The sequence below is a fragment of the Sphaeramia orbicularis genome, chromosome 18 (assembly GCF_902148855.1).
Source record: "Sphaeramia orbicularis chromosome 18, fSphaOr1.1, whole genome shotgun sequence".
Lineage (NCBI taxonomy): Eukaryota > Metazoa > Chordata > Actinopteri > Kurtiformes > Apogonidae > Sphaeramia > Sphaeramia orbicularis.
In genome coordinates, this window is record NC_043974.1 from 2639962 (window position 1) to 2712050 (window position 72089).

Genomic DNA, 72089 nt, shown 5'->3' on the forward strand with positions numbered 1-72089 from the left:
AATTTTTTGTTAAATAAATCCCTTTTGACCACTGATCCAAGAGTCTCGTTGCATTTGGGTCCACACCTAGTGTCATGCCTTAACAGTGGTCGGGTCCACTGCAGATGAACTTTAACTGAACTAACATGAGTCTGACTGTCCTGGTCTAGAGGGTTTCAGGTGAATAAACCCTCTCAATACCCAAAAATCGAATTGTATCATATTTTGTTACAAAAATAAGAAACATAACAATGAAACCAACAAAATATCCATAAATAACTTTGAAATAACTCAGGTTTCATGCATTAGATTTTTAGGTTTTATTGCAGATGATAAACTGAGTGTAAATCTCACATTGATCTTGTTTATAAAAAAAATCATGGTCAGTTTGCATTTGGAGCAGAGTCCGTTCAGTGATAAATCCTTCCTGTTTCTTGGCTTCTTATTATTGTTTCATTTATCCTTCCATTATTTATTCCAGTTGTTTCGGGGCCAACCTGTCCCACTGACCTACAGAAGATTCTCCTGATTCAACAGAAATGTTTCAGAATGATCAGCTTTTCACACACACTCCACTCATCTGCTCCTCTTTTCCAAAAATTCAAACTTCTCTCAGTTTTTGATGTGAACGTTTTACCAGACCTGTGTCTACATGTCCAAATATGGTCACTTGACTCATATTCTTCCCAAAGTTTTTCAGAATTTCTTTGTTGTCTTCTGTTTTTCACAGTTATCCTACATGATATCCATGTACATCTGATCTTCTGTTCTGCTGAACTTCTGTCAGTATTCTGTAAAATATGGTGAAACCACATCTGTGGAATCATCTACGACCTGAACTTCAACCAACATCTACTTTATTATTATTTAAAAAGCATCTGAAAAGAACTGGAATACATGAAAAAATGTACAACTGTATATCATTTGTATTTGATGATTTCTAATGGGATTTACATTTTTATTGTTTTTACTTTAGTTTATTTAGTTCACAACAGTTTTATTGTATTTTACTTCATTTTTTCTCTGTATTGTTCATTTGTGGTGGATGTATTCATATAAATGAGCCTTTTTTGGCTTCGAACCTCTCCTGCACAATGATGTGACTTGTTTGAATGTTTTTTGTTTTTTTAGGCCTGAGCCGAGTAAAGCCGGTGCAGGGCCTACGGAGTCTGCAGTGGGCGCATGGGGACCAAATCACCAGTGACGCAGTCGCCTTTCTCCGCTGTCTCCACTCTCACACATATTCACATTCACGACAGTCAGACCTTTAAGAACATGTACATGACATGTGCACAAACCACAGATTTACACCTGCTCTGAATGAATGGGAGTCAATGGGACCACGTCCAACGTAAAGTTTGTCATAGAGCCACGAAGATCGGTACACAGATTCATCGTCAGGAGACAAACAAAAAATATTGTTATGGCCACGCCCCTAAACGAACCACAAGTCCACCATGTTGGATTGAAATTTCCAAAATGCTGAGTTAGCGTTTTTGCTGACGTCGTATTTTAACTATCTCCTCCTTGGTCGTTTGGCCAAATGAGCTCAAAATTTGTGTACAGTATCTAGAGGAGTGGGGCATCAAAAGTTAGCTGAATTTTTGGGATCGGTGTCACCGTTTTTGTGTGACGATGTCGCAAACTTTCTTCAAAAATTTACCATTACAAAAATTGCTTCAGCTCAGACATACGAACACCAATTTGGCTCAAATTTGAATCAGACATCTGTCTCCCAGGCCTACAGTCATTTATCAAAAGAAATTTAAATTTTTTACTCTAGCGCCCCCTACATCTTTTTTTTTTTTTTTTATTAAAATTGCTTGAGTTCGGACATACGAACACCAATTTGGCTCAAATTTGACTCAGACGTCTATCTCCCAGGCCTATGTCTATTTATCAGAAAAATTGTAAATTTGGTGCTATAGCGCCCCATACAACTTTACCTTTACGATAACTGCTTCAGTTTGGACATACGAACACCGATTTGGCTCAGATTTGACTCAGTGCTACATCTCCCAGACCTACACCCATTCAATGTAAGAAATTGAATTTTGTCTCCATAGCGCCCCCTACAGATTTACTTATGCAAAAATTTGTTCATTTCAGACATACAAACACTGATTTGCCTCAAATTTGAGTCAATTGTCAATCTCTCAGGCCTACACCCATTCATCAGATGACATAAAATTTGGTGCTAGAGCGCCACCTGCTGAACGATGGACATACTTGTACTGCACATGCCCGTGGTCAGGGCCTTTAGATGCCGCTTGCTGCTTTAATTTTTTGTTGCCGTTTTATGATGTGCAAATAAATAAATAAATAAATCATATGAGTTCACGTTCTTTTTTATTTACCCAGTATAAAGTCATGTACATGGAGACACACAACACATACATCTACACATTTCATTTCCTGAACACTGAACCCAAATGCCCCCAGACAAATCCATCTACTGACAAAGACAGAATAATGTATTTAAACATATACCAGGAAGTACAAATGGACACATTTATTAGACTTTTACCACAGATATTCCAGTAGTTCTGCATCATCCACAGTAAGTTCAGTAATTATTTAAATAGAAAAGGCCATCATCTTCAAGTATTTTACAGTGCATTACTTTAGTCTGTTCTCAGAATCACAGCTCAAACAGCCACTGATTACTGGCTGCAGTTTTGGAAGTAAAATGACACACATTTGCATGTCAGATGTCCAAACTTTTCCCTTTTTTGCACTAAAAAAACCCCTTTAATAAGTTTTACATGTCACCACTTCACTTTCACGTTCACATAATCTGTCAATTCATCCAGAACGAACACAATAATAAAGGGTTAAAGGTCCAAAGGGGTGGGCCAGTGGTATTTACAACGGTCAGCGGTGGGTTTGTTTAGTGTTATTATTATTATGTGTTATATTGGTCTCATGGTACATGTACATTATAATTATCATAATGTATGATCGTGTATTTTTTTCTCTTCACATCTAAACTTTACATCAGACGTCTCAAACATGCATCCCGGGGTCCAAATGCATCCCCCCAAAGGTTCCAGTCCGACCCCTGGGATGAATTTACAAAGTGTAAAACTTCCACAGTCCAGGCTGTGGAACTCATTTTAGTTCAGGTTCCACATCCAGACCAATCTGATCTACAGTCAAATAATAACAGCAGAAGAACAGATGAAAAAGAATGACTGCAGATTTACTACTGGGTTTGATGGAAAAAATAATGTTACATTATACCTATAAATAATGACAACTTCAAATATTTGTCTTTGTTTTAGTGCAAAAAATAACATTAAATTATGAAAATATTTACATTTACAAACTATCCTGTAACAATAAAATGTGAATAACCTGAACAAATATGACCAACCTGAAATGTTTAAAGAAAAGTGTTTAGTGTCTTTGTAGATCTGATCCATAATGCACATGTAGAAATGATAAGTAGAGGCAGAATATTGTTAAAATTGCATTGATTTTTCTAAATAAATTTCATTTTTTCAGGTTATTCACATCTTTTTTGTTTGGATAGTTTCTAAAAGTAAGTATTTTCATAATTTGATGGGGGTTTTTTGCACTAAAACAAAGACAAAAATGTGTAGTTGTCATTATTTATAGGTTCTTCTGTTCTTATTTGACTGGTCGGGTCCACTGCAGATCAGATCAGACTGAATGTGGAACCTGAAAGAGCAGGAGTTTGAGAACCCTGCTTTACACCATGTCATAGCACAAAAATAAAAAATGCCCTTGGTTCATTAATACAAACTATACAATGAGTGATGTATATCTAATAATCATATAATAAAACAAACAAACAAACACAAATACATACAAAACAAAAAGACCAATCCAGCACCATATAGCAAGGTTAGCCAAATAATTAAAAAAACAACAACACCAACATGAGCAATACAGTATGAATATGTGCATATTTAGAGTCGACTAAAATGTTCATGTCCCTCAGACACAATATGGTTTCCAGGCAGCTGCCAATAAAACATGCAATGAATTATGATCCATACAGTCATAATATACAACACCTACACCAGGGATGTCAAACATACGGCCCAGGGGCCAAATGCGGCCCCCCAAAGGTTCCAATCTGACCCATGGGATGTTTTTGCAAAGTCAAAAATTCCACAGTCTTGAATTGAATTAAGAAGAAAAAAAAAATGCTCGAATTAAGGAATAAATGTTGAATTAAGCAAAAAAAAAAAAAAAAAAAAAAAAAAAAAATCAATTAAGTAAAAAAAATCTTGAATTAAGCCAAAAAAAAATTCTTAAATTTAGTAAAAAAATCTTGAACTTCTAATTTTTTTCTTTGTTTTAGTGCAAAAAAAATTATATTAAATTATGAAAATATTGACATTTCCAAACTCTCCTGTACCAATAAAATGTGACTAACCTGAACAAATGTGCCCAACCTGAAATGTCTGTATTAAATTCAGTCCAGTTTGAACTCTTTTCTTCCTGTTCCTCAGTGTTTAGTGTCTTTGGAGATCTGATCCAGAATGCACATGGACTAATGAGAAGTGGAGGAAGATAGATAAAATTACACGGATTTTGCTGAAGAAATTTCAGTTTTTTTCAGGTTATTCACATCTTTATGTTTGGATAGTTTATTAAAAGTATAGTTTTTATATAGTATTTATAAAAGTAAGTATTTTCATAATTTAATGTTTGTTTTTTTCACTAAAACAAAGACAAACATTTGCAGTTGTCATTATTTATAGGTTATTGTGTTCTTATTTGACTGGTTCGGCCCACTGCAGATCAAACTGGGCTGAATGTGGAACCTGAAAGAACAGGAGTTTGAGAACCCTGACCTACACAACTGAACACACATAAGCAGAAAACAGAGCCATCATCCATTGTCTCTAAATAATCAAGAAAAATCAGTAAAAGTTGTTAAAAACTGTTTCTACTAGGGTTGTAAAGATGTCATGGTGTTACAATTAATTGCAATTTTAAATGTCAGGCTTAATTAATGGTCAAGGCTGTCCAAACCAGTCTCATACAGTCTAGTAAATTAAGAGCAGAACCAAAGACGCTAACATGTGTTTCCTACACGGAACGATACACATACGCAGCGTTACACATTCAACATTCCACCGGTGAAAACGTCACAGAAGGAACACACTGACCGTCTGTCCATCTGCGTTTATGTTCAGACATGACGAAGTGCACAGAGAATTTCACCCAGCGCAGGTTCACTACTGGGGCGGACCCTCAAAGTGTGTGAATATAACTTGCACATAAAAATTTGCCTAATTGGAAAAACCACAATTTCACCAAAACTCTTGTTTTTTTCAGGCATAGCGCAAATGGTATATCACGCAAAACTGCAACGGAAAGACCTTTTTCTGCAACTGGAGTTATATGAATAAAGAAAAAAAAAGAATGTTGACGGACGTTAAAACATGGACACACCAGGAAACTAATCCTTGTTTAATTTAGTAGGAGACGGAGGGGTAATATGTAATAATAATGAATATATCTGTAAATCATCATCAAGTCATGGTATCGCGAGATGAGAGCGCCAATCAGAGCAGGGCTGAGGCATAAACAGGAAGTAGAGCCAACAGGAAGAGGAAGTAAGAGAGAGAAGACGGTAGAGTGAGCTGTGGAGTGGACAGAAAACATGGAGTCACAGAGCTGCTAAATACTCACCTGTTTAACCACTAATCTGCACCACATTTATATTCTTGGACAGTTTAATGTATAGAAGTGTTTTCCGCTACAGTTTTAGAGGTCTATTGAGGACGAGTGAAAGGGAAAAGAAGGGAGAAGTGAACCGAACTCCTGAATTGGTCAGGTATATTGCTGTTGCCGTTAGCCTGATGCTATTGTCCTTTGTATTTCAGTGCACTGCTCTGATTGCCACTGCTAGATGTTGACTAACATGTGTATATGACTGTAAAATGCATGGACTTGGTGTATTTAACTGCGCCGCGGACGCTAGTTAGCGCTTTGCGTTAGTGCTTAGCATTAGCGCTTGGCGTTAGCTTCGTAGCTGCTAGCATTAGCATACTTAACCCTCGTATTATGTTAAGGGTCAATTTGACCCATTTCAGTTTTTGGGTTGATCAAACTACTGGTTATCCTTTCTTTTTCTTCGTGAAATTTTGTGACTTTTCCTCATCTAAGGTCATGAACTTGTGTGTGAAATCTGGACACTTTGATGTGTAGTGTAGTGTCTGTGCAGAGTTTGTATACAAAGATGATGTTATGGGTCATTTTGACCCGGACACTTTAATGTGGGTAAGTAGCTGCTCAGATCTAAAATAAACATGTCTCTTTGATGTACTTTATTTTGATTGCCCAATTATTTGTATTTTGATTCCCTTTGAAGAGCCATTCAGACCCAGAGACCCAGGTGTATGTAGAGTAGGAACTTTCTCTCCCTTGTCCTTGTCACTTTTCTCATGTCATCTCTTTGACAAACACACCAAAATGAGCTCCAGAAGGTTTACTGTTGAAGAAGCTTTATCACAGATTTTGAACTGGGACAGTGATGCAGAGGAGGAGATTTCAGAGACAGAGGACAATGTTATTGATGATCCAGATTGTCGATTTTCCTATGATGAGGATGATTCAGAGGACGAGTCTGCTGTTGTCTCTCCATCAGATGAAAACCAAGAAACGCAGCAATCATCATCCACAGAGGGGACATGGACATCTAAAGATGGTAATATAAAATGGTCAACATCACCACAACAAAGCCAAGGCAGACTGTCATCTTCCAATATCATCAAAATGACTCCAGGTCCTACAAGATTTGCTGTTACACGAGTTGATAATATTCAGTCAGCATTTCAGCTTTTCATATCCCCACCAATAGAAAGGATTATACTGGACATGACAAACATGGAGGGGAGGCGTGTATATCAAGAAAAATGGAAGCCACTGGATCAGACTGACTTGCATGCTTACATCGGAATTCTGGTATTAGCTGGAGTGTACAGGTCAAAGGGAGAAGCAACTGCAAGTTTACGGAATGAAGAGAATGGAAGGCCAATATTTAGAGCAACAATGTCTCTGGAGACATTTCACATGATATCTCGTGTGATCCGATTTGACAACCGTGACACCAGAGCTGGTCGACGTGAAAGAGATAAACTTGCTGCAATCAGAGATGTATGGGATAAATGGGTCGAAATTTTACCTTTGTTGTACAATCCTGGTCCCCATGTTACTGTAGATGAGCGCCTTGTTCCATTCAGGGGGCGCTGTCCTTTCAGACAGTACATGCCCAACAAGCCTGCCAAGTATGGCATCAAAATATGGGTAGCCTGTGATGCAAAATCTAGCTATGCATGGAATATGCAAGTGTACACTGGGAAGCTTCCTGGAGGAGCATCTGAGAAGAATCAGGGGATGCGTGTGGTGCTGGAAATGAGTGAAGGGCTGCAAGGTCATGACATCACATGTGACAACTTCTTTACATCCTACCGCCTTGGAGATGAACTGCAGAAAAGAAAGCTGACTATGTTGGGAACAGTCAGAAGAAATAAGCCAGAACTTCCCAGCAAAATTCTGAAGATGCAGGGCAGACCTTTGCATTCCTCAATATTTGTTTTCACTGAGACAGCAACAGTTGTTTCATACTGCCCAAAGAGAAACAAAAATGTTCTTGTAATGAGCACAATGCACAAAGATGCATCTTTGAGCACAAGAAAAGACATGAAGCCACAAATGATCATGGACTACAACTCCACCAAAGGAGGAGTTGACAATCTGGACAAAGTCACAGCAACGTACAGCTGTCAGCGCAAGACTGCCCGTTGGCCCTTGGTGATTTTCTACAACATCGTGGACGTGTCTGCTTACAATGCCTATGTCCTGTGGACTGAAATCAACCAGCAATGGAATGCCAGCAAATTGTACCGACGTCAACTTTTCTTGGAAGAACTCGGCAAAGCACTTGTGACTCCCAAGATCCAGAGGCGAGCCAGGCCAGCTCAATCCCCAGCAGCTGCAGCTATCATTGAAAAGGTCAAGCTCAGATCATCCAACCAATCTGCAATGGATCCAGTGGATACAGGTGTAAAGAAGCGAAAAAGATGCCAGGTATGTTCCTCCCGAGAGGACAGTGAAACAACTACCTCTTGTGTGAAATGCAAGAATTACATCTGCAGAAAGCACACAGTTACATTCTGCCCATCATGTCGAGAACACTGAAATGTTGAGCATTGAAAGTCTGAAAAAATGGACAAGTTAAATGAAAAAAAATGTGTTTGTGAAGATGAAAAGTTTAACAAAATAGTTCTTAAATTTAGTCTTGGAATTTAAAATGTATTGTATGTCTTGTTTCTAAATGTTTATATAGTATGAAATAAAGTTGTTATTGGTTTAACCAGTTTTTTTGACTGTTTTGAGTGGATTTACACAGTACGGGTCAAAATGACCCGCAACATAATCAATGTAATTTTTTTTCAACATAATACAAGGGTTAACCGGAAGTGCTATTCGTAATCGATAAAACCTGTTTGTTTACTATGGACAAAAATGACCATGCATTGGTAATATTAATTACGCTTTGTATATTTAAAGTGAAATTATGCACTTTTGATAACCTTGGATACTGAATCTGATGTCCAAACTGGATACAGCTGTAGATTTGTGATTTATTTGAATGTGTTTGGTTTGATTAACATTATCAAAGAATGAATGCAGTTAAAGTTGGCCTTGTGTTAGTCAGGACAGGTTTTTTCCTGGTGATTGGAAAGCCTGATGGCAACTAGGAACAAAAAGAAGAACCTGAATCTGCTGAACTGATCTGATCTACCATCATAGTAGGCCAGGGCCTCTGCTCACTCCTGCGCCACACACACACACACACACACACACACACACACACACACACACACACTGCCGGCCCAATTCCCTTATTTAATTTTAGAGTCTTGACATCTCCGCCCCCCGCCCCCCCCCCCAAACTAACACGGACTACTTTTTTCTGGATTTGTGGACTTCTGACTTTTTTTCCTTTATTGAACTGAAACTGATCGTAAACCTGTGAAAGTTATTTCATTTGTTCATTTGGAAGAACAGAAAAAAAGATCCATCAGATTGAAACTCTTTAAGGTGCACCCAAATTAAGAATTATAAAGTTGTTTTTCTAAACAAAAGAACACAATAACTGGTTGATCAAACCTTAATTTGTTTTGTACACATTGTAAATATTATTTTGTCAATACATGGTACCACTTTTACTTGCAACTCATGTTTCCTGGTTTTCACTGCATTCTGTGCATCAGTTTAATCATTCCCTCGCACTAGCCAATCCTAGAAAGCTTCTGTATTTTTTTAACATCCATTGCTAAACTAACCTATAGCAAAGCCACCTGCTAATGCTAATCATTCAATCCTAATTATATAGCACTTGGTACACATCAAACATACAAATGTGCATTAAAGATGGCACATTATAGCCATTGTTTGACCATTTTCCATATCAACTTTGTGTTGAAAGTGCGGTAATCAAACACGGTTATCATGATAATTACAATTTAAATGGTAATACTAACCGTCAGGAATTTTACCATGGTTTATCGTTATACTGGTAATTGTTACATCCCTAATTGCGATATAACTTTTTCTCGATAGAAAAATGAGACACGTTCATCCATGTTTTGGTGATGTGGTGGGGGGGAAAAATACATAAGAGCAGAGGGGGGGATAATTCTAAGAGCAGAGGGCAGGACTTCTCCTTTAAGTACTGCAACATATGCATTTCTCTCTCTCTCTCTGATGTCTTCACAACTAACTTATGAGTAGGGCTGCACGATTTTGGCAAAAAAAAAAAAAAATCCAGATTTTTTTCCTCCAAAAACTTGATTTTCAATTTCGATTTTTGGGTAAAACTACAAAAGAACAGAAGTCAGCATGTCATTTTAGTGAGCAGCCCACTAATGCAAGCCACTGCTCTGACCTCAAATCTGTGATGGTATCATGTGATGAACCCACAGAAGTTTATTTTTTCTTAATTCAATCTTTATTGAATGAAGTAGAGTATACAAACAATGTATGCAACAAGAAAATAACATAAGTTTGCCAGGGGGAATACACTATAATACAATGTCCAAATCAGAGTAAATACTGATGGTTTTTACAGCCTTTTTGTTTCCAGATTTATCGAACAGCTTTAAATAAAGTTCAACATCTTTCAAAAAATAAATATTTGGTTTTGTGTTAAAGAACTGACATTTGTGAATGAAAAATTTAGCAAGTAAGAGGACTAAATTATTATTTTTTGGGTGGGGTGGGGTGGGGTGGGGGGGGCATCTGGGCCCACAGAAGTGATACCAATGTAAGTCAGTGACAGGCATCAGTCGTGCGTGCGTGTGTGGACCACGTTAATATGAGTGATCCACATGGGTTCTATTTAAACTGGAGGATCCGTGCGTGGAACAGACCGACCCAGGACACACTGGAGGGATTCTATGTGTGGAGCTGGTGGATGTGTGTGGGCACAGGGCTGTGCGGGCTCCTCTGCTGAGACTGATGACCCCGAGACCCGGACCCGGTTTGGAAGAAGACAGTACGGTACGGATCCGGGACAACGTAAGATGAATGATCCCCATGCAGTTCTATTTCAGTTGCAGGAGCCAAGCGTGAAACCACGGCTTACATTGCTATAAGTACTGTGGGCTCATTAACACATTTAAAGTCTAGTCATTACACGGACTTCTGTGACAGACCACTGTAGCCCGCAAGCATGCGGCCCGGAGGCATGAGAGAGATGAAATCGATTTTACGATTTCCCTTTTTCAAAAATCGTCCTAATTAAAAAATCCGATTTCGATTTAAAATCGATTAATCGTGCAGCCCTACTTATGAGTAACAGAAAATATAAGCTTGACAAAAAAATGGCCATTTGATTGATATTGTGATTCATATCGATATTATCTGATATGAAAAAAAAAAAAGATTGTGATAGGATTTTTTTTCCAAATGGCCAACCCTAGTTCACCCTTGAGTCCGAGTCAATGTTTGTGTCAAATATACACAAGTGTTCACATGAATCTGATGGTCTGATCTGACCACATACTATCTGATAAATGGATGAATTTTTTTAGTGAGTTTCATCAAAAATAATACACGTTTGCTTCTGGCCAAAGAGTGGGTCAGTGAAAGGTCTGGAGGTTCCAGACTGTTGGTTGGTGAATCAAAGCTGTGTGAGGACGTCCTGCTGGACTGGAGCAGATCACCAGGAGGTTTTAGTCCAATAATCATTAGTTACAGCCACAACAGGATCTGAAACTATTACAAATATGAACATTTAGTGCAGAAAAACAAGAATTCATCCAGACTAATTATCAACTGTAAAAGAACTGGATCTTTCCTGAGGTCGAAGAAACATCATTCCTTGCTGTTGGTTCTTTTTCTACAGATCTTCATCTTCATCCTCTTCTTCATCCTCTTCTCTGTGTTTCAGTAACTCTAGTTTTGTCATGATTTCACTCTTTTCTTTCTCTAATTTTAACTTCTTTGTTTCAACATGAGTCTTTTCTCTCTGGTTTCTCTCCAGTGCTTTCTCAAACTTTTGTATTTCCTGTTGAAGTTCTTCCTTCTTCTTCTCCAGGTCTTTCATGGTGTCTTCTCTTTCTTTCTCTGTTTTATTCCTCATGTCCTCTTCTTGGAGTCTCCTCTCCACCTCCTCCTTTTGCTTTTTCAGTTCATTCAGCTGATTATCTAGGTCCTTTATGTTCTCATTCTTTCTGGAAATTGTATCTTCACTTTTCTTCTTCTCTCTTTCTATTTGCTTTAGTTTATTCTTCAGGGGTTCCAACTTTTCATCTGCTGTTTTTTCCTCTTTTTCTGCTTTCAGCTGAAGTTGTTCTTCATGATTTTCTTCCTCTTTCTGAACCTGAGCTCCTGTCTCCTCACTTCCACGTTGAACTTCAGGATCTTCTTCTTGTGTTTTGTCTTCATCTTGTTTTTTCGGAGGGTCTTTGCTGTGACTAACAGGTGGAGGTTCATCTCCTCCCATGTTTCCATCACTGTCTGCGTCACCGTTTTCCACATTACCATCACATGTGTGTCCATGTTGTTGTGTTCCAGTCTGAAGTTCTGCTCCTTCGTTCACCCTTTGTCCGTCTGTGTGGACCAGGACATGGTCTGCCTGGTTCTGGACTGTCTCCTGCTCTTCTTGTCCTTGTTGTCTCTGGTTCTGGACTGTCTCCTGCTCTTCTTGTCCATGTTGTCTCTGGTTCTGGACTGTCTCCTGCTCTTCTTGTCCTTGTTGTCTCTGGTTCTGGACTGTCTCCTGCTCTTCTTGTCCTTGTTGTCTCTGGTTCTGGACTGTCTCCTGCTCTTCTTGTCCTTGTTGTCTCTGGTTCTGGACTGTCTCCTGCTCTTCTGGTCCTTGTTGTCTCTGGTTCTGGACTGTCTCCTGCTCTTCTTGTCCTTGTTGTCTCTGGTTCTGGACTGTCTCCTGCTCTTCTTGTCCTTGTTGTCTCTGGTTCTGGACTGTCTCCTGCTCTTCTTGTCCTTGTTGTCTCTGGTTCTGGACTGTCTCCTGCTCTTCTTGTCCTTGTTGTCTCTGGTTCTGGACTGTCTCCTGCTCTTCTTGTCCTTGTTGTCTCTGGTTCTGGACTGTCTCCTGCTCTTCTTGTCCTTGTTGTCTCTGGTTCTGGACTGTCTCCTGCTCTTCTGGTCCTTGTTGTCTCTGGTTCTGGACTGTCTCCTGCTCTTCTTGTCCTTGTTGTCTCTGGTTCTGGACTGTCTCCTGCTCTTCTTGTCCTTGTTGTCTCTGGTTCTGGACTGTCTCCTGCTCTTCTTGTCCTTGTTGTCTTCTTTCCTCCTGGGTCTTCGTCCTCTCATTCTCCTCCTCCTCTGAACGTTTCCCTCCATCTGTTTCTGTTTTTAGCAGAGGAGTGTTTTCAGGACTCTCACAGTCATTCTTCTCTTCTCCTTTCTGTGATTCCACATCCCCCTGGTTCTTCTTCTCTGTCACCAAAAAAAAAAAAAGAGTTCAAATTAGGGATGTAAACAATTAATCGACTAATGATTAATTGTTGATAAGAATTTGCTTGATTAAATCATTAATTGTCAGTTAATTGCCCTTGTCCACAACTGTCTGAAGGCTGCTGGTTTGTCTGTGCTGCGACGCCGCGGCTGGGATAGCCGGTCATTGAACCAGATCATGGTGTTGATGAGTTAGAATGACTTTATGGACATGGAGGACCAAACACAGACCGACCGTCTGTTTGTAGGAGCGGTGCACCTGCGACTAAGGTAGGGAAAAGATACATGAGCGAAAAGTTTCACTTTCACTTCTGCAGGGGCACGGACTGCACCGCCCCCCATAGTATCATAAGTAGGACAGAAAGTGACGCGCGCACGCATGTGGCTACCAACCAACATGCACGCATCCCCTGTGAGTAGCCCCCCCACCGACGAAACACACGCGCATGCACCCCCCTCCCGCCAACGAAACGCACGCGCACACAACCCCACCTACCGACGAAACGCACGTGCGTGCACCCCCCCCATTACAGACCCCCACACCAACAGATGAATTCCACAGGAAACACTGACTGTATCCAAATGGGTCAATAAATAAGTAAGTAAATTTTATTTATAGAGCACTTTTCACAGACAGAGTCACAAAGTGCTTTATCAATTCAAATCAGAATCAAATCAAGTTTACAGAGACCCAACAGAATCCTCCAGGAGCAAACACTTGTGACTGGTGACAGTAAATCAATCATTAAGGAATATGACGTTTTTTCATGAAGTATTGAAACAATATTTAGCTTTTATTCTTATGGACCATATTGAAAGAGAAATTCAGGTTCTCAGGAAAATCGCTGCTTCTCAATTAATTGTTAATCGATTGATAAGATCAACCAACTAATGATTAATGGATTAATCGATAATTTGCATCCCTTGTTCAAATGAGTTCAAATGAGTTCAGTGCATCTGTGTGGATGTCATGTAAATAAATCTGAATGAAGTAAAGGATCCTGTTCTTTTCAAATCAATCGGTGCCAAAATAAAGGTTACCATTGTCCATTAGTGCAGAACACAGACATGCATAATGTTCACTGTCATGAAGGATTGACATCCAAGAGAAATGTGCTTTGCTTCGACATATTCAAACAATCATTTAGGACAACCAAGAAGTCCATTTGAGTAGATGTGTTTACTTTGACATTATTTACTGATAATTGTCACCGTTACTGGTGAGGGTTGGACTCCTCCAGGGCTGCCCTTTGTCACTGGTTCTGTTCAGAACTTTTATGGACAGGGTTTCTAGGCACAGCTGGGTGGTGGAGGGGGTGGAGTTCAGTGGTGGGAGGATCTGGTCTGTGCTTTTTGAGGATGATGTGGTCCTCTTAGCTTCATCAAACAGTGACCTCCAGCTCTCACTGGGGCGGTTCACAGCTGGTATGAAGATCAGGACCTCCAAGTCTGAGGCCATGGTCCTCAGACACTGAAGGAGACCATGATGGAGGAATTTACTGTTTGAACTAAATGTCATTTCAAAACACTTCATACAGTATGTTGGTATTAAAGCTGAATATTCTTGTTTCAATCACATCTTAATTGTTTCATTTAAAGCTGCAGGAGATGTTTCCTCAGATCTGTCCATCCTCAGTCATATCCTCAGTTTCATGAATCTGTCTGTCATTCCTCAGCTGAATCTCTTCCTCATGGTGAACAGTTTCTTCGTTCCATCCACCACAAACAAACCATGTGTTTACAAACAGAGCCAGGAAGGAACTCCAGCATCTGAGGAATTTTGTCGTGACGTGCATTGTGGGAAACGGAGGCTCGTACAGCCGCCTGGCAGCGACAGTACAACCATATGATATTATATGAATGAAACAAACATGACGTGGAAACGGCTGAAATGCAAAAACAGCTGGACGGAAGCAGAGCTCCAGCCGTTTCTGCATCGTGTTTGTTGCAGCTGCCGCTGCCAGGTGGAGCTCCGCTTCCTCCGTTTCTGTGCGACAAAATTCCTCAGATGCCCGAGTTCCCTCCCAGCTCTGTTTGTAAACACATGGTTTGTTTGTGGTGGAAGGAACTAAGAAACTGTTCACCATGAGGAAGAGATTCAGCTGAAGAATGACAGACAGACGAATGGATTCATGATACTGAGGGTATGACAGAGGTTTGACACATCTGAGGAAAAATTGGTGATGAAAGTCTCCTGCAGCTTTCAGATCCACTGGAGTTTTGTACACAGACGTTACAACATCTGTTTCACCATCCAAATATTTATGGACTTTGCTTTGGGAAGAATTGTGGAAGTCTTTCCTGCAATTTGGACACATGATGTGTTAAAATTTTTTTACAATCCTTAATCTGAAGTTGTATTACTTCAGTTCTCCTGTTTTCAACTTCACAATTGATTAAAAAAAAAAAATGTCCCTCCTCCCACAGAAGTCTGTAGTTCCACATCCATGGTCAGATATGGACATTTACTGAGCTGGGACAGCTTGGCTGACTGTTGACTGTTTCCATACTTACTGTTTCTCTGTTTCCATCTGTGGACAATAAAAGCCACTGCAATGAGCGACAGTATGAGAGCGATCACAGCGACCAGGAGAGGAGCAGATGAACTGGAATGACCTGTGATGGACAAACACACAACAAGAAGGTTCCAGCTTCATCCTGTACCATTGTGGAGTTGACATTTTCATTTGGTCTGACACTTCAACGTCATATGGAGACTCAGGTAAATATACACAGCACTTTGAACTGCTGTGTTCTCTGTCCACATTAGAAGCTTTCCACGTGTATGTTTAGGCCGTTCTCAGCCCCCTGTCCAACCTGAATCAATGTGTCAAATACAGAGCACTAGGCCTGGAACGGTACACCGAATTTTCGGTTCAGTACGTTTTCGGTTTTGAAAGCCACGGTTCGTATTTTGTTTTTTTTTTCGGTTTGGTACGGGAAGAAAGAGAACCCCTCAAAATATCTTCAATCCATTTATTATGAATTTTTGAACATTTCCCCCCCAATTTTTGGAGACAATAGAATATAGACAAACAGAAGCAATATAATTCTGCTGCTATAAATCAAACAGAAAATAAAAAAAAATAAAGTATTACTAAATGTCAGTTCACATTCTGCATATAAATAACAACAAAAAAATTACACGTGAAGTACAGTATGTGTGTGTGCAGGGTGTGATTTGTCAAAAACACAGAGGGGGGGATGTACTTTTTTTTGTCGGGGGGGCACAGTTATATACGTCAGGGTGTGGTCCATAACTAATTTAAGTAACACTTGCGTTAAACTAAATACTTTCAACATCCAACTCCTGGGTTTTTTTTCCTCTGTAATACAGAGAGAGAGAGAGAGAGAGAGCGAGCATATGTGTGTTTTAGAACTACTACTACCGTTCATAGGCGGCAACTGTCGTCTGTCTTTTCCCCGTCTCTTTCCTCGTTGTCTTTCACCTGAACCTGAACTGATCCAAACTGAACTGGACTGATGGTGGAGGGTCTTCAGTCTCTTCCTTCCAGGTTCACATCATATTTTTTTTTTTTTTTTTTGTTTTGTTTTTTTAACCTTATATCAGGTGCTATTTTGTATTTCAGGTCATTGTCCGCTCTTTCAATATGTCCATGTGGAACTGTGCCGTTTGGGTTCAGCTGTGGACTGAACTGAAACGGTTTGGTTCGGTATGTGGACCAAATATGTGTGTATGTTACAGGCCTAATAAACATAAATGGCATAAACAAATTTCAGCCATTATAAGTAAATGAGGAACAAAAGATTTTAAAAATACATGAAGAATTTGAACTTTGACCTACTTTTCCCAAAATGTAATCACATGTATTCTGGGTCACTGGTAATCTGTAAACCCAATTAAGTAAGAATTCAACCAGTAGTTTCACTGTTAAAATTAAATACACAAACACACAAAGAAACAAACCCAACCAAAAACAATACCCCTTGCCTCCTCTTCAGGGGGCGGGGTCATAAATGAATAAATAAAACTCATGTTTTTAAGGAACCCCATAAACCCTGAGTCACCTGGAACATGTACGTGGGTGTCTCTGGTTTGTGCGATGCCGTTCTGTGTGATTCTGCAGGTGATGTTCTGGTGTTTGTTGTCCACAGTCACTGTGCTGCTGATAGTATAGAGGTCATCAGGACCTCGGACTGTCTGTGTGTGTGGATGTCCAGCAGACAGGAGGTTTCCCTCCTCATCCAGCCACAACACCTGCGGCTCTGGATACCAGCCAGAGGAACGACACTGGAGCACCACTCCTCCGCTCTGCTGATCATCTACTGTAGTAATAACAGGTGAGGAGGCAGCACCTGATGACAGGAGAGAAAAGAAAAGAAAAGAAAAGAAAAGAAAAGAAAAGAAAAGAAAAGAGGAGGAAGAACCACAGACGCTTCTGTTATTAGAATATAGAGACACAAGAACTAGGAAGGTATTCAGTTGGACGGCTGTGTGTGAGAACATACGATTAGAGCTGAGTACTGGTAAGAATCTGGAGATACCAGACAAATCACAATACTAGGATCACCATACGATATATCATGATATATCATGATACTGTTAAAAAGGCCATTTTTTTGTTTGTTTCTTTTTTAAAATGATTATTTCCTTGAAGAATTGAATTACACCAGAAATCTGCACAAATACTAAACACATTTTTATTTGATCACAACTAGGGCTGGGTATCATGGCCAATTTCCTTAATCGATTCAATTTCGATTCATAAGGTTCTGAATCAATTAATTGCGATTCGATTTAATATTGATTGATTTAGATTCATTTAGTGATACCAAAGAACAATTTTGAGTTGTAACTTGATTTTTTGACTACTGCAGCCATGCAACACAGAATCAATACTGATATTAGAAAGGAAATAAGTCTGACATTTCATCAGTAAACAGATGAACCTGCTCTGAAATAATGAACACAAACATGTCCATGTTTAATGAACAGGACACAAACATGTCCATGTTTAATGAACAGGACACAAACATGTCCATGTTTAATGAACAGGACACAAACATGTCCATGTTTAATGAACAGGACACAAACATGTCCATGTTTAATGACCAGGACACAAACATGTCCATGTTTAATGAACAGACACAAACATGTCCATGTTACTAGATGAGTTAGAAGGATATGAGATGTTTTGGCAAAACAGAGCCAATAAAAGAGGAGGGGGCGTGGCCCTATTTGTGTTAAATGATTTGAAATGTAAGATAAATGGTGATTTGACAATTGCTATAGACAATCTGATGGAATGTGTAACGGTTGAAATTAAGATGGAAAAACACAAAAACATATTTCTTAGTTGTATTTACAGGACACCAGGGTCATGTATTGAGAAATTCAATAAGGAGATTACTAATTTATATGAAAAAAAATGTGATAAGGTGATTTTGGTTTGTGGTGACTTTAACATTGATCTATTGAAATGGAATGAACATGCAAAAACAGCAGAATTTGTAAACACTATGTTCAGTTTGAGTTTTCACCCTGTAATTACAAAACCAAGTAGAATCACATTGGAAAGCGCAACATTGATTGATAATATTTTTACAAACATTATTGATGGTGAAATAACGAGTGGTCTATTTCTGACTGACATAAGTGATCATTTGCCAGTTTTTATAGAACTGGAAATGAACAACAAATTATCTTTAACCAACTATAAGCAAAAACCTTGTTTGGTAAGAACAAAGTCACCAGAAGCAATTATGGCCTTAAAGGAGGAATTAATAAATTATGACTGGCATGAAGTTTATGTAGATGATGTTAATGAATCATATAATGCTTTCCTAGACATATTTCTGACATTGTACAATAGACATTGTCCTGTGAAAGAATATAGACAAGATCTTAAAAAGAATAAGAAACCATGGTTAACTAAGGGATTGGAAAGGGCTTGTAAGAAGAAAAACAGTCTTTATAGGGAATTCCTGAAGCACAGAACGAAAGAAAAAGAGAATAAATATAAAAGATACAAAAATAGATTGACAGCAATTATAAGAACACATAAAAAAGCCTATTATGATCAGTTGTTAGAAATACACAAAAATGATATTAAAGGTACTTGGAAAGTGTTAAATGATATGATTAAAAAAAGTAATAAAAAGAATTTTGCTACATATGTTGTTAAAACTGGTGACACTGTGGTGGAAAATACAGAGGACATCGTGAATATATTTAATGATTTTTTTGTTAATGTCGGTCCTAATTTGGCAAAAGATATTAACAAGTGGGAAAAGGATGATAAAAACTTTGATTTTGCTATTGAAAACAATAATTCAATGTTTCTTGGTGGAGTTTGTGAAAGTGAAGTGTTGGAAGTGGTCAGGAAGTTTAAAAATAAAAAATCTACTGATAGAAATTCCATTGATATGTCACTCATAAAACAAGTGATAAACAGTATCCTTCAACCATTCACGTATATATGTAACAAATCATTTCAAACAGGTACTTTTCCAGAAAATATGAAAATAGCTAAAGTGATTCCGATTTATAAAAATGGTGATAAGCACATGGTGTCAAATTATAGACCGGTGTCACTGTTACCACAGTTTTCTAAAATTCTTGAGAAACTGTTTGTAAAGAGGTTAGATGACTACATACACAAATATAGGATATTAAATGATCATCAGTATGGATTTAGGAAAAACCGATCAACATCTTTAGCAGTAATGGAATTTGCAGAAAATATAGCAACAGCGGTGGATCAGAAACAACATACTGTTGGTGTTTTTATTGATTTAAGGAAAGCATTTGACACAATTGATCACTCAATATTACTCCGGAAATGTGAAATGTATGGTATAAGAGGTGTGACGCAAAACTGGTTAAAAAGTTATTTACAAAATAGGTCTCAGTATGTATCAATTGGAAATACAAATTCACAACTTAGAAACGTAACATGTGGGGTCCCACAAGGTTCAGTTCTGGGACCCAAGTTATTTATACTTTATCTAAATGATATTTTTATGGCATCTAGTAAGTTAAAATTTACAATATTTGCAGATGATACTAATTTGCTTTATTCGGGAGTAAATATGAAACAAATATTAGAAATTGTGGAAAAGGAATTGAGCAAGTTAAAAAAATGGTTTGATGTAAATAAGTTGTCACTTAATGAAGATAAAACAAAATTTATGGTTTTTGGTGGTGCTAGGGGAAATGATGAAATAAAACTGAAAATTAATGAAATTGAAATTGAAAGGGTGTATGAAACAAAATTTTTGGGAGTGATTATTGACCATAAACTCTGTTGGAAACCACAAATAGAATATATCAAACGCAAAATGTCCAAAGCTGTTGCGATTCTTTATAAAACTCGAGACTTGTTAAGCAAAAAATGTTTGCATATGTTGTATTGTTCACTTGTAATGCCATATATGTCATATTGTGTGGAAATATGGGGCAATGTGTATAAGACTAATTTAGACCCAATAATTAAACTCCAAAAAAAAGCTATTAGAGTCATAAACAAAGCTGGTTATCTCCAATCAAGTAATCCACTTTTTGTAGAATCTGGTTTGCTAAAATTTCTTGACATTGTATATTTAAAACAATGGAATTTATGTTTCACGTTAAAAGTAAAAACCTTCCTTTTTGTATTCAGAAAATCTTTAAGTTAAGAAAGGACATTATAATTTAAGAGGGATGTTTGTGTTTGAAAAGTGTAAAGTAAGAACAAACGTTAAATATCACAGTGTTTCAGTTATTGGTGTCAAACTATGGAACGAATTGAAGGATGAAGTGAAATTGTGTAGCTCACTGTTGAGTTTCAAAAAGAATTTAATTGGTCAAATTATGAAGGGCTATGAGAGTAATATGTTTACAAAATAACTTATTACACTGAATGTAGTATAATTTAAGTTTAAGTATTTATCTGTTACAACTTAAGGTGTGGACAATGGACTAAGGGTGTAAATAGGAGAAGCAGAAATAAGCCTCCGGCTTCAGCTTCTTCCTTTTTCAGTTACAAAATGTGTTAATTTTATGCTTGTTTGTTTCTTTTTTAATATGTAGGTGTTTTGTTTTGTTGTCTTTTTTATATGTGTGTGTTTTGTATCTTGTATTTAACTGAAATAAACATTCATTCATTCATTCATTCATTCATTCATTCATTCATTCATTTCTACTGTGGATCAGAACAGACTTCTTCTTCATCTTTATTCTGTTTTATTCCTGCTGCTTCCAGCCTGAAGGCTCATTACTGTCACCCTGGGGCACTGACACCAGTTTGCCTCCCCCTGAAACAGACCCATGTTGGACCCTTAGTACAAGAAAGTCACTGGAGGGGGAGGGTGGGCGGAGCTTCATGATTTCGGCTTTACTATTCCTCTAACTCCGCACTCAGCCACAGGTGATCCAAGTTAATATTTCTAAAACAACTGGTTTCCATGACCCGCCTCCACTGGCCAGTTCATCTGCACTGCAGGTTCCAGTTTGAGGAGGGGAGGACCTCCCACTGAGGGGTTTTCCCCACCCTTCCTCCTGCGCCAGAACCGTCGCGAGCACGACCAAGATGCCCCGTCTCTGCAAGGGGCTGGTGAGATGGAGCCGGCTGCGCTTCCACGTCGGCGGTTTCCGGGTCATTTACTTGCGGTCCTGTTCTGAAAAATTGATCTCATCCACCATTAATCGATTTCGCAAAATTAAAAACAAATCGATCCAAAATCAAATAAATCTTTTTTTTTTACCCAGCTCTAATCACAACAGGATCTAATGTTCTATCACAAAATGTTCCTGTGTTCAAACTGAAATTCTGTTTAACAGACATTACAGTTTCAGATCCTGTTCATATTCTATTAGTTAGTCCTCTGCTGGTACACAGTGTTTTTCTGCCATCAGAGTGCGTGTGCGACTGTGGTGACGGGAGCATAAAAAGAATCGACAGACGTCAGTGAAAAATGTTTAGTGTTGGTCAGTTGGTGAAGAAAGTTCTCTGAAGGTGTCAGTTTGGGATGTAGGGGTTTATTTACAAGGAGCTTTTTCACAGTTTTTCCCTTTTTTTTAGTAAATAATCAATGAATCATCTAGAACAGTGGTCCCCAACCTTTATTGTTCTACGGACCAGTTTCATGCATGAAAATGTTCCACAGACTGGGTAGAGGTGGTCCAATAACAAAAACCTCTGTCAGTTCAGAGTATGTGATCTGAAACACTTACACTGGATATCAGGCAATTACAATGATTCTACAGCAGGGCTCTCAAACTAATTTTCTTTCAGGTTCACATTGATCCTGATTTGATCTGCAGTGGGTCGGACCAGTAAAATAATAACAGAATAACCTAGAAATAATGACAACTCCAATTTTGTGTCTTTGTTTTAGTGAAAAAAAAAACATTAAATTATGAAAATACTTACTTTTATAAACTATCCAAACAAAGAAGATGTGAACTAGAAAAGCACTAAGAGTGCAGACCTCCACCAAGGCAGATCACTCCCCCTCCCCGATCAGATCACCACCAAAATATAATCATTTGTTCCTTGTGCCAGTATCAACATTTCCTAAAATTTTTATCCAAATCCATCCATAACTTTTTCAGTTATCTTGCACATGGACAGACAGAAAAGCAAACCAACACCGGCAAAAACATAACCTCCTTGGCGGAGGTAATAACCTGAAAAAAAAAAAAAAAAGGAAATTTCTCAGGAAAATCAGTGCAATTTTACCATTATTCTGCCTCCACTTCTCATTAGTCCATGTGCATTCTGGATCAGATCTACAAAGACACTGAACACTGGGAACAGGAACCCTTCTACAGACTGTACCCTTCTGTAGTCTGTGACCCTTCAGTCTGTGACCCTTCTACAGACTGTGACCCTTCTACAGACTGTGACCCTTCTACAGACTGTGACCCTTCAGTCTGTGATCCTTCTACAGTCTGTGACCCTTCTACAGTCTGTGACCCTTCTACAGACTGTGACCCTTCAGTCTGTGATCCTTCTGCAGTCTGTGACCCTTCTACAGACTGTGACCCTTCTACAGTCTGTGACCCTTCTACAGTCTGTGACCCTTCTACAGACTGTGACCCTTCAGTCTGTGATCCTTCTGCAGTCTGTGACCCTTCTACAGACTGTGACCCTTCTACAGACTGTGATCCTTCTACAGTCTGTGACCCTTCTACAGTCTGTGACCCTTCTACAGACTGTGACCCTTCAGTCTGTGACCCTTCTGCAGTCTGTGACCCTTCTGCAGTCTGTGACCCTTCTGCAGACTGTGACCCTTCTACAGTCTGTGATCCTTCTACAGACTGTGACCCTTCTAAAGACTGTGACCCTTCTAAAGACTGTGACCCTTCTACAGTCTGTGATCCTTCTACAGACTGTGACCCTTCTACAGACTGTGATCCTTCTACAGACTGTGACCCTTCTACAGTCTGTGATCCTTCAACAGTCTGTGACCCTTCTACAGACTGTGATCCTTCTACAGACTGTGACCCTTCTAAAGACTGTGACCCTTCTACAGTCTGTGATCCTTCTACAGACTGTGACCCTTCTACAGACTGTGATCCTTCTACAGACTGTGACCCTTCTACAGACTGTGATCCTTCTACAGTCTGTGACCCTTCTACAGACTGTGACCCTTCTACAGACTGTGACCCTTCTACAGTCTGTGACCCTTCTACAGTCTGTACCCTTCTACAGTCTGTGACCCTTCTACAGTCTGTACCCTTCTACAGACTGTGATCCTTCTACAGACTGTGACCCTTCGGTCTGTGACCCTTCTACAGTCTGTGACCCTTCTGCAGTCTGTGACCCCTCTACAGTCTGTGACCCTTCTACAGTTTGTGACCCTTCAGTCTGTGACCCTTCTACAGACTGTGACCCTTCAGTCTGTGACCCTTCTACAGTCTGTGACCCTTCTGCGGTCTGTGACCCTTCTACAGTCTGTGACCCTTCTACAGACTGTGATCCTTCTACAGTCTGTGACCCTTCTACAGTCTGTGACCCTTCTACAGTCTGTGACCCTTCTGCAGTCTGTGACCCTTCTACAGTCTGTGACCCTTCAGTCTGTGATCCTTCTACAGACTGTGACCCTTCAGTCTGTGACCCTTCAGTCTGTGACCCTTCTGCGGTCTGTGACCCTTCTGCGGTCTGTGACCCTTCTACAGTCTGTGACCCTTCTGCAGTCTGTGACCCTTCTACAGACTGTGACCCTTCTACAGACTGTGACCCTTCAGTCTGTGACCCTTCAGTCTGTGACCCTTCTGCGGTCTGTGACCCTTCTACAGTCTGTGACCCTTCTGCAGTCTGTGACCCTTCTACAGTCTGTGATCCTTCTACAGACTGTGACCCTTCAGTCTGTGACCCTTCAGTCTGTGACCCTTCTGCAGTCTGTGACCCTTCTACAGTCTGTGACCCTTCAGTCTGTGATCCTTCTACAGTCTGTGACCCTTCTACAGTCTGTGACCCTTCTACAGTCTGTGATCCTTCTACAGTCTGTGACCCTTCTACAGTCTGTGATCCTTCTACAGTCTGTGATCCTTCTACAGTCTGTGACCCTTCTACAGTCTGTGATCCTTCTACAGTCTGTGATCCTTCTACAGTCTGTGACCCTTCTACAGTCTGTGACCCTTCAGTCTGTGACCCTTCTACAGTCTGTGACCCTTCTACAGACTGTGACCCTTCAGTCTGTGACCCTTCTACAGACTGTGACCCTTCTACAGACTGTGACCCTTCTACAGACTGTGACCCTTCAGTCTGTGACCCTTCTGCGGTCTGTGACCCTTCTACAGACTGTGATCCTTCTACAGACTGTGACCCTTCAGTCTGTGACCCTTCTGCAGCCTCATCATTTCCTCGTTTCTTCCCAAAAAATGTTCTCCAGTGAATTTTGTTTGTGGTTCATTTCTTTAGTTTGTGTTTCTACTGATTCATGAAACGACAACAGAGTCAAGAGCAGTTGAGGTGACGACGGAAACGGTCGCTTTTCAAAATAAAATCTCCACAAGACTAATGGAAAAAATTGCTTTAATATTAACCACAATTTTTTTTTCTTTGCAGCCCGGTACCAAATGATCCACGGACCGGGGGCTGGGGACCCCTGATCTTGGAAATAACCCTGTTCTTTACTGGACTTGTGTGTATCATTTGTTCCTGTGCCATTTAGTCTGTAATAGGGATGGAACCATATGAAAATTTCATATCACAGTTATTGTGACCACAATTATCACAGTTATCATTATTATCGCGGTATTGTTGAAATTGTGCTCAGAATGTTCAAAAAGTACTAATACACACACTGAAATAATTTAACCAAGTTGTATTTTGAAAAAAACAACAACATAAAATTGGTACAATGTTCCTTCTGTGTCAGAAACATTCCAATATTAACCCTTAGTGGTCTGAGTCTATTTTGTCTGTTTTTCAGTCCTTTTGATTTTGCCTTTATATACTATATAAACAAATGTTTACTATACCCATGTTTGGGATCTGTTTTTTCAGCACAACTTCATCTGTATCATCTGTCTGTTATTTTTTCACTTTAACCTACTATAAAAACACAAAAGGACAAAAAACGCAAAAATATATAAAATCTGATTTGAAAAATGTATATACAGGGGTTGGACAAAATAATGGAAACACCTTAAAACATCAACAAAATATAATTTCATATGGTGTAGGTCCGCCTTTTGCGGCAGTTACAGCCTCAATTCTCCGAGGTATTGATTCATACAACTTGTGAATTGTTTCCAAAGGAATTTTAAGCCATTCTTCAGTTAGAATACCCTCCAACTCTTTTAGAGACGATGGCGGTGGAAATCAACGTCTTACTTGAATCTCTAAAACTGACCATAAATGCTCAATAATGTTGAGGTCTGGGGACTGTGCCGGCCATATGAGATGCTCAACTTCATTCGAATGTTCCTCATGCCATTCTTTAACTATTCTAGCTGTATGGATTGGGGCATTATCATCTTGAGGTGAAGGTGTTTCCATTATTTTGTCCAACCCCTGTAATTTATTGCATAAATAACACACAGATGCTTAATGAACCTTTTCATAGACTTTAAAAGTGAATATTGGTTCCAAATATTAGGTATAGAAAATTAAAATTGTAATAAATTAAAGCTATACTCTAATATTTGACATAAAAGCAGATCTTTACATAGGGTTTTTTCCCCTAAAAGTGCAGTAATCAAACACGGTTATCATGATAATTAGAATTTAAATGGTAATACTAACCGTCTGTGATTTTACTGCAGTTTATCGTTATACCAGTAACTGTTACATCCCTAGTCTGTCCACGTTACAAATTCCAGAAATAAACTCACCTACAACCAGCTGAACTTTAGAGTCTCTCAGTTGTGGAATAAAACATCTGTACGTCCCCTCATCAGACAGCCTTACTGAGGACAGCCTCAGCGAAGCGTCTCCCAGCTTCAGTTTCTCAGGGGACACTGATGTTCTGTTGGTGTAGGATGGATTTTTTTTACTTTCCAGTTCTATACCGTCACGCCACACCAGGACGAAGCGAGGGTCCAGGTCTGATCTGGTCCATTCCACCGTCAGCTGTGAAGCATCAGCAGCAGGATCGAGGTGACATGGCAGAGTTACACTGTGTCCAACCAGTGATACCAAGGGTTCAGAAGGACTGGACACCTGACCCTGACCTGAGGACCAAAACAGCAGAGGAAGAGTTTTCTGGAGAACACACTGAATGTACTTCTGTTCAGAACAAAACTTCACATCTTGATGTAATAGAACCAATTAAGGTTTAAGAAGTATGAGTTTCACAGAACTGATTTTACAACACCAACACATTTTATTCTCTAGAATAAAGTTGTAAATTAATCACACATATACAGACAAAATAAGAGAAAAACTAAGGTAAGTTTAAAAAAAAAAAAAAAGTCGTAAGGTCATAAATTTGTTGGAACAAAATATAATATGTACAAATAAGGGATATTCTCTTAGAACAGGGCTGTCAAACTCATGTTAGTTCAGTTCCACATTCAGCTACATTTGATCTGCAGTGGGCTGAACCAGTAAAATAATAACAGAATAATATAGAAATAATGTCAACACTAAACTTTTCTCTGTTTTAGAATGAAAAAAGTAATGAAAAATAAGTATAATTTTAACAATATTCTGCCTCAGTTTATCATTTACACATGTACATTATAAGTTACAGATCACAGTGGATCTACAAACACACAAAACATTTAATAACAGGCAGAATATTATTAAAATTGTACTTAAGATATTTCAGGTTATTCATATTTGTTCAGGTTATTCAGATATTTTTGCAAAATTATACTTTGTTTAAGTGTAAATACATGAAAACATTTACAAAGAGAAAAATCTGGAGTATTTATAGGTTATTATGACCCACTTGAGATTGAATTGGTCTGAATGTGGAACCTGAACTAAAAGGATTGTTTATATCTTCAGTGTAATTTTTGCATTTCACAAATTCAACCCAGGGCCGGACTGGACGCTTTGGTGGACCGGATTTGGCCCCCGGGCCACATGTTTGACACCTGTGTCTTAGATTATTAACTAAATTTTCTGAGAAAGAACCCACATCAAATTTATGAGGAAAAAAAGGAATATGTTTGATCTTTATAAATTCATAGATTTCCAGGACAAATTTTATTATTATTTTTTTTAAATTAGACAAAACTCAGATATTCTCTGATCCTGGGGAAAAACTAACAAACATATGGGAAAAAAAAGGATATTCTCTGACAGTTCAGTTGTACATTTTCCAATAAAAGTCACATTTTTTGTAGAAAAAAAGGACATTGTTTGAAATTCAGTAGATTCACTATTTTAAAGCTCAAAAAATGTTCCTTATACATCCTCCTGAGACCCAGAAATGTGTGTGTCCTCTGTAGTGGACAAGAGTTTCACAGCTTGACTTTAAAAAAAAAAATTACCTAATGTTCAGTGAAAAGGACATATTGAACAAATAAATAAAAAATGTATCTGAAAAAACTGTTGCATCACGCTGTTTCCAGTTAAGGTAATTATTGAATGTAAAATGGTGAAAATGTTGACTTACTGGGTGTCAGGAGGATATAAAAACACCTCTAACTCTGTCTTTTGTCATTCTCTGACCTTCTAAAGTGGCTTTTCCATCGACCCTCAAATTGCCTGAATATAACTTGTGCATAAAAATGTGCCTGATAGAAAAACGACAATTTTCACCAAAACTCTTGTTTGTCGATGAAAAGTTTTTGCGCCCGTTAGAGGTGCTTTTTTGACCGTATCGAAAATGGTAAATCATGCAAAACTGCAATGGAAAGATCTTTTTGGAAAACTATAGAGTCACATGAGCAAAAAACCAGGATACTGACAGATGTTACAAAAGTGAAGAAGAGTTTGAAAACAAACCTTCATTTTTTAATTTTGTACGGGATAGAGGGGGAACGAACATTCTAGATTCAAAACAGAGATTTATGTTCATTGACATTAGGGGTTTACAAAAGGTCGATTCTGCGATATTTCATTTCATAATACTGTATCGATATTAAAAAGTACTGTATCAATATTTTTAGGTATTTATTCAAATGAAAAAATGGCAGAGGTTCTTTTTTTTTTTTTCTTTATTGTTTATATTTTATTTATTATTATTTAACACTGTTTTATTAAATAATGGTTCTTTGAATCATGCTAAAAGCACTTTTTATTGTCTGAGAGGCAGATGGGAGTTCCTTTGGAAACTAGGAGAATTAGAAACATTCTGTGATATAACATTAGATCCTGTTGGGATCAAATAAAAATGTGTTTAGTATTTGTACATATTTTGAGTGTTTATACTTCTCCTTCTTTAATAATAGAACATTGTGTTGGAATGCAGCTGTCACAGTAATGGAATGAATGTCATACATGCAGATTAGGGCTGTGTATCGGCAAGAATCTGGCAATACCATACAAATCACAATACTAGGATCACAATACGATGTATCACGATATATCATGATACTGTTAAAAAGGCAATTTTTTGTTTCTTTTTTAAAAATGATGATTTCCTGAAAGAATTGAATTACAGCATAAATCTGCCCAAATCCTAAACACATTTGTATTTGATCCCAACAGGATCTAATGTTCTATCACCAAATGTTCCAAATGTAACTGTGTTCAAACTGAAATTCTGTTTTACACACATTCCAGTTTCAGATCCTGTTCAAATGTTCAGATTCTATTAGTTCACAACTAACATCAGAACAGGATTGGAGTTCAATCCCAACAAAGGAACTCCCATCTGCCTCTCAGACAGTAAAAAGTGCTTTTAGGATGCTTCAAATAACCATTATTTAATAAAAGAGTGTTAAATAATCCTACTATACAACGCATGTTCTATGTCCATCCGATTGACGTTGCAGCACAGGAGGCGTTTGAACTGATTTTCCTCAGCCTTCACAGGCCCCATCGACACCAAACTGCCCAAATGAATACATACATTACCAGACTGTCTACTAGGCACAATTTTATGTCCGTATTCAAATGTTGTGAGGTACGCTGGGAGATTTTAGCCACTCATGCTATCGTACAATGGCACCACAGGTACAATGCCGCTAGTAATAAATAGAACATAAACAATAAAGAAAAACAAAAAACAAATGAACCTCCACAGTATCTGCATTTGAATAAATACCTAAAATATCCATACAGTACTTTTTAATATCGATACAGTATTGTGAAATGAAATATCACGATATATTGCAGAACTGATATTTTCTAACAGCCCTAATGCAGACAGGCTGATTTCACAGGAAACTGCAGTGGTCTCTTCATTTTTCCACAGCTGTAGATGTAATTAGTGTCAGTTTTCAGTGGTGGTTTGGTTCAGTTGTCTCTGCTTATACAGTCAAACCAAATTAAAAGAAACAGACAAACAAACAAACAGCAGAGCTAACTCTGCTCTAATATGCCATCATACATGTATGTCACTTACCTGTACACAGATGAATTAATGCAGGGAAAAGCACAGTGTAGGACAGGACAGTGAAGGCACCACAGCTGAAGTTATTAAAATGTCTGAGCATCATGTGAAGCATCCTGGAATGAAGCAAACACAAACAACTAGATTTCAGTACGAGGACAAGTCTAACAGGCACTTATATAAATATAAAATATACACAATCCAACTATTTCAAAGACATTCATGGGTACTGAGAATAAAAGAGTAAAAGATTATGCATCCAGATACTGTTGGATTAATTTGACTGGTGACTGAAAAACATGGAAAACTGTAGATTTGGAGGGACAGTTTAGAACTGGTTCAAAAGTTACGAAGAAAACAGAAGAAGAACAGAACCAGCAGAACCGACCCATGAAGATGGAATACACTAAACAGCAGGTTGTCCCTTTGGATGGAAATGTGAGAGAAAACAGGCAGAACAGCTGTTTACAGTTGTTTTGTTGAAACTGTTGAAGGTGTTTAATAAATGCCTTAAGTGCATATGTATTCCCTTCTTTCTTGAGTCTGTTTGCTCATGTAAAATGAAACACGATTAATATAGATTAAAAATGAATATTTAATCATGATTCATCAAAATTAATCCACAGCAACCCTTTGATTAATCTGATTACAAATTTTAATTGCTTATAATTGCTCAAATTATCTCATTATAAGCACCTATATTCGTCCTTGTGGCAAAATCCTATAATTTGTCGGTAAAAACCCAATCTACTGGAAGAGTTGGCACAACCATGGAATATGTCCACTGGATAATCTGTATGAAGGTGAAGTGTTTATGTCCTATAATGACCGACTGAGTAAATATAAACTAAAAGGAAAAGAACATTTGTGGGAATATCCTCAGATCAGGAACTGTCTCATGTGCCTACACCATATTCTGGAGTCTTTGGTTTGACCACCTCACCATCACAGAGCCTCAGGATTTTATAGAAGAATGAACTACACACTCAGTTCTGATCTGAACAATTTGAAGGTTTTATGGAAAAAAGACACTGGGGTTGTTTTTGGGAATGAGGAATGGAGGAAAATAATTTCACAATGTGGAAAATTTTAAGGGAAGGTAAAGACAAATGTACACAATATCAGAGATTACAAAGGTATTATTGGACTCCTGTCAGACTGAACAGATGAGGTCTGAAGAAGAACTGACTGTGTTGGAAATGTTAAAATGATCATGGTACTCTGATCCAGTGTCTGTGGGAATGTCCAGTCATCAAAGGTTTCTGGATGGTTGTAGTTCATACTCTAAAGAACTGGTTGGACAGAAGCGTCCCAGTCTGTCCAAGGCTGTGTTTACTGGGAAAAGGACCGACAGCTAACGTATCAAACAGAACATTTTCTGTTATGGTTGGGGTCTCAGTGGCAGTTAGGATTATTCTTAAACACTGGAAAACCCCTAAAGCCCCACAGTTAAACGAATGAGTAAACATGATGAAACAGACTGAATATGAGTGTGTGCTTCAGAAGGTTAACAGTAGGGATGGAACCACAGCAGCAGTCTGGAACCATTCTGATCTGACAGAACTATGACCGACAGTCAGCAGGACCACAGCTCAACTACGAACCTCTAGGATTTATTTATCTATTTATTCATCTATTCAATCTGTGTATCATTCATTCATTTGTTTTTCAATTTAAAAACAAAAAAACTCGTTTTTTTGTTTTACATTTTCAAAACCAGAATGAAAACTGATAACGGTTTGTTTTTTCATTTCACGACATTGTACTCAAACAGAAAATGGAAAAAACGGATACGACCGTTTCATCCAATTTTGCAGATTTCAATATAGTTCACTTGTCTGACCTGGAAGGGAAGTTACTAGGGAAAAAATAAACAAACGGAATCATGGCCGGACTGGAGGAATATTTTGCTATAATTGAGCAGCTGTTTGATATGTATGGAAGCGTACTGCATTCACACAAAAAAATTAATTTTTCTGAATTGATTAATTCAGAAAAACAGAGCCAAATTTAAATTTTTTCAGAAAACAGTATCTTGTTAATTCGGAAAATTCCGTTTGTTTATTTTTTCCCTAGTAATGACTACTTCCAGGTCAGACAACTGAACTTTATTGAAAATAGCAAAATCAGATGAAACGGTCATTATCTGTTTTATCCATTTTTCATTTGAGCACAAAATGGGGAAATGGAAAAACAAACCGTTACCAGTTTTTCATTGTGGTTTTGAAAATGAAAAACAAAAACAAAAAAAAGTGGGTTTTTTTGTGTTTTTTATTTTTGGTTTTAAATTGAAAAATGAATTCTATTTCATTCATTCTATTTATTTATCTATTTTATTTTATTTTATTTTATTTTTTCATTTTGGGAACTTCCACGCTTTGCAGCATTTTTGATACTTTTCATGTATGTATAGAAGCCCTCTTTGCTAACATTAAGCAACATTGTATGATTGTCGTGTACCAAGTGAAAACTCTAATAAAAACTTGAATTATATATATATATATATATATATATATATATATATATATATATATATATATATATATATATATATATATATATATATATATATATATATATATATATATATATATATGAATATAAAAATTGCTTGACAGCACTAATATATATAATTTTTTTCCCGTACTTGACACCATGTATTGTGTAGCTTAATCTGTAAAGTAAGCAGCCATTCATTAGTTTTGCTTCTGCCTGAGCCTTTTTCAGTCACACTGTTTTATTTTTCTCTTCTTCTGTTGTTTTGAAGTGCATCCATGACTGAAAATGAACTAAGCTAACATAAAACTAATATAGACACAGTTTGACTGCAGTTCCGCATTCACTACATTCCTTCATTGTACTCTTTTACTCATCCATGCTTCTACACTGATGAACACTGAGCACTTTGTGTCTGGACACTCGATCCAGGACCTGCTGAACAGGTTCAGTGTGTGTTTTTGTTTTAATGCCAAATGCATTTACTCTGTCTGCAAAACAAATCTACCCACGGGTAGAAATAAAGTCACCCTCAAACTTGTTCTGTACTTTAACACAACTCTGAGCTACTTGTACTTTACTTGAGTAATTCTAAACCTGCAGCTGATACTTTCAATTCAATACTTTATTGTAATTGTGTAAAAGAACACAATCAGATTAAAGTTCAAGCATCTTCAGGCAGACATAGCAATGCAATACAAAAACCAAATTCAAGTGCACCTCTAGTTAATAATGTATTTACATATTTTAGGCCTTTGTGGGGTTCATTTTATATTGATTATATCTTTATTTATTTTTATATACAAGTGATACTGAAATAGTGTAAAACAATTCTATAAAATAGAGTTCTTAAAATTAAAAAAATGAGCCTATTTGAGAAATGAGGTGAAACTTTAATTTTTGACACTGATGTTCACTTTTACTTGATCGGACCCTCATTCATTTCATTTTTGGTGGATTGTGGCTAAATATTCTGACTCAACTGCGCCCTCTGTTTGAACAAATGCAGTATTACAGTGTCACATTTTTAACCTGTAATCACTGAGGTAAAAAAAAAAAAAAACATGGATCAGAGTCATGTTTTACTGCTGTCTGAGGAAATGACTGTATAGACCACAGGTGTCAAACATGCGGCCTGGGGGCCAAATCCAGCCCCCCAAAGGGTCCAGTCCGGCCCTGGGGAGGAATTTGTAAAACGTAAAAATTACACTAAGATATGAACAATCCTTTTAGTTCAGGTTCCACATTCAGTCTGATTTGATCTGCAGTGGACAGGACCAGTCAAATACTATCAGAATAACATAGAAATAATGACAAATGACAATGTTTCTGTTTGTAAATGGAAATATTTTCATGTATTTACACTAAAACAAAGTATAATTTCACAAAAAATGTGAATAACCTGAACAAATATGAACAACCTGAAATGTTTTAAAAGAAATAAGTACAATTTTAACAATATTCTGTCTGTTATTAAATGTTTTGTGTGTTTGTAGATCCACTGTGATCTGTAAGTTATAATGTACATGTGGAAATGATAAACTGAAGCAGAATATTGTTAAAATTACTTATTTTTTCAGTTTGTTCGTTATTCACATCTTCTGAAAGGACAGTTTGTAAATGTAAACCTTTTCATAATGTAATTTTACTTTTTTCGTTCTAAAACATAGAGAAAAGTTTAAAGTTGACATTTTTATATATATTATTATGTTATTATTTTACTGGTTCGGTCCACTGCAGATATAATTTAGCTGAATGTGGAACTGAACTGAGATGAGTTTGACAGCCCTGGACTAGAATAACCACTTTCCTTTACCTTTTACATCAAATGTTTTGCTTTATTTTGTGTGTTTGTTTGTTTTTCATTTCATTTCTTTCGTTCATGGTTGTGCATTTCATCAGCAGACATTCAATAATCATCAGGTGAACAAACATGTACACACCCATACTCGAAAAGGAGCAGGAGGAAGATAATCTGATATTTCCTGTCCCCTTCTAAATAATAATAGCCTTAATGGTTAGCCATACACAACTAGCTCTAAAGTCCTACTGTATAAAGCAGGGTTCTCAAACTCCTGTTCTTTTAGGTTCCACATTCAGTCTGATTTGATCTGCAGTGGACCAGACCAGTCAAATAAGAACAGAAGAACCTATAAATAATGACAACTACACATTTTTGTCTTTGTTTTAGTGCTAAAAACCCCATCAAATTATGAAAATACTTACTTTTATAAATTATCCAAACAAGGGCGTCCCATTTTTGGGACTTCTTTTCCGATCCAGCTCTTAATTTGACCAGTTAATCTCTTATATATCAGTAACTCCCAAAAAAAAAATTTGGCCCAATACATACAGTTTTAGACCCGCCCCCCCCCCCCACCTCCATCTTTAGGGTGTCCATCAGCCCAGTGCACAAAACCCATTTTTCAGTGGAAAATCCTGCATTTGTGGGTTAGTTCTGCCAGATCTGCTCATGCAAATGTCATATTAGAGGTTTTGGGGGATGGAACTGTCGTTTATGAAGGTCTGAAATCATGTACAGGTCAAAGGTCACATGATTTTAGACAAGGTCAAGGTCATGTGACACTGAAAAATGGGTCCAATCCCAGGTTTTTTCAGATTTCTTTCTGTCCTCGTCTGATTTCACAGATCTGCACTCAGAACATCTGATCCTACAGTACCCATCTGGTACCCTCCATCTGATCCTACAGTACCCATCTGGTACCCTCCATCTGATCCTACAGTACCCATCTGGTACCTTCCATCTGATCCTACAGTACCCATCTGGTACCTTCCATCTGATCCTACAGTACCCATCTGGTACCCTCCCTTTTCTGCACTTCAGCACGTACCCACAAATGCATGATTTTCCACTGAAAAATGGGTTTTCTGCACTGGGCTGACCGGCACCCTAACGATGGCGGTGGGGGGTGGGGGGGGGTGTCGAAAACTTTACGGATTGGGCTGAAATTTTTGGGGGGAGTTACTAATATATAAGAGATTAACTGGTCAAATTAAGAGCTGGATCAGAAAAGAAGTCCCAAAAATGAGACACCCTAAGGAAGAACTTTTTAAATGTTTCTTCTTCAATAGCTCTGCCCACAAAGAGGGAGGAGCTTCCATACTCACAGACCATGACAAGGACACCTCCCCCTTCCTACGACAACTCTCCGTTTATACAAAAATACTTTTGCAATTGAAGTAGGAACTTTTTAAATATTTCTTTTTGAATAGCTCCGCCCATAAAAGGGGAGGAGCCTCCATACTCACAGACCATGACAAGGACACCTCCCCCTTCCTACTACAACTCTCCGTTTAGGGAAATATACTTCTGCTACTGATGGAGGAACTATTTAAATATTTCTTTTTTGTCGTGGTCTGTGAATATGGAAGCTCCTCCCCCTCTGTGGGCGGGGCTATTGAGCAAGAAATAATTCAAATGTCCCTCCTTCAGCAAAAGCTTATTTCCCACTCTTTGCGTTTGTGCACTTTGTAGACGGTCCCTAAGCGGTCCGTGCTCCACAGTCCTGCTACACAAACCCATGTGTTTTTGATGTAAGTAAAGGGAGTGTGGCTCATTTAGGCTGAAATGCTGTAGTAGTCTATTACCAGCAGAACCAACATCACTACAAGGGAACATGTGTGCTTTGTGCTCCTTTAGTTTGTTCACTATTAACGGCCAAAGCCCTAATCTGCCAAACTACTGCCAGCCTTACCATAGTAAGAATTACACCAGAGCAAAACAAGTCCACACATATGTCACAACATGCAAAACTAACACGAAGCAGAATGTCCAAACTTAGAACTGTTGATAGAATCTCACTGTTCTGTCTGAAGACACTTTTTAATTCTACTGACAGCATTGCACAAAGACTTTACTTTCACTTTCACTTTCATTCAGAAGATGACTATCGATAAAAAAACACAAGTTTCAGGCCAGGATTTAGAATTAAACGGACTATCTGAGGTTAAAACAGGTGAATGTGCAGCCGTTCCACATATCACATGGATTTATTGGTTATAGTTAATGATTAATTCATGGATTTGCAGACACGTATGGATACGTTTGCGTCTTCTTAAATGACCTCAAACAGCCAGCAAATAAAAACAGGCACATTATACCAGTTAGAATGTTCTGGTTTAAACACATACCTGAATTTGTACCTGTAATATCTAAAAAAAAAAAAAAAAAAAAAAACAGAAAATAACAGAAAATGAGCTAAATGTCGGTGAATGACACAAATCTAAGTTCGACGACACTTGGACTACAATAAATCTAAGAATGAAAAACAGTCCCACACTACAGTCAGTAAGTATTTAGACAACCTGGAAGCAGATATCAAGGACAGAAAAGTAGAAATAAAACAGTTTCCTACCTGTTCTGCACGGAAAGAATCTGTGACTGGAAAGGCTGTGAGTGGGCACAGTCCGACTAGAGGGATGATGGGAAATGTAGTCTTCCGGTTCAATTTGTAGTTTGATTATGAAGAAACTAGGACCTCTAAAGCGGAGGTGTCCAACTTATTTAAGTTCAGACGACACAGACAGCCCAAGATGATCTGAAGTGGACCGGACCGGACCAGTCAAACAACAGCAGAATAATAATAATAATAATAATAATAATAATAATAATAATAATAATGATGATGATGATGATGATGATGATGATGATAATGATTATAATCAGAATAATAATGATAATAATAATAATAATAATAATAATAATAATAATAATAATAATAATAATAATAACAACAACAACAACAACAATAATAATAATGATGATGATGATGATGATAATGATTATAATCAGAATAATAATGATAACAATAATAATAATAATAATAATAATAATAATAATAATAATAATAATAATAATAATGATGATGATGATAATGATAATAATAATAATAATAATAATAATAATAATAATGATAATGATAATAATAATGATGATGATGATGATGATAATGATTATAATAATAATAATAATAATAATAATAATAATAATAATAATAATGATAATGATAATAATAATGATGATGATGGTGATGATAATAATAATATTAATAAAATAAAAATATATAAATAAAAATAAATAAAATAAAAATAAATAAAAAATAAAATTGGTGGTGAACAGAATGCGGAAAAGCAACAATTGCACTTTTTTAATTTCGTTGTACCTGTACAATGACAATAAAGACATGCTATTCTATTCTATTCTGTTCTGTTCTGTTCTGTTCTGTTCTGTTCTGTTCTGTTCTATTCTATCAAAAACAGAAAACTTAAAAAAAGAAAAAAAAAAAAAAACTTTCTCAGTCCATTTTGTCATTAACTGAACATAACCCCAGTGTGTCCATCCACTGTCATTGATCCAACTCCATGGGTTTGACTGGAGAATCAATGTTGTAGAAGATGACGGTGTTTCCATGGTAACTTCAGATGCACTTATCATTTTGTTTAATTTTATTCATTTTACTTGTTTTTGTCCTTTTTGTTGCCTATTTTCTTTCTTTCTTCAATTTCCTTCAGTTTGTTGCTTGTTTTGTTCATGTTAGTTATTATTTTGTTGATTTATTATCATTCTATGGGTTAATTTGGCTGTTTTTTGTTGATTTTGTTGCTTAATTTATTCCTTTTCACTTCATTTTAGTCCATTTTTGCTCATTTTTTCCACTTATTTTTTTTTCATCATTTTGTGAATTGTTTAGTCGTTTTCGTTCATTTTATTTATTATTCATCGATATAAACCCAGTGTGTCCATCCACTGTCATTGATCCAACTCCATGGGTTTGACTGGGGAATCAGTGTTGGAGAAGTTGACGGTGTTTCCATGGCAACTACAGAGCCTCTGAACGTCCAAATATGGTCATATCTGATGACCAATGAAAAGATGACAAACTGCATTTTACACCAGTTATTTCAACATGTTCATAGGATGAGTGGTGTTAAAGTTATTAAACATTTCGTCTCAGTAGATGGTTTTGGTCACTGGTGAATATCTTTTCCCAAAAACGTGAATAAAACCTGAAATTTCTTAAGAAAAATAGGTGCAATATTATGCCTCAACTTATCTTTTATACATGTGCATTTCATGTAGATCACAGTGGATCTACAAAAGAACAAAATATTTAGTAACAGACACAATACTGTTGGAATTTGGAGTTTGGAACTCAAATGACTTTGACACACTTGACTATAACAGACCACACAGACCCAGTGATACTTCTGTAACAGTTCCCAAAGGAAGTTTTCTGTCTATTTAACCTTTCTTAAGTAATTTCTCATCATATATCAAAATATAATCCTCTATATTTTGCATGTTTTTCTTTGAAAATCTAGCATTTTCCTATATTTAATTTACTGATCGTGTATTTTAACCAGCATGATGAGATTACATTTAAGGGTTATTATATCAAAAACAGAAAACTTTTTAAAAAATTTCAATTCTCCATAAGTACTGGGACATACCATACCTATCTTTCTCTCAAAATATATATCAGTGTGTGTCTCTCTCTCAAATGTCACTCAGTACACACGAGGTCCACACAGGCCGTACGGCTGCAGGCACTGATGTTTTTGTTTTTTTTGTTTTTTGCAGGCGCCAATGTTAATACTGACATGTCGGGACTGCGGGAGTAAATGCGATGTTCCTGTTTTCAACTTCATTTTTCGTCATGTTGTGTGGTACTGTGCTTCCGTGAATGTCAGACAATAGTATTCCAACAGGATTAGTATCTCAGAAAATACTGGTCCTATCAACTTACCGAGATATTTAACCTCCTAAGTAGGGCTGTAAAAAAATATTGGTTCTGCAATATATCGCAGTATTTCATTTGGCAATACTGTATTAATATTAAAAAGTACTATATCGATATTTTTAGGTATTTATTCAAATGCAGATATTATGGAGGTTCTTTTTTTTTTTCAAATTTTTTGTTTATACTCCATTATTATTTAACACTGTTTTATTAAATAATGTTCATTCCTTTGTTGGGATTGAACTCAAATCCTGTTCTGATGTTAGTTGTGAACTAATAGAATCTGAACATTTGAACAGGATCTGAAACTGGAATGTCTGGAAAACACAATTTCAGTTTGAACACAGTTGGAACATTTGCTGATAGAACATTAGATCTTGTTGGGATCAAATATAAATGTGTTTAGGATTTGTGCAGATTTCTGCTGGAATTCAATTCTTCAAGGAAATAATCATTTAAAAAAAAAAAAAAGCCTTTTTAACAGTATCATGATATATTGCATCGTCATCCTAGTATTGTGATTTGTATCATATCGCCAGATTCTTGCCGATACACAGCCCTAATTGCAAATAAACATTAATTTCAGAGGACATTTAGTCTATATAATGTCCATTATTGTGGACAGAGGCAGTAAATCCAGGTGTAGATTACTGCACAAAGGCTCAGGATCTGTCCAGTCAGTCCAGCTGGGATTTACAAGGAGGACAATTAATACTGAACAAACAAGAACTGAAACTATGAAGTATGAAAGAGCTGCAGCATCTGAAACTGACCACAGTGAACATTTGACACAGAAACAGAACCACAGTGCTGCAGTTTCACAACCACAGTTTGTCTTCTGTGTATCACGGTTGTCTCTGTCAACTCACCATATATTTTTTATTAATAAGTTTTTATTTTTATCAATAACTATAAATTTTGATCGACCTCATTTGAATTCCAGGTGACCCCACATGGAGTCCCAACCAAGGTTATTATCGTTAACGAAAACTAACGAACTGACCAAAACTAGAATTGTAAAAACATTTTCATTAACTGAAATAAATAAAAACTATAATTAAAAGAAAAAAAAAAAACATAACTGAAACTGTATTGTGTGTTTACAAAACTAACTAAAACGGATAAAAATTCTGGATCAAATTCCCTTCGTTTTCGTCTTTGTCAATGTCGGATTGATACAAAAGCAACTTCTTTGTCTCTCTCAGTTTTCTGTGCTGTCACTTTCTGGTCCGTCACTTGTGGTTTCCAGTCGTCTTCTGGTCCCCACTCTACCTGGAAACATGGAGACTAAAGCAGCAGAGTCCTGTCTGGGATTTATTTGAATACGACAACAGAGAAGAAGAGAAAAGAGACCACTGAACTACAACTAAACTACAACTAAGCATTTAGAAAAAAATGAAAACTAATAAAAACTATCAAACCTGCTCTAAAAACAAATTAAAATGAACTGAATTAGAGAAAAAAAAGTCTAAACTAAATAAAACTAAACTAGAATGAAAAATCCAAAACTGTTAGAACCTTGGTGTGAACACACATAAGCTTATAATTACATACATATACCACACCAGTTAAAGTGGTGTGTATATTTATGTGAGTCATGACATCATGTTGAAATGTTTGGGTTTTTAGGCGTGTCTGCTGGGCACCAGGTGTCTCCTACTTCCCAAAAAGTCTAGTTGTGCAATAATAGCTCCAGGTTTCTGCATCTCACTGACCTCAGTTTATACGTCAACATGTTTGAAGTAACAGAAAAACAAAACAGGGGCCAAACACTGTCAACTGAAAAAGAACTAAAGCTGTTAGACCACAGGTGTCAAACATGCGTCCCAGGGGCCAAATCCAGCCCAAAGGATCCAGTCTGACCCCTGGGATGAATTTGTGAAATGCAAAAATGACACTGAAGATATGAACAATCAATGGTGTCAAAACCATTTTAATTCAGGTTCCACATACGGACACATACAGTCCAATTAGATTTCAACTGGGTCAGAACCAGTCAAATATTATCATAATAACCTATAAATCCGTGTTTTTCAACCTTGGGGTCTGGACCCCATGTGGGGTCGCCTGGAATTCAAATGGGGTCACTTGAAATTTCTATTAATTGATAAAAAATTAAAACTTACTAATGAAAATTTACATTAAATAGCCTAAATGTTGCCTAAAATTAACTTTTCTTTGCAACATATTACAGCAAACTATTACGCGATCAAAAAAAAAAATTTTAGCCAAAAAAAAAAAGTCTCTGTTTTGAATGTCTGGGGTCGCCTGAAATTTCTAATAATTTATACAAAAAAAAAAAGAAAACTTACTGATAAAAATTTACATTATATAGCCTACATGTCTAAAATTAATGTTTATTAGCAACATAGTATAGCCAACTATTACACGATCAAAAATAAATTACTTTTAGCCCAAAGAAATGGTCTCTGTTTTGAATGTCTGGAGTCACCTGAAATTAGTGACGTTAAAATGGAGTCAGGAGTAAAAAAGGTTGGAACCACTGCTATAAATAATGACAACCCCACATGTTCTCTTTGTCTTTTTGGTGTAAAAAAAAAAAAAAAACAATTACATGAAAATGTTTGCATTACCAAACTATACTTTTACAAAAAAAAAAAAAAATTAATAACCTGAACAAACGTAAATGTCTTAAGTAAATGCAATTGTACCAATATTCTGCCTGTTACTAAATGTTTTGTGTGATTGTAATGCACATGTGTAAATGATAAACTGAGGCAGAATATTGTTAAAATTGCGCTTGTTTTTCCTCAAGATAATTCAAGTTGTTCATGTTATTCAGATTTTTAAGGAAACTTTGTAGATGTAAACCTGATCATAATAGAATTTGTCGTTTTTCACTGTTATTATTTGACTGGTTGGGTCCACTGCAGATCAAACTGGGCTGAATGTGGAACTGAACTGACAGGAGTCCGACAGCAGGAATCCTCTGACAAAGTCCAACATTTAACCCAGTCCTTGCTCAGAGGTACTTGTAGGGCGTCTCATTTTTGGGACTTCTTTTCCGATCCAGCTCTTAATTTGACCAGTTAATCTCTTATATATCAGTAACTCCAAGAAAATTTTCAGCCCAGTCCATACAGTTTTAGACCCCCCCCCCCCAACCACCATCTTTAGGGTGCCCGTCAGCCCAGTGCAGAAAACCCATTTTTAATGGAAAATCCTGCATTTGTGGGTTAGTTCTGCCATATCTGCTCATGTAAATGTCATATTAGAGGTTTTGGAGGATGGAACTGTCGTTTATGAAGGTCTACAATCATGTACAGGTCAAAGGTCACATGATTTTAGACAAGGTCAAGGCCACTTGGCGTTCTTCAGTCACACTCGCACCGAGACAAAGATTAAGATCAAACATTTACATTTAGAGTTGACCAGAGAACACATGATATTGTTAGGACTGGAAGTACGATGTCTGGACCCAAAAGCACGACCAGCAGACAAAAATACGATTAAGTTGTGTTTAAACACAGACAGGGAATACAGTTCACATCAAAAGGTTTTGGGTGAGTCTTCAGCGTATTGTCTCCGCGGATTCGTCACGACGTCCGAATCCAAAGGAGGAAACCCACAGCCCGGGTCGGGAGCACACGAGGGGAACCCGACTAGGAAAAAGCAGAGGAGCGTCAGGGGACAGACCAGGTCAAACACAGGGAGTCTAGCAGACAGGCAACAGTACATAGGGGAAAAGGCAGAATCATGTACCATAAATCCTGGCAAAAAGGTTGAACATGAGAGTAGCTGGAAAGGCTGAAGTACAGACAGGGGGTCAGGCAAAACTCAGGAGTCGAAGAACAATCCGGGTCGGAAACAGACAGGCAGGCAAACAAACAGGATCTGAAGAAATGGTAGACACACCAAAAAGGAGGAATACGAACTGGCACAGGACAGGGGAAAACACAGGGCTTCTATACACAGGAGGGAGGGAAGACAACGAGACACAGGTGGAACAAATCAGGGCGGAGACAGGTAATCAACACAGGTGACACAATCAGGGAAGGGAAGCAAAGACACCAGACATGACACAAGAGGAGAACTTAACAAAATAAAACAGGAAATAACAGACAAGACAGACAAAACATGCAAGAGTCCGGGGACTGATATGACAGATATAAAGGTTTAATTTTCAAATGTATCACGTCTGTGTAAGTAGCTTTGGCTTGACCTCTAACCTAGCAGATTTCATATTAAAAATAAATATAGAAAGAAATCACATGACAGAGTGATAATTACAAGCACTTCAACTAAAATTCAAGCACTTTTCAAACCTTGAAAACACAACATTGAAATTCAAGCATTTTCAAGGATTTCAAACACCTGTACAAACCCTGCAACAGGTATTTTAAGAAAACCAAATGCAACATAACACTGACATGCCAGGCACATTAAAATACACCAGTACAGCTCTGACACTTTTATTACTGTCAGGGCCTAAACCTCACGGTGACAAAGAAGCACAATGAGTTTGTAGAGTTTTAAATTTAATTACAAAATGATGTTTCAAATTGAAGTGAACAACCAACAATAAGCAGCAATGATCAGCACACAGATTCAGAGATGAAGTCTGACTGTTTGCAAACAGGGTGCAGTCTGCTCAGACTGGACACCAGCACACAGATTCAGACAGCCTTTACACTGTGCAGGTCATGGAAACATGTTAACCTCAGTTCCATCACATGTCCCTACAGTGTCTGGTTTTGATCAGATTCTACTGATTTGCTCAGTATAGCAAGTACAAAGTCTAAACTTGTCAGAATGGCAAAATGCTTAAACACAATGAATCAGCAAAAAATAATTTTCCTCCACAATTACCTCCGCCAAGGAATGGCAGAGGTTATGTTTTCATTGGGGTTTGTGTGTTAGCAAGATAACTCAAAAAGTTAAGGACGGATTTGGATGAAATTTTCAGGAAATGTTGATACTGGCACAAGGAAGAAAGGATTACATTTTGGTGGTGATGGGGGGGGGGGGCTGATCTGCCTTGGCGGAGGTCTGCGTTCTCCGAGTGCTTTTCTTGTTCATTATGTGACATCATCATCACACTGGTATGTGTTAGAAATAAATAAGTCGACTAAAAAAAGAACAGCAACAGCTGTAGAAGTAAGTAAATAAGTAAGTAAGTACATTTTATTTATGGAGCACTTTTCACAGACAGAGTCACAAAGTGCTTTATCAGTTCAAATCAGAATCAAATCAAGTTTACAGAGACCCAACAGAATCTTCCAGGAGCAAACACTTGTGATTGGTGACAGCGGCGAGGGAAAACTTCCCTAGAACACATGTATAGGTGCCCTGCCCAAAGGAACTGACAGCTGCTGGTAAGGGAGTGGGCAGAACTAAACCATAACGTCCATTTAAGGCATGAAATCAGAGTCCAGCTCATATAGTGCAGTAGTGAAACATCATCTATGTGTTTAGAACATTCAGTTTGTCTGAAAAAACACAACACAAAAAGTGCTAATCTTCTGTTCTTCCTCTGAAAATGAAAAATGAATGAGAACTCAATATGTGTGTTCATTTCAACCCTGCAAAAACAACTAAGCTAAAGGTGTCCTCAGACTCTGACACAGTCCTGCATATTCAGCACAAAAGGTCAAACACTAACTGTACCTGTCAGTCTGTGCGTTTCCATGACAACTTTTCTTCCTGGTTTAATCTGATTAAAGGTTAGATCCTATTTCTGATGTCCATGTAAACACCTTATTCCAGTTGAAAAAGAAAAATTGGGATTAAATTTAAACCAGATTAAAGTCAGTGGTTTAATCCTCTTTTAACTGCGCTCTAAATTCTTCCTGGACATGTAAAGCCTTTATTCCGTTTGGACTTTATTCCTTCCATTCTGCACATGCTCAGTGTCTTGTCCTGTGGCGATGACGCACACATTCTGCGCTGGTGGAAGAATCTGCACTGCAGTCTAGTCTTCCCAAAGCGTTCCAGTGGAATATTCTGATGGGATCTACCAGCCTGGAAAACCCTGAAGGAACAGTTCAACACTGGCTTTGGATTCATTCATTTGTCCTGAACTAATGAGTTCCACAAGTGGGACAAACAGTTTGAACTGCAGCCCTAACGTTAGCTTAGCTTAGCCTAGCTTAGCATAATGGCTTCATTCCTCTGGTCAGACGTAGCCAGGCTTTTATAATAAGAATAATACATTTTATTTATAAGCGCCTTTCAAGACACCCAAGGACACTGTACAACAAGATAAAACAAACAATCCATAAAATACAAAGAAACAAACAGATAAAAAAATAATAATAATAATTACTATATATAGAAATGAAGATGTAAAATGGAGAGTAGAGCTTATGGGGGGAGGCTATTCTGAAAAGGTGAGTTTTGTGGGGAGAGAATCACTGTTACGTATGGATGGTGGGAGGGAGTTCCAGAGCTGAGGAGCTGAGGAGGAGGAGGAGGAGGAGGAGGAGGAGCTGAGGAAGAGGAGGAGGAGGAGGAGGAGGAGCTGAGGAAGAGGAGGAGCAGAGGAGGAAGAGGAGGAGGAGCTGAGGAAGAGGAGGAGGAGGAGGAGGAGGAGCTGAGGAGCAGAGTGGCTGAAGGCTCCGCCCCCCCATGGTGCTGAGGTGGACAGGGGGTACGGTGAGGTGGATAGAGGAGGAGGAGCTGAGGGACGGGACTGGAGTGGTGACATGGAGGAGGTCTGAAGGTACTGAGGAGCCAGACTGTGGATGGATTTCCATGTGTACAGGAGGAGTTGGAATTCAATTCTCTGTTTGACTGGGGGCCAGTGTAGTTCCTGGAGGGTGGGGGTGATGTGGTGGTAGGAGGGGGTTTTGGTGATGATGCGGGCGGCAGAGTTGTGGACCAGTTGCAGCTTATGGAGGGACTTTTGGGGGAGACCGAATAGGAGGGAGTTACAGTAGGCGAGGTGGGAGGTTATGAGACTGTGTAAGAACAGAGGTGGTATGAGGGGTGAGGGAGGGACGGAGACGGTTGATGTTGCGCAGGTGGAAATATGCAGACCAGGTGATGTTATTGATGTGGGATTTGAAAGATAGTAAGCCACTGAGGATGACACCCAGACTGTGAACCTGAGGGGAGGGGCAGACTGAGGAGCTGTCCATAGTGAGGGAAAAGGTGTTGGTTTTGGAAAGAGTGGATTTTGTGCCAGTGAGGAGCATTTGTGTTTTGTCACTATTGAGTTTCAAGAAGTTGGAGGTGAACCAGGATTGAATTTCAGAGAGGCAGGAGGTGAGGGAGGAGGGCGGGAGTGTGGAGCGAGGTTTGGTGGTGAGGAAGAGCTGGGTGTCATCCACGAAGCAGTGGAACTGGATGTGAAATTTTCTGAAGCTATTGCTGAGGGGGAGGCGGTAGATGATGAAAAGAAGGGACCCCAGGACGGAGCCCTGGGGCACACCTGAGGTAACTGGGGAGGGATCTGATCTGTGATTTGTAGTATTTTATGAGTGATTTTGGTAAATTCAGTTCTCCCTAATCATTCCTTTAGTCCGCTGGGGTCAGTATGATCACAAACTGAGGCTCAAATCATGGTCATGTGACTTACTGCACTAATGAAATCTGGGAAATAAAAACTAATGCAAAGCTAAAACGCTAAAGTAAAGCTAATTTAGCGCATACATCCCTTCCAACAAAAAGATTTTCCAACTTCTGTCAACACAACAGTCCAAAGATTGTATGAGTGCAGTAAGTCACAGATCTAAAGAAATAATTAGAGAGAATCAGATTTCACAAAATCACTGAGAAAAGACGACAAATCACCTTTAAAAAACTGGCTACGTGTGACCATGGAAATGCAGTGACTATGCTAAACTAAGCTAACAGAAGGGCTGTGAGAACCAAATAAACACTTCTCATGTAAACCTTTATTCAGGTTTAACATTTCCATAGAAATAGAAGAGAAAGTACTTCAGTTCCGGATTAATTTCTTCTTGAAAAATAAATCAGATTTAAAAAAACATCATGTAACTGTACCCATTCTGATTAAAAGCTTTAATCTCATTGGATCAGCATCCATGTACGCTGGAAGACACTTCAAGTTGGTTCATCTTGCAAATGAAAGTTCACCTGCTGCCTTGAAAATGGGAGTTAACTTGAATAATACCACTGTTTAAACTCAGATACTGACGTTCATAAAGGTGACTTCACTACAATGTTCTCGTCCCAACTGTCTTTCCAAAGTTATGAAAGTTGATTCAACTATTAATCACTTGTTACAACTTAGTACTGAGTTAAAACAAATATTTATTTTATATTATCAGTACAAAAAAAACTAGACTTAGCTAGTTCAACAAACACACGTTTCTGCTTTAGAAAAACATCAAGTTTCAACTTAAAACAACTCACATTACATTATATTATCCATTCAAAAAAAAACTTGCTTTCTCTTGTCAAAGGAAAATACAATTATTACAGATGAGAGGAAGGTCTTCCTTTAGGACAGAGGTAGGCCTTTAGGACAGAGGTAGGTCTTCATTTAGGACAGAGGTAGGCCTTTAGGACAGAGGTAGGCCTTCCTTTAGGACAGAGGTAGGTCTTCATTTAGGACAGAGGTAGGCCTTCCTTTAGTACAGAGGTAGGCCTTTAGGACAGAGGTAGGTCTTCATTTAGGACAGAGGTAGGCCTTTAGGACAGAGGTAGGTCTTCATTTAGGACAGAGGTAGACCTTCAGGACAGAGGTAGGTCTTCATTTAGGACAGAGGTAGGTCTTCCTTTAGTACACAGCTAAGTTGGAATCTCTTGGGACAGTGAAATCCTGGGTTTGGATCACAAACATAAATGAAAAAAGAAGACTGTGCACTATGCAATAAGATTCCTTCACGTTATCGCCTACAGGTCCAGTTTGGATGACAGATGTGCCTGTGCTGCTACAGTAGGAACTAATACTTTATACTGTAAAAGAAAAAAAAGAAAAAAACGGGACGGAGCTAAAATCAAAGCATTGTCTCTGATTTTACAGTCTTTGAATAAATAAATAAATAAATATACTTGCCTGGAGTTTTAAGAACATCCAGGCCAAAAATCCATGGAAATCCTATGGATATCTGTGGTTACACTTTGGAACGTCCTCAATAATCAAGGATGAAACAGAAATTATGATCTGCAGTTGTGGCAGACCTGTAACCATGGTGATCTTTAGCGCTTCCCTGTGTTATGACCCTGGGTCATAATTTGTCTATTTACATGTATGTGTTTTCTGTTTAGTGTGTGTGTTCTCCCCCCGTCCTGTAGGTGTGCTGTGCCTTTTTGTGTCCGTCTGTTGCAGGTTGCTGATTGGTGGAGCATGATTGCCTGGCCCCTTTAAAAATGGCCCTGGAGTTTCCGTCCTTGCTCGCTCTTGCCTCCTGTCAGCTCCCAACCCTGTGTTCGTGTGTGAGAGACCGTCAGTCTTCGTGTGCTCCAGAAAAATTCGATTGTTTGTAGTTGTAAATAGTTTTTGTTAAATTGAACCTTTTTCTGGTAGGGGAGGTCGGCTCTTTTGTTTTTCCCATTTTCTCCTGTTTTTGGTTAGGAAGTTTAGGTAAGTTTGCTGTATTTTATTTCTTGCATTTATTTTGGTTAGGTAAGTTAGTTTAAATTGTAAAAGAAGATATTTTGTTTGTTGTTTTAGCCGCTCCCTCCCCTAACCCTTCCTTAGTTGTTGAACAAAATACTGATAATAAATATTGTGAACTTTTAGTTTTGACTGACGTGTGTGCTTGGGAGCTGGGAGGGGACAAAGTTGAGCCTATTATGTTCGGCCTGGTAAACCCCTAGGCCGGGCGTAACACCTGAAAAACCAAAGGCTAATGTTCAATGCAGTTGTTGGCCGATCCCTGCAGGGTCCGGCACAGTTCCTACTCCAGACTTGAAGTCAAAACAAGTTGAAGGAGAATTCAGTTTAGATCCAGGTGGACTTCAGAAGGAGTCTGTTTCTGTTTGGGACTCTGCAGACCTGTGGTGGTGGACGCAGCCAGGAACAGAAAGGTGAGCTGTGGACACAAAACAAATCTGTTAAACACTGGCAAAAACACATCAACTCTGTACACATACACATGAGATGAAATGTTCCTCTGATGTTCAGCAAGAACTTCTTTTTTTGTTTCCAACCTTTGTTTATTGGAGTTTTGTAGAAATTGGGCAATACAAACACTATCATATGTGACACATCAACTGAAAATAAATTGTTGCACAATTTCCTTTTTATTTTACATGCAAACAAACCCAACAACAACATTCTCCATTAACCAAAAAACAAACAAAAAAAAACTAGAAAAGCATTTGGAGAGCGCAGACCTCCAAAATTTAATAATTTCTTCCTTGTGCCAGTATCAACATTTCCTGAAATTTTCATCCAAATCCGTCCTTAACTTTTTCAGTTATCTTGCTAACAAACAGACAGACAGACAAACCAACGCTGACAAAAACAGAACCTCCTTGGCAGAGGTCATAAAAAAAACAAAAAAAACAATGGGTAGAGGCTGAATTTCTCTGAGGACAAGGTAATGTGTTAATAATATAGTTAATGAGTACATGCCAGTACAGCTGGCTGTTTTATCTGCTTATCTATTCTATTTATCTGATTTTTTTGTTTGCTTGTTTGTTTTTGTCATACCTATACTTTTTATGCTTCTGCTGTGATGCTTTTTATTGTTTTATGTAAAGCCCTTTGAATTGTCTTGTGCATGAAATGTGCTGTAGAAATAAACCTGCCTTTGCCTTACAGCCTCTGGACTCAATGTGCAGACATTTTCAGCTGCACATGACCCTAAACCACCAACCTGACTGACTTCAACTGATAAAAGGTAAAGGTGCAGGAGACTTTTGTCACTAGTTTTTCATCAGATCTGTCCATCCTCAGTTTCATTCGTCTGTTCGTCTGTCTGTCATTCCTCAGCTGAATCTCTTCCTCATGCTGAACAGTTTCTTAGTTCCATCCACCACAAACAAACCATGGGTTTACAAACAGAGCCAGGAGGAACTGGGACATCTGAGGAATTTTGTCGTGACGTGCATTGTGGGAAACATTGTCAGGCGGCAGTGGCAGCACGAGCCTATGATATTATATTATATATATATTATATGGATGAAACATGACACAGAAACAGCTGAAACACAAAAACGACTGGGGGAATATGCATAGAGGGAAGGGAGCTCCTGCTGTTTCCATGTCATGTCTTTAGAAGCTGCCGCTGCCAGACAGGGGAGCGAACCGGCGTTTCCCACAATGCACATCGCAACAAAATTCCTCAGATGTCCCAGTTCCCTCCCAGCTCTGTTTATAAACCCATGGTTTGTTTGTGGTGGATGGAACTAAGAAACTGTTCAGCATGAGGAAGAGATTCAGCTGAGGAATGACAGACAGACGAATGAAACTGAGGATGTGACTGAGGATGGACAGATCTGAGGAAACACTGGTCATGAAAGTCTCCTGCACCTTTAAATATGAGTCCCGCTTTAAGACGTCGGTTCAGTTTCCATCTCCATGTGACTTACATGTATTTCTGCTGCAGTCTACTGATCCACCACAGTCCGCCTACAGATGGAGAGGTTGCTAGTTCAACTCTTCAGTCTCTTAACATCAACTGGCAAAGTCAGGTTCAGGCAGGGCACCTAGGCTTGGATTTGTGCCATGGGATGACACTGTTGGGACAAATTTAAAAGTCAAGTTAAATCCCCACAAAAACCTCTGGTCCTACAAATGCTGCAGGTGTTGAGTGATTTTTCATAAGATCACCTCTGACTTACAGTCTGGTGTTTGATCTTTAGAAATAAATATCCAAGCAGTCCAACACCGAACACCAGGGTTAGTAAAGTAGCAAGCACGACGATAGGTATCAGATGATGGCGTTGACCTGATGGAGGGGAAAAAAAAAAAACAGGCATAAATTAAAGTTAGGCACAAATTTACAATAACTGGAATAAAGCAGCTTTGGAATACACATATAACTAGAGCTGAAACGATTAATCGACTCAAAGTGTTCCAAAAAAATCATTCAACCACAGTTCTCCTGGATCTTCAGCTTAGTTTCCTTCATTTCTCTGCTGTTAAACATTGGTTCCACTGTTGTGTTTCACACGGACGCTTATTGTGACGCACAAAGAAGCTTCAATTCAGGAAAACTGACATAGAATATTTCCCTTTGAATAATTCGAGTCGATTAATCGAATCGGGAATTTTTGCATTTGCTTCAAGCACCTAATCGATTAATTGTTTCAACTCTATATATAACCTCAGAAATGTGGCATTTTGTCACGGTTTTTTTTTTTTTTTTAACCTTTTCTTTCTGCGTCTGTGATCGGCTCTACAGTTTGGAGACTGCTCGGTTCCAGTGGCATCTCTGTTGTGGTCATTTGAACATAGTTTGGATCTGGAAAAATAAACAAGGTCCACGTTGAATTAGAACAAACTCACATAATAAACCAGAAGGTCAGCATTACAAATGGTAGTCAGAGAGTATTGCATCATGGGTAGTTTTTAACATTAATGTTGCTGGGCTAGTGAATGTATGGAAAATAAAAGGCTGTTACTTTTCTATTTTCATTTGTTATTTTAAAAAACTTTATACAGCGTTCGTACACATTTTTCAAGGTCAAATTCAAGTCCTTTTCAAGCACATTTAAGGGGCATTTGAACATTTTTCCCAGCACAGCACCTTATCGCTGGGGTCAAATACACATCTAAACACTAAATATTAGAGTAAAACCTAAAAAAAAAGGACTGGACTGACACATTTGTAGGTGAAATATTCTCAGTCCCTTTGCCTTTACCTTTTGCAGTGGCAAAAATAAGTGAAATTCAGGCTGTGGGAATAAAATAAACCACCAGTTTCTTCAGATTTGCAGAGTGTTCTAATATCTGTGCACACCACTGACTGTATTTTCAGAACATTTAGGCCTGGCGTCCTGTAAGAGTCCTCATATGAATAAGCTGACAGAAGGACCATTCAGTGTTCACATGTAAACAAACAGACTCACCAACAACCAGCGTCACAGTAGAATGTCGGGAGCTGCTCTTTAAGTCTGGGATGAAACATCTGTATTGTCCATTATCGGACAGTGTGACATTCTTGATCAGGAGCAGTATGTTCCCATCTTTGAGAGCTTCAGTGGAGAGCTTCGTTCTTCCAACATACGACGGGAACATCAGGAGCACGTCTTCACGTCGGTTTCGGTACAGGTACACGTAGGACGGGTCTGCCGGGTTCACCTGCAGGTCCAGCTTGGACCACTCCACCGTCTTACCCCCGATGTCAAATTTAGGATCCACAAGGCACTTCAGGGTAATGTCGTCCCCTGGAGCAGCTACCACTGGCTCAAGTGGACCGAGGACCTGGATCTGACCTGGAAAACAGGGAAACGTCTTCTTTTATTACAAGCTCCAGGGACGAGTCTGGATTCAGATCAGTCTCAAATAGGGATGTAACGATTACCGGTATAACGATAAACCGCGGTAAAATTGCAGACGGTTAGTATTAGCGTTTAAATTCTAATGATCATGATAACTGTGTTGGATTAACGCACTTTGAAAACTCATGGTACTGCACATGTCCTGGACAAGCATCTATCTATCTATCTATCTATCTATCTATCTATCTATCTATCTATCTATCTATCTATCTATCTATCTATCTATCTATCTATCTATCTATCTATCTATCTATCTATCTATCTATCTATCTATCTATCTATCTATCTATCTATCTATCTATCTATCTATCACCTTTATTTAACCAGGAAAACCTCATTGAGAATAAAAATCTCTTTTCCAAGACTGTCCTGGCCCAGACAGGCAGCAGAACGTTAGAGTTTCAAACAGACACAAGCTTTCATACATAAAAACAAAAACAAACCTTCAATACATCACAAAAAAAAAAAAAAAAAAAAAAAAAAAATAATCGAGTCAAACCTTCCAAAGTCAACTTGGCTAAAAGTGATCATGAGATGAAGCTAAAGTTCATCAGATGTCAGATAGCATCCACATGTCTCCATCTCTAAGTCATACAACGTCCTTTTGAAAGTGTCCAGTGAAACCAGATCTGTGAGTTTCAGGTCTTTTTGTAGTTCACAGGTGTCAAACATGTGGCCCGGGGTCCAAATCCAGCCCACCAAAGGGTCCAGTCTGGCCCTTGGGATGATATTAAGAAATTAACAATCCTTTTAGTTCAGGTTCCACATTCAGACCAGTTCAATCTCCAGTGGGTCAGACCAGTCAAATTCTATCAGAATAATCTATAAATACTCACAATTCACAATTTTTCTCTTTGTAAATGTAAATATTTTCATGTATTTGCACTAAAACAAAGTATAATTTAAAAAAAAAAGTGAATAATCTGAACAAATATGAACAACCTGAAATGTCTTAAGAAAAGTAAGAGCAATTTTAACAATATTCTGTCTGTTATTAAATGTTGTGTGTGTTTGTAGATCCACTGTGATCTGTAAGTTGTAATGAACATATGTAAATGATAAACTAAAGCAGAATATTGTTACAATTACACTGATTTTTTTCAGTTTGTTCATGTTATTCACATCTTTTGAAAGGATAGTTTGTAGATGTAAACCTGTTCATTGTTTAATTTTACTTTTTTCGCTCTAAAACATAGGCAAGGCAAGGCAAGTTTATTTGTATAGCACATTTCAGCAACAAGGCAATTCAAGGTGCTTCACACAGGACATTGAAATAAAAGAAACAAAAAGAAACACATTTAAAACATTATAAAAGAAACATATAAAAGGTGATTAAAAACAGCAAGTAAGAAAACAACACATAAAATCAAAAAAAAAAAAAAAAAAAAAAGAATAAAATAAAATAAAAATAAAAACACACATATCAAAGTAAAAGTTGCAGTGCAGAGTTTCAAAGAGAATATAAAATTTAAAAAGTCAAAAGCCTTTTAGTCAAAGGCAGCAGTGAACAGGTGAGTCTTTAACCTGGACTTAAAAGAACTCAGACTCTCAGCAGACCTGATATTTTCTGGTAGTTTGTTCCAGATATATGGAGCATAGAAACTGAACGCTGATTCTCCATGTTTAGTTCTGACTTTGGGAACACAGAGAAAAGTTTGGAGTTGACATCATTTGTATATTATCATATTATTATTTTACTGGTCCGGCCCACTGCAGATCAGATTTAGCTGAATGTGGAACTGAACTAACATGAGTTTGACATTCCTGCTGTAGTTCATTCCAAGTGAATGGAGCCACAAACCTGAAGGCCTTTTTCCTCTGTTCAGCTCTAACTTTAGGAACAGACAAAAGAAAAGATCCTGAGAATGAAGATAGTGAGTGTCTGTGGTCAGAAGGTAGGATGGAGCAGACCCATAGATGAAAAGTGTTCTGAAGATCATATAGTGTGTACTGTTGTGCTGAATTCTACTCCCTGCTGAAAACTGCTCCTCCTTCATAAGTCAGCCATGAAGAGGATAGTTATGCAGTTGTGTTTTTATCTGTTTAATAGTAAAGAATGTGCAAACTGTAAGGTTTATAAAACTGTCAAAAGTTAAATCTTAGACACACAACACACAGAATATCTAACAATAAAAACAGATACAAACGAAAACTATATCCTCTACGGCTGGGGATGCAGTTTTCCACAGGGAGCAGAATTCGGCACCAGGTGTCAGGATCTGTGCCTGTGTGACTCTCAGCTCCTCCCTTTTGGTCATGGACCTGTGCCTGTGTGACCCTCAGCTCCTCCTTTTCATAATCATTATCATCATCAGATTCACCTGCTGGCGCTGCGTGGCTGCAGCCAATTATCTCCAGCCTATTTAAGGCTTTGGTTTGCAGCCATGCAGTGCTGGTCCATTTTCTCCATAACCCGGACATTTATTCATCTCATCTACGGACTCTGACCCAGGTTTTGTGTGTTTTTTTCCCGTCTTTTTCTATGGACTCTGTCTTAGCTTTTGTGTTAGGTTTTGTATGTTTCCATTGTTCTGTTTTCATTTTTGTTAAATAAACTTGTATTTTTTTCCCCTTCAGTACCGTGCATTTGAGTCCTCTCTTTTCCCCCCGTTGTGACACCAGGTTCTGCTGTAAACTGCATCCCCCATCAGTATAAACCTGCGAAGCTGAAGGAGTGAACTGACTTTAACAGCTCATATTTGGAGTTCTTCTGGTGTGACAGGGTCAGTTTGGTGCACAGTGTCCTCTTCACGGCTGACTTTGGAAAGGGGAGCTGTTTTCGGCAGGTAGCAGAATTCAGCACAACAAGCAAGATGTAGGTGAACATCTGTAAAACGTAGCTGGACAAGTAGTCATGTCTATAAATACCCATGTATGTCACAACACTGATGAAACATTAACTCATCTGTTTTGGGAATGTGCCTTCAGTCAAATTTTTGGTGTGATATCAGTCTTTTTTTAAATGGAAAACTGGATCTTTCACTACTAAACTTCAAAATTGAAGATATTTTATTTGGTTTCTTTGTTAATGATCTGCCTGTTAAGAAACTATTTATTCTTAATCTCATTTCATTATTAGCAAAATTTCATGTGCATACGAGCAAATTTGCCAAACAGAAACCCAGCTTTGTAGTCTTTCAGTCCGACTTAAAATCCTACTTAAACACTCTTAACTTCTGCATTAACTCTAAAGCTGCGAAAACTAAAGCCTTATGTAACAAATTTAAGTTGTAATTTTTTTTTTCTTATATTCTTGTTTATTCTTTTACTTTTATTTATTTATCTATTTAATGTACTTACCTATATCTGTATTTATTTATATGTCATTTCTTCCTGCCTCACCGTGAGCATGTATGTTTTTCTCCATGTTCTGTTGTTCTATTTGTATATGACAGTGTGTAAATAAAGTTTTAGAAAGTGGTCTCATCAACAAGGCCCCTGTCCCCCACTGACCACCTCCCCCCTCCCCCACAGACACTTATCATGAACATTATTATTGCACAGCTGCTTCTTTTGCACTCTGTCACTTGAAGGACACCACCGTTTCTAGCACATATGTTAGTGTACATGTGTATATATGTATAGAAGTCAATTCACTTCTGAAGGCAAACACTTCTGTTTTTCTATATTCTTATTATTTTCATTTGTGATATCTGCTTCTTTTAACTGTTTGCACCAACAGAACCAAGACAAATTCCTTGTAATGTAAAAATTACTTGGCAATAAAATCTGATTCTGAAAAAAAAAAAGCCCATGTATACACACAGGCTTAAAGTACAGAATATGGATGGAGTGGATGAAATGACTGCACTGACTGTGACTCAGTCTGGGTGTCAGTCAGTCCTTTAACCTCTGAGGTGAACTGAGGACAGTTGAACTGAAAACTGGAGAAACTGAGGAAAAAGAAAAAAAAACTACCAGAGCTCTGACACACAAACTCCACAGAGGCTGGATTCACAACTACTGGGTTTGGTTCGATTAAAACAGACATGAGTTCGAGCCCCTGAAAGTCTGAGCTTTTTTATGTGTGAATACAGACATCTGAACTCTGATTACAATCAAACCAGTCAAATAAGTATCAAATGTTCCAATAAGTATCAAATATTTCAGTAAGTATCAGATATTTCAGTAAGTATCAGATATTCCAATAAGTATCAGATATTTCAGTAAGTATCAAATATTTCAGTAAGTATCAGATATTCCAATAAGTATCAGATATTTCAGTAAGTATCAAATATTCCAATAAATATCAGATATTTCAGTAAGTATCAGATATTCCATTAAGTATCAGATATTCCAATAAGTATCAGATATTTCAGTAAGTATCAAATATTCCAATAAATATCAGATATTTCAGTAAGTATCAAATATTCCAATAAATATCAGATATTTCAGTAAGTATCAGATATTTCAGTAAGTATCAGATATTCCAGTAAGTATCAGATATTCCAGTAAGTATCAGATATTCCAATAAATATCAGATATTTCAGTAAGTATCAGATATTCCAGTAAGTATCAGATATTCCAATAAATATCAGATATTTCAGTAAGTATCAAATATTTCAGTAAGTATCAGATATTCCAGTAAGTATCAGATATTCCAATAAATATCAGATATTTCAGTAAGTATCAGATATTTCAGTAAGTATCAGATATTCCAATAAATATCAGATATTTCAGTAAGTATCAGATATTTCAGTAAGTATCAGATATTCCAGTAAGTATCAGATATTTCAGTAAGTATCAGATATTCCAGTAAGTATCAGATATTCCAATAAATATCAGATATTCCAGTAAGTATCAGATATTCCAGTAAGTATCAGATATTCCAGTAAGTATCAGATATTCCAGTACCAGTTCGTTTCCATCAGAGCTGTACCTGTGTTCTAACAGAACAGGAGGGTATGTTCAGGTAAACACAGACAGAGTCAAACATCAGCCTTCACACAGCTGCTTACCTCCAACAGGACAGAAGAAAACTAAACTCAGACAGTTTAGGAGGATCCAGAACCAGCACACACAAGCAGAACCACCTGAACGGACCTGGACCATGACACACACTGGAGACGACAGCAGACTGAGCATGTCAACTGGAGACCGCTCTGACTGGTACCTGAATGTAACACCTGCCTTTTATAAAAACGTCATGAGAGGAAACCAACCACAAGGGTGTGTTTTTGTGTAAACAACATTCCAGAAGCACGTGGACTGTTCTGTTGTAATGTTTTGCGTTGTCATGGTGACTCATAGTGTGACTGTCCCGTGAAAGTACAAAGTTTTATTTATTTATTGTGTGTTTTTTTGGGGGGTTGTTTTTTGTGTTTTTTTGTGTTTCTATTTATCTGTTTGCTTTTTAACAATAACCACAAGTCTGTAATAAAGCTTATCTATCTATCTATCTATCTATCTATCTATCTATCTATCTATCTATCTATCTATCTATCTATCTATCTATCTATCTATCTATCTATCTATCTATCTATCTATCTATCTATCTATCTATCTATCTATCTATCTATCTATCTATCTATCTATCTATCTATCTATCTATCTATCTATCTATCTATCTATCTATCTATCTATCAGCCTAAATAACCCAGTATTCAGTTTTTTAATCATTCTTTGAACAGTTTCTGTCAGAGTCATGCTGTCATTGTTTCCACTTTTCAGTGTAAAATCACCTATTACACCTAGATATTTTCGGGATAACCTCACACACCTCACGAAAACAAAAACAACAGGCACAGAATGACATCACACAAGTTCCAAATCATCACCTTATGTCAACACTAAATCAATATGTAGTGCCCCCTAGTGTACATTTGGCACCATGACACAAGAATGAGAGTGCACTGTCACTCACAGCTGTCTGAACTATGCATTTAACTGGAAGAAACAAGAGGATTTGAATAAAATAAAACATCTCTTGACAGTCATTAAAGGCCACATCTGTGTTTGTATCAGACTGTAAACATCTGTGCTCTACACTGAAAAACAGAGACTTTTTTGCTGTAGTAATATTTATGAGGTTAATTGTCACAATTTTAATTTTCTTATTGTAAGTATCAGTGAGAACTAGAACTATTCCAGTAAAACTAAATATGTCATTGGTGTAATAAATAAACTGTGTGGGAAGAGTCAGTTGTATTCTGTATTTTCACATAATATTCAAAGGTTATAGTCATTACATATGAAACAAAAAATACCAAGTACGTTTTAATAGATAATTTAAACTGCAGAGAAAAAATATGTCAAATGTTGTGTAAACGTTACTTATATATTGTCCATTAATAAAAGTTAGAAAAAGTATCGGCGCGAGACACACTATTGTAATGGGGGCAGTTTGTGCTGAGTCATGTGACCCACATAGTTTCATGTCACTGAGTCATGTGACAGTCATGTGACAGTACCGTACAAGTTGTAAATATTTGTTCAAAGCCAGTATCTGTTGTGTATTCTGTACAGGGTGGGGAAGCAAAATTTAAAATATTTTGAGGCAGGGATTGAAAGACAGTGTATGACCAATGAGTTTATTGAAAGTCATGAGAATTTAAATCTTCAAATCATATTTTACTGCATTCCTAACGCTCTTGTTGTCTACCTCAAGTTCAATTGCCATTTTTCTCATGGATTTGGTTGGATCCTTTAGGATTTTGGATTTGAGAGCTTTAATAAAAGCTTTGGTACGTTTTTTGTTGCTTCCTCCATTTCAAGACTTTCTCGTAATAGTTTTGCTCATAGTCATTCTCTTCTTTCCATTATAAACAGTCTTTATGGACACTCCAACTATTTTTGAAATCTCCTTTGGTGTGACGAGTGCATTCAGCAAATCACACACTCTTTGACGTTTGCTTTCCTGATTACTCATATGGGCAAAAGTTTCTGAAAAGGTATGGATAATAGTGTTAGGTATGATTATGACATCAGTATATGTTTGGGTTCAAAACAATTGATGTAGTGTCTGCTGAGAAAAAACAACTAAATGTTCAGTGTACATTTTGCTTCCCCACCCTGTAGTTCTGTGACTCCTGTTCTGTCTATAGTGGACAGTATCTGAGTAAACTGGAGGAATGTTTCCGTTTGACTCCAGGACTGATCGCTCTGTGCTGCTGTCAGACAGTCTGGGCTGCTTTACACATGTGTTCATTTATGAAAATAAAAACCACTGCTGTCTCATAAGTGTGTGGTATGTTAGGAGATGAGAAGTGCAACCGTTGTTCATTCACCTGTAACTTTGTTCAACCAAAACATTACAGCCCAGGTGTCAAACATGAGGCCTGGGGTCCAAATCTGACCCACCACAGGATCCAATCTGGCCTACAGGATGGATTTAAGAACTACAAAAATTACACTGAAGATCTGAACAATGGAGGATGTCCAAATCCTTTTCATTCAGATTCCACATACAGACCAGTTAGATCTCCAGTAGGTCAGACCAGTCAAATACTATCATATTAAACCTAGAAAAAATGAAAACAGACCATTTTATCTTTGTTTTAGTGTTAAAAAAAAACCCAGTAAAATTACATTAAAATGTTTATATTAAAAAACTGTTATTTGACAAAAAAATGTGAATAACCTGAAATGTCTTCAAATAAGTGAATGCAGTTGTACCAATATTCTGCCTGTTGTAGCAAGAATAAGATACCAAATTATTTAAGAATGGATTGTTGATTTATTGATTAATTTAATTATAGATTTATAACTAAGCTTAAACTTAAATCAATCCAAACCAATAATTTGGAAATCTTGCAGAGGTGGTGGAACTTTTTGATGGGACAGGGAACCCGAGAGTGAAAATATACAGTACACAAGGAATAACCTGAGGCAGCGGATTTATACACATATAAATAATTTATTAACTAAACTAAGACACACAAATAACATAAAGACCAGAGACAAACAAGATAATAGGGAGCAGGAGATTATGGACAGGAGAATACGTAGATTAAGTTGGCAGATAGCTATATTCAAGATATTATAACGTTAGTGAGGTTACGTTGAGGTAAACCTACTTAAATTGGAATAACACCAACTCAGATAAATCAGGAGCAAGTTTTCTTACAAGTTATAGGCCTTCTGAAGGATGCAGGACGTGACTTTGGAGAAGGAGCCTGTAGCAGCTGGAGCGACACGCCAAAGGTGAGGATGCAGGCTGGAGAGGCCTTGACGGAGAATGGATGCAGTTGGGCTGACGTCTTGTGACGTAGTTCGAAGCAGGAACAGGCTGTGAAGCGACATGCTTGCGCTGGAGGCCTGAAGGTCTGAAGGTCTGAAGTTCTGCTGGCTGGAGGAGGTGCACAGCTGGCTCTGGCGGCTGGTTCTGGAAAGCTCACCAGGAGAAGTTGAGAACAGCGAAGATGGAACAGCTCTTTGAGAGCTCAGAAGGTGGAACAGCTCTTTGAGTGAGAGTGATGGAACAGCTCTGATGAAAAGTTGGTTTCATTCACTTTTATAGTTCTGTCCAAAAACCAACCCGGCACGCCTCCCTCGTGCATATTAATGAGTCATCGATGCCTCGGGGCGTTGCCTTCTTTGTCTGTTTTGGCGGTAACCCGGCCTCCTTTGTATGTCATTTGCATATCTCAGTATCACGTTTCTCTTCCCTCTTAGGAGGACAGAGGGGAGAGGACGTTGTGCAGACTTGTAAGAAAACTTTGCATCCTTAAATAAGATCCTTAAATAAGATCACTTAAACTTTATACATCACCTGTAACCTCACTTAAGCATCAGTAAAATAATAGCATGATTATTCAGACATGCTATAAGCAGTGATACTCTTACTTTCACAGAATTCACCGTGAACATGATCAGGACACACATATGTGAAACCACAGGTCAGGCAAATGGCTTAAGTATTACGTGCATAAAAGAGTTAACGTGCTGAGTTAATCAACATTAACACATAATATAATACATTATTAACATGGCACCAGATACGAATTTTGTTATTCAGTCTATTGTTCGTTTCTGGGTTCATCTTCACCTCTGGGTAGGCAAACATAATAGAACACAGACGTTGAGAGGAAGGTGGTCGACTAAGTGTAAACACACAGTTTATGAGTCCTCAATTTACTATGGTAGGGAAGATGTCTCTGATGAAGAACAGATAACAATGGCTGAGATTTTCCTTTTCTTAAGTCCATTAGGCTCATTCCTTAAAATCATTCGTCTTCATAAATGTCGCTTGCAGAGGATGTCCCTGTATTTGACCTGATACCAGCCAATCAGGACGGTTGTTCAGGAATTTGGTTTGACACGGAGAGGAAGATAATATAATTTATAATTCTGTTTTTGAGTCTGTTCACTCACTGCACCGTCAGGCTACACGGTTATTAAATGTTTGGTGTATTTGTAATTCTAATGTCAGTTCTAATGCACATGTGTAAAGGATAAACTGATAATCTGAGGCAGAATATTGCTCAAATTGTAGTTGCTTTTCTTAAGACGTTTCCAGTTGTTCGTGTTATTCCGATTTTTGTAGATGTTAACATGATCATAATTTTATTTGACTTTTTTCACTGTTCTTATTTGACTGGTTGGGTCCACTGCAGATCAGACTGGGCTGAATGTGGAACTGAACTGACATGAGTTTGACAGAAGTGCTTTACAGGATTAAAAATCACCTAGAAAACCCATTAGCTCTGGGTGCATTAGCATGTTTCAGTTTGAAGCGCTCAGAGTCTGAGTAAAACTTACAAAAAAGGAGACAGTAAAATTCAATGACCATATTAATAATCATCAGTAAATGACCTGAGGTTTGGTTGTAAAATAAACGTATATCTGCAAGTAAAGTTTACCTGATGATCGCCCTTACACAATTTACTTACAATTCTAAGTACAAATACTTTCCTGATTTTCTGAAGTAAATAACAGCTCCAGTTTTTTTTTCAGGGTAAATATTTTGTTCTGGTTTCTAGTACTTATACTAACACCACCTCACACACACACACACACACGCACACGCACACACACACACACACACACACACACACACACACACACACACACACACAGCAGGTTTATGGAACCCACCAACACTCAGGATGAATGACACATGTGGTGATAATCACAGCCACACCCACTAAACCACAGCTGTCAAACTCCTGTTCTTTCAGGTTCCACATTCAGCTCAGTTTGATCTGCAGTCAAATAATGACACAATAACCTATAAATAATGACAACTGCAAATATTTTACATGCAAAAAATAACATTAAATTATGAAAACTGTTATGAGCCTGGGTCATAATTTGTCTATTTGTGTTTCTATGTATGTTTTCTGTATCGTGTGTGTTCTCTCCTGTCCTGTAGCTGTGCTGTGCTCTTTTTGTGTTTGTCTTGTTTTTTTGTTTTTTTTTTCTTGTAGGAAGCTGATTGGTGGAGTGTGATTGCCCGCCCCCTTTGAAAACAGCCCTGGATCTCCAGTTGGCTCTGTCTCTTTTGCCTCCTGTCAGCTTCCAACCGTGTGTGTGTGTGTGTGTGTGTGTGTGTGTGTGTGTGTGTGTGTGTGTGTGTGTGTGTGTGTGTGTGTGTGTGTGTGTGTGTGTGATCGTCAGTCGTCGTGCTTTCGTGTAATACTTCGTTTGTATAAAGTTGTAAAGAGAGTTTTTGTAAATTGATCCTTTTCTGGTCGGGGAAGTCGGCTTTTTTTTGTTTCACCTTTTCTCCTGTTTTTATTAGGGAGTTAAGGTTAGTTTTCTGTATTGTATTTCTTGAATTTATTTTGGATTAGGTAATTACCTCCACCAAGGAGGTTCTGTTTTTGCCAGGGTTTGTTTGTTTGTCTGTCTGTCTGTTTGTCTGTCCGTTAGTGTGCAACATAACTCAAAAAGTTATGGACAGATTTTGATGAAATTTTCAGGGTTTGTTGAAAATGGGCTAAGGAAGAAATGATTAAATTTTGGTGGTGATCGGGGGTGGGGGGGCCCACGGGGGGGCCCATTTCCAACAAACCCTGAAAATGTCATCAAAATCTGTCCATAACTTTTTGAGTTATGTTGCACACTAACGGACAGACAAACAGACAGACAGACAAACTAACAAACCCTGGCAAAAACATAACCTCCTTGGCATGGGGGGGCCCACGGGGGGGGCCACTGATCAGCCTTGGCGGAGGTCTGCACTCTCCGAGTGCTTCTAGTTTAGTTTTGAACCGTGTTTGTTGTTTTAGCCGCGCCCTTTCCTAACCCTTCTTTAGTTATAAAAAAAATAAACCTTGTGAACTTTAGTTGTTTTGACTGACGTGTGTGTTGGGAGCTGGGAGGGGACAAAAGCAGAGCATGTCATGTTGGCCCTGGTAAAGCCCTAGGCCGGGGCAGAACAAAACATTTACATTTTACAAACCATCCAAACAAAAAAGGTGTGAATAACCTGAAAAAAACTGAAATTTATGAATAAAAATAAAAACACACCCTACTATATAATACATGTTCTGTGTCCCATCACTGTTCCTTCACAGGAGGACGTTTGTCCAGGTTCTCCTCAGCCTTCACAGGCCTGATCTCCACCAAACGAATATAAACATGACCTGACTGTCTACTAGGCACAATTTAATGTCTGTATTCAAATGTTGTGAGGCATGCTGGGAGATTTTAGCCTCTGTCTACTTTGAATTCTTCATCCCTGCCTCCACACTCCATTTTCAGAAGTGGTTCTGCTGCCATTCATGACATTTCTCCTGCTAGCAGACCATGCCACAATGTGACAGTGTAATAGAATAACCTATAAATATTGACAACTCCAAATTTTTTATATGCAAAAAATAACATTAAATTATGAAAACATTTACATTCTACAAACAATCCAAACAAAACAGATGTGAATAACTGGAAGACATGTTTCACCAAACGATAATTTGATATATTCTTCTGTTGCTTATGTCTCTTGGATAATGCAAGAAAGAGCAGATACTGAAGTGCAATAAAACACTGTATTCTATTCTTGTGTTCTTTGACAAGTTAATGAAAAAATTCAAAGTTCCAAAAGATTTCCTCATTTATTGTTCAGGCCAGGGCTGTCAAACTCATTTTAGTTCAGTTTCACATTCAGCTCAATTTGATCTGCAGTGGGCCGAAGCAGTCAAATAATAACAGAATAATCTATAAATAATGACAACTCCAAATTTTTTATAAGCAAAAAATAACATTAAATTATGAAAACATTTACATTAAACAAATTATCTAAACAAAACCGATGTGAATAACCTGAAAAAAACTGAAATATCTGAAGAAAAATAAGAAGAAATAATAATAATAAGAAAAATCTGATCAATATTCTGCCTCAGCCTCAGATTAATCCATGTGCATTACAGATCAGATCTACAAAGACACTAAACAGACAGAAGATTGTACTGATTTTTCATAGACATTCCAGGTTGTTCATATTTGTTCAGGTTATTGACGTCTGATTATTAAAGGAGATCAGAATTTAATGTTCTTTGCAGTAAATCAAACAGAATAAATTGGTGTTGTCATTATTCATAGACATGATGTCAGATAATTTTTTCACATGAAACCCAGAAGAACATTTGCAGTCATTCTTTCTCGGTTATGCTGCTGTTATTTTACAGTTTGACGCCCTTGACTGTTAAAATCTTCTGCACTTTATAAATTGATCCTGTGGGTCAGACTGGACCCTTTGGCTCCTGGGACACATGTGTGACACCTGTAATTTAAACAATCATTAAATCAAGGTCAAAACAAAAAAGAGGAATAAACAAACAACAATATGTTTTGGCTTCAACATTTACATAAGGAGAAAAATGAATTTGGGACATGCCCCAAAAGTAGCTCTGGGTCTTTATGGGTTAAAAAGTCTGTTCAATGGTGCGAAAACTTCCTAAATGAGGCAACAGGAAGTTAAAGAAGGCCAGGTCACAGGTTTTAGGTGTCTGAGTGTAGACAGGGTGTGCATCCTGTGTAAACAAGAGCCTGAGAACTTGATTATTGCAGCAGGATGTTGTGATGTAGATGCAGATGTGATCAACCAACCAACTCTAGCATTTATAGTCGTTCAATCTTCTGCTGAGCAGCATGGACTTCACCACACTCTGCACGGTCGTTGGTAAGTGTTGAACTTTCTGTTGCACAACTTAGAATCGAGTGTTTAGATTGTTTAGAAAAAAAAAAAAAAGAATCGAGTGTTTAGGAGCAGGTTTTTAAGGCATCAAACGGTACGAGTGCAGAATATAGTAAGTAAGTAAATTTTATTAATAGAGCACTTTTCACAGACAGTCACAAAGTGCTTTATCAAATCAAAATCGAATCAGATTTACAGAAACGTAACAGAATCCTCCAGGAGCAAACACTAGTGACTGGTGACAGTGGAAGGAAAAAGTACCTTTAACAGCAGAAACCTGGAGCAGAACCAGAGTCCTGAAGGATGGACGTCTGCCTGGACCAGTTGGGGTTAAAGAGAGAGAGTAAAGGAGGAGAAAAGAGAGAGCGATAGAGATAGAGAGAGACTGGGGGAGAGGGGGGAGGTAGGGGGAGACACACGGGGTACATGTAACACTGTAAAGTAAAAACTTTACACTGCGAAAAAACGAATTAATCAGTGCAAATAAAATACAATTAGAATACCCATAGAACACAATAAAATACCATTAAAAACAGTTTAAGATATGATGAATATATGAAGTGCAAATATAGTTCAGGTCATTATTGTTTTTGTCCCCATCGTCACCACAACTTGACGTGAAAGTTTCCCAGACCTGCGTCTTCACGTACAAATTTGTGTGCTTAACTCGTGACCTTCCTAAAGTTTTCCAGAACTTTTTGATGTTGCCTTCTGTTATTCACAACTATCTAACACATTAAATCTAGTAAATGTTTTCTTCCTCACTGCTCGACTTCTGTCAGTCAGTATTCTCTAAAACACAGGTGTCAAACATGCGGCCCGGGGTCCAAATCTGACCCACCAAAGGATCCAATCTGACCCACAGGATGGATTTATGAAATACAAAAATTACACTGAAGATATGAACAATGGAGGATGTGAAAATTATTTTCATTCAGATTCCACATACAGACCAGTTAGATCTCCAGTAGGTCAGACCAGTCAAATACTATCATATTAAACCTAGAAATAATGAAAACAGACCATTTTATCTTTGTTTTAGTGTAAAAAAATGAAAATGCTTATATTAAAAAAACTGTTATTTTACAAAAAATGTGAATATCCTGAAATGTCTTCAGATAAGTGAATGCAGTTGTACCAATATTCTGCCTGTTATTAACCCTTTCATGAGAACCTCGGTCAACATTTTTTCTTGAGTGTTCCTTAGGCATCAAAAAAACAATGTGATTGATTTTTATTTTTATTTGTATTTTTCATGTAGTGACAAAAATGTCCACTCTACACCATGCATTACATTTTTGAAGCAAAGAAACGTGTATTTAAAACCCAATATCAGATATGAAAACCACGAAATGAAAACATTTTTAATGCAGCTAATCTGATGTTTTCTCACATTTTAACAAATTATAATGCTAGTTATTACTTCATGGCGATAATATGCAAAAAACCTTTTTGTTTAAAAAAAATAATAAATTGTTAATTACAGTCTAACAATTAATGACTGATTTCCTCTCAAACATGTTCGTGCAGATCAGGTTTATCAAGAACAGCAAAGTTACAGCAATGGTCTGAATGTCAGTGTATTATTATGGGATGGTGGATGAGCGTCCACTGTGTTGGCTGATATGGAACTAAAACAACAAAACCCATGAATATACAAGAGAACAGCTGGAGGAGAACTGACCACTGGAGTGACCACTGGAGTGACCACTGTGAAATGGTTAAATGTTTGGTGTCTTTGTAATTGTAATGTCAGTTCTAATGCACATGTGTAAAGGATAAACTGATAATCTGAGGCAGAATATTATTAAAATTACAGTTGTTTTTCATAACACGTTTCCAGTTGTTCATGTTCTTCAGGTTTTTGTGGATGTAAACATGATCATAATTGAATTGTCCTTTTTTCACTGTTCTTATTTTCCTGGTTGGGTCCACTGCAGATCAGACTAGGCTGAATGTGGAACTGAACTGACATGAGTTTGACAGAACTGAACTAAAATATAGTGGACCACATCTGTGGAATAATCTACAACCTAAACTTCAATCAACATCTTCTTTATCCTGATTTAAAAAGCATCTGAACCTGTATGAATTGAATTCAGATCACACTGGGTTTATAGATTACCAGTGACCCAGAATAGATCTGATTAAATTTAGGGGAGCGTAGGTCCAAGTTCACATTTTTAATGAATTTTTAAAAGCAATTTTTTTTATTTTTTATTTTTTTGCATTTACTTACAATGGGCAAAATTTCACACATCTGTAGCAGCAAAACTATTGGTTTAATTCAAACCAAATTGAGTTTATAGATTGCCAGTGACCAAGAATAGATCTGATTTACATTTTGGGGAAAAGTTCAAATTTTCTTTGAATCTTTTTTAAAAAAATTTTCACCCTTTTACTTTTAATGGGCAAAATTTCAAATGTCTATAAAAAAGATCCATTTTTTTCAATTTACTTCAAACTTGGCACATATACTGTAACTCTCTCTCTCTCTCTCCATATACATATATATATATATATATATATATATATATATATATGTATATATATATATATATATATATATATATATATATATATATTTTTTTTTTTTTTTACTAGTTATTTACTAGTTTTATCATATCTTAAACCTCTTTTTTCTTTTCTTTTTTTCTCCCTGTTCTTTTTGTTTTGTTTGTTTGTGAAGTGTCTTTGAGTGTCCAAAAAAGTGCTATATAACTGTGATGTATTATTATTATTATTATTATTATTATTATCATTATTATTATTATTATTATTGTTGTTGTTGTTGTAGTATTTTACCTCTATATTTGTATAGCACTTGGTGTTGTAAATGTGCTGTAAATAATAAATGAAGTTGATTCAGAGTAAATCTAACGGTGTTGTCGTCTGGTTGGTTCCTTACAGCCTCCTTGACGGTTGTTCCGTATCGAATCCAGTTCTTTCAGTATGAGGAGGTGCGCCTCAGCTGTGGGGAGGAGGGAAACTCATCTGAGTGGACAGTCAGGAGGAAGATTTTAAGGAACACAACTGAACACATCCCCCCATGGGAACAAAATGGATCCAGCTGGTTAACTAGTGCCATTTACCCAGGAGAAAGTGGACTGTACTGGTGTGAATCTGAAGGAGGACAGTGTTCCAACGTCATCAACATCACAGTGACAGGTAGAACTAACTCAGACTTTGAACCCTTTAGAGTCCTGATTCCAGGTAAAGGTTCACATATTAACCCTTTGATTCCAGGTAAAGGTTCTGCTGTGAATCTGCGTCTGTTTCAGGTTCATTAAAGCTGCTGTCAGTTTGTGCTTGTGTTCCTTTTCTTCAGTGGTTTGGTTTTACTGTGTGTTTTAGGGTCCAAATAGGTGGAAGAACAGAAAAAGACAAAAAGAGGAACTGAAGTTTGACAAGTTTGGACCAGATAAGGCACTAGAATGAACATCAATAACAGATTTAGGATGTTGAACATCAGCTGTGAACTGGAACACACTGAACAACAACAAGGATTTGAACTTGGACCCAGTAGGTTTAGTTTTGGGCTGTTTTTTTCTAAATCATTCCAGCTGTTTTTGACACCTATTTAACTCCATAAAGCAGATCCACGGTCAAAACTCACCAAAAACACAGTAAAATAAATAAATAAATAAAGGAAAATCACCACAACATTGGAAACAACAGGAAAAACAAAAAAAACACAAAGAAAATGGTTTAAAAAAAAAAAAAGCCCAAATCGTGTATTTTTATAGTCAGTCAGTCTCACTCACTGCTCAGTGTTTGACATCCCATTCCACAGGCAGCAGGGGGTGAACTGAGCATGCTCAGATGTCTGTGGAAAGAATAACTTCCATTGTATCAGCATGTTTGGAAATTTTTCCTATTCAGCAAACGGCTGAATTTCTATGAATGTTTAAAATAAATCATACATTCAGAACGCTCACCACAGACACGTCAGGGGTTAAAGGGTTAACTGTGTTTAAGGACAGGTTTGATTAAAATAAATTTAAAAAAAAACTTTATTTTCAACCCATGAAGATCTATGATTCTAAAGATTAGGTAGATTTTCATAAAAGCTCAGAGTCATTTCAAAGGTTGTTGTCTCAAAACAGACAAAACTGAAGAAAAAGTGACTTTTTCAGCAAAACACATAATTAACTGAATGTAAAGACAATCATCTGCATCTGATGTCATTGATCCAACTCCATGGGTTTTACTAGTGAGTCAATGTTGGAGAAGATGACAGTGTTTCCATGGTAACTACGAAGCCTCTGAACGTCCATATGGGTCAGATCTGATTAAACATTTTTATCGTTTGACAGCCCTAATTTTTTTTAACATCTGCGTATGTGTAAAATCAATCAATCAATCAATCAATCTATATAAACAGAGGTTACACAGTGACAACGTGAGCCTAAGGAATTCATCTTATTAGCTCCTCCCACATTAGGACAGCTAACACTGACACCGTAGGCGTTGCCATGGTCACCCAGACATGACCAGATGTTTTGAAAATGACAGGAAGCGTAGGTCTTACATACATATGTACGTACATACTCTGACAGAAATCAAATAATGGACGTAAACATGTAAACCAGGGTTTTTCCATTATCGCATTTCTGAAGTGACTGTTGTTGAGCTCGTAGTACTCTCTCCTTCTTCTTCTGACATGTTTCAATAAGAAAGACAGGCATTTTCTTCTTTGTTTCACTTTTACTGAAACGTATAGAGCAGGACATTTCTCATACTCTGGTGGGAGGCAATGTAAGGAAGTGAGGTCATCAGCCAGAAGTACAGAACACTGACCTTCGACTTCAGAGTGTACAAAATATAAAGTGCACATACAGAAAAAAAGTAACAGAAGAAAAACAAACAAGTCAAAATTTGCATAAATAACATTTGTACATGAGAACATAAATCTAACAACTGTGATGCATCGCATCTGATTATGGCAGTTATGGGATTACTTACTCCCAGTTATGGTATTTTTGTGGTCATGTGACTGGGCTCAGTGTTCACACCTAACACAGATTTCACAGCCAGTCTGTTCCTGTTTTTTTCAGCTTTTGATGTGATCCTGGAGACTCCCAGCGTCCCCATGACAGAGGGAGATAATCTGACCTTGACCTGCAGGAACAGAAACCCCTCCCCCAACAGAACATCTGATTTCTACAAAGACGGTGTTTTGATCGGGAGCAGCTCCACAGGAACACTGACCATTCTGAGCGTTTCTGCGTCAGATGAAGGACTGTACATGTGTAACATGTCTGGATCTGGACCGTCACCGTACAGCTGGCTGAGTGTCAGAGGTGAGGGTCGACCTGAAGGTCTGTTCACACACCACAGAGGGAAAGTCTTCATGTTAGGACCGAGCACATAAACGACATAGAACAGTTCTGTCAAACTCATGTCAGTTCAGTTCCACATTCAGCCCAGTCTGATCTGCAGTGGACCCAACCAGGAAAATAAGAACAGTGAAAAAAGAGAAATTATATTATGATAATGTTTGCATCTACAAAAATCTGAAGAACATGAACAACTGGAAACATCTGAAGAAAAACAACTGCAATTTGAACAATATTCTGCCTCAGATTCTCAGTTTATCCTTTACACATGTGCATTAGAACTGACATTAGAATTACAAATACACCAAACATTTAAGAACAGGCAGAATATTGGTACAACTGCATTCACTGATCTGAAGACATTTCAGCTTTGTCACATTTTTGGTCAAATAACAGTTTTTTAATAGAAACATTTTCATTTTTTACACTAAAACAAAGATAAAATTGTCTGTTTTTATTATTTCTAGGTTTAATATGATAGTATTTGACTGGTCTGACCTACTGGAGATCTAACTGGTCTGTATGTGGAATCTGAATGAAAAGGATTTGAACATCCTCCATTGTTCATTTCTTCAGTTTCATTTTTGTATTTCACAAATCCATCCTACAGGTCAGAGTGGACCCTTTGGTGGCCCCCAGGCCTCATGTTTGGCACCTGTGACAGGGCTGTCAAACTCATTTTAGTTCAGTTCCACATTCAGACTAATGTTATATAAAGTGGGCCGGACCAGTGAAATAATATAAATAATAGGATAAGAACTTTTGAATGAAAAAAGTCAAATTCCATACTGAAAATGTTTCCATCTATGAACTGTACTCAAACATAACATGAACAAACATGAACAACCTGAACATTCTTTAAGAAAATAAGTGCAACGTTAACAATATTACAACTCGGTTTATTATTTATACATGTGAATCACAACTTACAGATCACAGTGGATCTACAAATACACAAAATATTAAATAACTGACAGAATGTTATTAAAATTCCACATACTTCTCTTAAGACATCTCAGGTTATTCACATTTTTTTTATTTTTATATAAAAGGATAGTCTGTAAATATAAACATTTGTGTAATTTTACTTTTTTGACACTTAAACAAGAGAAAAATGTACAGTTTTCATTATTTATAGTTTCTCATGGTAGTATTTTACTGGTCTGATCATTT

At 37.7% G+C, this 72089-nt stretch overlaps 4 protein-coding genes across 4 annotated transcripts in view; 2 read left to right on the forward strand and 2 right to left on the reverse strand.

The window, feature by feature from the left end:
• The first annotated feature begins 6435 nt into the window (after positions 1-6435).
• LOC115438936 (piggyBac transposable element-derived protein 4-like) lies at positions 6436-8218 on the forward strand. Its single transcript, XM_030162829.1, has one exon. It carries the CDS (start codon positions 6436-6438, stop codon positions 8161-8163), a length of 1728 nt encoding a protein of 575 aa, XP_030018689.1. The 3' UTR covers positions 8164-8218.
• Positions 8219-11371: 3153 nt separating this feature from the next.
• Positions 11372-36777, reverse strand: LOC115438937 (butyrophilin-like protein 1). Its single transcript, XM_030162831.1, has 7 exons — positions 36732-36777; positions 29872-29975; positions 26243-26581; positions 16984-17271; positions 15469-15570; positions 12658-12936; positions 11372-12084 (listed from the first exon to the last, which is right to left on the reverse strand). Exons 2-7 carry the CDS (start codon positions 29972-29974, stop codon positions 11372-11374), a joined length of 1824 nt encoding a protein of 607 aa, XP_030018691.1. The 5' UTR covers position 29975; positions 36732-36777.
• An 11977-nt stretch (positions 36778-48754) lies between these two features.
• LOC115438148 (myelin-oligodendrocyte glycoprotein-like) lies at positions 48755-57585 on the reverse strand. The gene is made up of 6 exons (XM_030161562.1): positions 57458-57585; positions 52068-52433; positions 51368-51460; positions 50838-50944; positions 50586-50732; positions 48755-49081 (listed from the first exon to the last, which is right to left on the reverse strand). The coding sequence occupies exons 1-5, from the start codon at positions 57582-57584 to the stop codon at positions 50703-50705; spliced, it is 723 nt and encodes a 240-aa protein (XP_030017422.1). The 5' UTR covers position 57585; the 3' UTR covers positions 48755-49081; positions 50586-50702.
• A 7853-nt stretch (positions 57586-65438) lies between these two features.
• The window catches only part of LOC115438146 (low affinity immunoglobulin gamma Fc region receptor II-like), a 14950-nt gene continuing 8299 nt past the window's right edge, over positions 65439-72089 (forward strand). The window contains exons 1-3 of the mRNA XM_030161560.1: positions 65439-65562; positions 68488-68745; positions 70635-70880. Coding sequence (XP_030017420.1) covers positions 65532-65562; positions 68488-68745; positions 70635-70880 — 535 coding nt within the window. The 5' untranslated portion in view covers positions 65439-65531. The remainder of the gene's footprint in view (positions 65563-68487; positions 68746-70634; positions 70881-72089) is intronic.

Coding starts and splice junctions, on each gene's coding strand:
- LOC115438936 (XM_030162829.1), top strand. CDS start 6,436: ATGAGCTCCAGAAGGTTTACTGTTGAAGAAGCTTTATCACAGATTTTG.
- LOC115438937 (XM_030162831.1), bottom strand. CDS start 29,974: ATGCTTCACATGATGCTCAGACATTTTAATAACTTCAGCTGTGGTGCC. Junction 26,582..29,871: donor ATTAATTCATCTGTGTACAG/GTAAGTGACATA, acceptor TTTGGTCCTCAG/GTCAGGGTCAGGTGTCCAGT. Junction 17,272..26,242: donor TAAAGTTCAGCTGGTTGTAG/GTGAGTTTATTT, acceptor TCCTGTCATCAG/GTGCTGCCTCCTCACCTGTT.
- LOC115438148 (XM_030161562.1), bottom strand. CDS start 57,584: ATGCTCAGTCTGCTGTCGTCTCCAGTGTGTGTCATGGTCCAGGTCCGT. Junction 52,434..57,457: donor TTTCTTCTGTCCTGTTGGAG/GTAAGCAGCTGT, acceptor CCTGTTTTCCAG/GTCAGATCCAGGTCCTCGGT. Junction 51,461..52,067: donor TACTGTGACGCTGGTTGTTG/GTGAGTCTGTTT, acceptor TTATTTTTCCAG/ATCCAAACTATGTTCAAATG.